Consider the following 72089-nt stretch of genomic DNA (forward strand, 5'->3'; position numbering starts at 1 on the left):
TCGGGTAAGGCGATTTTTAGGCGATTTTGGAAAATATTGGGATAAGTGTTCCTTATCCTATATTGATTATGTTTCATGATTTCATACTCATTTATATCATGAATCCGTGAATCTATGGAAGAAAAATCACATTTTTATAAAATCTTCCAAAAACGAAAATTTAAGATTTGAAGGTTCATTTGACATCAGAATTGGATAATTTTTGTATGGTTGGACTCGTCTCAGAATGGGTGTTTGGATTTCGTAAGTGTTTCCGGGATTTGAGACGTGGGTCCCACTGCCGAATATTTTAATGAATTTCGGATTTTTATCCGGAAAATTTATAAATTCATATGGAATTAATTTCTATTATTCGTATTAAGTATATCGAATTGTTTGTGAATAGATTTGAAACTTTTGGAGACAAATTTAAAAGGAAAAGTTGTGGTCGAGTAATTGATTGGAATTTGCAAAGCGAGGTAAGTGTCGTGGTTAACCTTGACTTGAGGGAATAGAACCCTTAAATTATTTGCTATGTGAAATGCATGTGAACGACATATAGGCGAGGTGACGAGTGTCTATACGTCGTCAAATTAATTGTTTGCATATTTACTTGAAAAATCATAAATCGTTTTAAATCATGAATTAATTGTTATAATAATTATTTCTCTTCTATTCTTTGTCAAATATTAATTTTTGAATTCCTACATTAATTGTTACATGACATTTGAATTATGTGCCTTAATTGTTATTTGACATTTAGCATATTAAATATTAAACTGCATATTTTCTCTATGATTTTTATAATAATTTGCTATTTGCCTTTGTTTGTTTCGTAATTAAATCATAATTATTGTATGCTTGTTATCTTATAATTTTTATTAATTGTTGCATTTATTGGAAAAATTCTTCTATAAGAATTGGTAAATGAATATGTTGGAGGAGCGGGTTGTACGCCGCAACAGAATTAATTATAATGAATATTTTGGAGGATCGGGTTGCACGCCGCAATAGACTTATTAAAAATCCATATTAGAATATCATGTTGCACGCCGCAACAGACTTATTAAAAGTCCATATTGGAGGATCGGGTTGCACGACGCAATAGACTTATTAAAAGTCCATATTGTGAGAGCGGGTTGCACGCTGCAACAGAACTGAATGTGAATATATTGTGAGAGCGGGTTGCACGCTGCAACAAAATTGAATGTGAATATATTGTGAGAGCGGGTTGCACGTTGCAACAGAATTGATGAAAATGATAATTGGTTATGACTGCTGAGTTGGCTTCAATTATTATAAACGAGTTACCCGATTTATTTCTATTATTGTTGTTGTATCTAATATTGCGTACAGGTAATGTAAGTGACCCGCCTTAGCCTCGTCACTACTTCGTCGAGGTTAGGCTCAGCACTTACCAGTACATGGGGTCGGTTGTACTGATACTATACTCTGCACTTCTTGTGCAGATTTTGGAGTTGGTCCCAGCGGCGTACCATAGATTTTCTCGGATTTCAGCTACTCGGAGGAGACTTGAGGTATAACTGCATGGCGTCCCCAGTTCTAAAGTCCCCGTCTATTTTACTTTAGCTATGTGTTTATTTCCAGACAGTTTTGTTTTATTCAGACATTTTTTTGTATTATTCTAGAAGCTCGTGCACTTGTGACACCAATTCTGGGATGGTATTTAGACACCGTTATTTTTTTATGGATTATTTTACTATATTTTAGACTTTACTTCCGTATTTGTTCTTTGATTATTAATAAATTTAAAGATTATTTTAAAAATAGATAATATTATTCTAACATTGGCTTGCCTAGCAAGTGAAATGTTAGGCGTCATCACGGTCCGAAGGTGGGAATTTCTGGTCGTGACACTTTGCGACTTGAAGTCTTTGCTCGACTTTGAAAAGCTTTGTGACTTGAAGACTTTGCTCAAATTTGAAGATCTTTACATCTTAAAGATTTATTTCACATTTGGGGAGTTTCGTGACATACAATGTAGGCTCATGTTCTAAGAACCCTTATAACTTGCAGTTAATGCTCGTGCTTTGAGGAGTGTTGCAACATGCAATTTAGGCTCATGCACTAAGGAGAATTATAACTTGGAGTTTAGGCACATGCTTTAAGGAGTGTTACGACTTGCAATTTAGGCTCATGCGTTAAGGAGCGTAGTGACATGCATAGACTCTTCGGTTTCATTTTCGAATGAAAACTTGCCTCCATCCTCGCTTTCTTGTTCTTCTTCTTCGTCGTAAGGCTCAAAGACAGGTAGCACTTGGTCGACACTTATGGCCATATTTAGTTCCATATCATGAGCACGAGTTGCTAGTTCTTCAAATATTTTGGGTTTTATGCCTTGTAAGATATAGTGAAGACCCCAATGCATGCCTTGAATGCACATTCCGATGCCAGAAGTTTCACTAAGGCGATCTTTGCAGTTGAGGCTTAAGCTCCTCCAACGGTTGATAAAGTCAATAACTAGCTCATCATTTCGTTGATGAACGTTTGTAAGTTCGATCATGCTTACGATGCGTCTTGTGCTATAAAAACGATTAAGAAACTCCTGCTCTAACTGCTCCCAACTATCGATGGATCCAGGTTCTAGATATGTGTACTAATCGAATGCATTACCTTTGAGAGATCGAACAAACTATTTGACAAGATAATCATCATACGTTCCAGCATTGTTGCAAGTTTCAACAAAGTGCTCTACATGTTGTTTCGGATTTCCCTTGCCGTCGAATTGTTGCAACTTAGGAGGTTGATAACCAGCTTGCAAGTTGCATCTTCAAGTTATCAATTCTTTGCGTATATGGCTTTGCATATGTGAGAGATAATTTGGACGACGACTCAGGATTATCTTTGATAGTCTCCATGATGAAGTCCTTCAATTTCTCAACGGGAATTAGACCTTCAGTAGAGACTTGGATCTCCTTAGTTGTCGTTGCTTGCTTTTCGGAGGAGTCTCATTTCTCTGGTAACCTTTGAAGATTTAAAGCTGTTTGTATGGATTCTCCTTCTACTATGCTATCCAACTTATTTGTTAACTTGGAAAGTTTAGCATCTTGATCTTGCGCGCACTTTGACAAAACTTCAACTGCTTTCATCAAATTTGCGAGTTGTTCTTCTACGGTAGAAACTTCAATAACCATTGATCGCATAATGTCCGTAGAGGATGAAGAATGAAATGGATCATTAATGGGATAGAGCTTGGAGGTCGCATTAATGGAGGCTAAAGTAGATCCAACGCTCAAGTCATCATCATAAGCTTGCATGAAAGGTTTCTTGGACTTAGATAAACTAAGTTGGGCAAGGACCTTTTCGATCCTTTTGATAACATTGTTCCCTTTTTGGGTCGTGCTTGTAGAGGATCTTGCTCCTTTTGAAGACGAAGATCCGAAAATAGGGGTTGACGTGGACGGCACTTGGAGTGTTTGTTGTCCTAAAGAGCTTGCTTTGATACTTATAACTGGCCCAAAACTTCCAAAGGTAACATCGAGGATGCTTTCCACATCAGCACAGAACTTGGAATTAGCAGCCTCACTAGAAGTTGATCTGGAGTTAATTTTCTGTTAAGCCATTTCGATGTTCTTGAATTTTGGTGATTGAAAAGTTGAGATGAGAGGTAGAGATTGCCCCGCTGGGCGTGCTAGAATTTGTAGACAATAAATTTGCGTCGAGAAAATAAAATCAAGACCGAAAAATATTGCAACAATCGTAGTATTTTATTTCAAATAATATATATGTACAATCCCTATGGATCCTCTAATTCTTCTTTCCAATAGAAAATAAATTCAAGGTCCTTTGAGCTCGATCTTGAATTTGTAGTTGTTGTCACGAACGATGATATTGAATTCAACTAGCATGAACATTGATTTGAACTCGTACTCCTTGAATCTTGATTTGTTTTTCGTTCTTGAGCTTGAACTTGATTTCTTGAACTTGAACTTGATTGCTTGAAGCTTGAAACTTGTAGAGAAATTTGTGACTTTTGATCTACGAGCTCTCTCTTGCTTCTTGTTATAACTTCTGGTCCCTTTTCTGGGTTATGAAGACCCCTATTTATAGTTGTGGGATAGAAGGGTTGTGATGAAAACAAACTCTTTTCGACCAATCAGATCGGAGCGTGACAAGGCCGCATTTGATTGGTCAGAATATGTTACTTGCACATGTGGCGCGATTTCATTGGCCTTTTAATTTGACTTGGCATGCCTTGTCATTTTGACATGTGGCACGATCCTATTGGCTCTTCTGTTTGACTTGGCGTGCCACGTCATTTGATACATAGCACCAAACTGGCCTGACATATTGGGTCTAATGAAGTGAGCTCATTATTTGTGACCCAACTAAATGGGCTAGCCTAGTCAATATTTATTGGACTTAAGTAATTAATCCAATTATATTAGTCCATAATATTTATTTAAATTAATATATTTAAAATATAATCCAAATTATATATTGAATTTAAATTCAATAAATTTTGCATGCCTACAATAATCTCGATCCACTCATCACCATATAGATAATATTTTTTTAGTCATTTTCGAAGAATAATTGTTATTTTCTAAAAGCTCTTTACATAATTATACAATTCATAAGCATTTATTTTTCCCCTAGTACTTGCTTTATTGTTGGTCAACTTCAGTGGTCCCACAAAAGGCCAATTTTCTTCTTTATAATAAATAGGGAGCATCAATTATCAACCTTGTGAATTTAGTTTTCTATATTAGATTGACAGCAAATATTGTGAAATTAATTTAGTATTATCTTTGGTTTAATATTATCAAGTAATCATGATGACCACATATTTTTCCTTTTGCTTTAATTTGAAAATGATACGATTTCTACTAATTAATTCGGCGATTTAATTTATTCAATTCCATTAAAGGGGTTTTAGCATAAGCTAGAAGGGTCGCTTTGCGTGTAAGCATAAACCCCTTTTATGGAATTGCCTTAGCTTTAACGAATAAATACGTATTTGCATTCGATATTTTATATTAAATCAAATAATTTAATTTTAATAATTAAAAATATTAAAAATAGATTTTAGCTTGATGAATACGACCTTTAAAATTCTCATCATTAAACTTATTGTACTTTAAAATAATGAGTTTAAATTTAGTATTTATTAATTTTTTTGTGAATATTCAAATAAAATTATATACACTGTATCAAAAATATTGAATTTGCATGAACCTGGTGCCGAAACATTGTATTCGCCCTTGATTATGGTTATGTGATAAACTTGTATATGAAAATATATTTATCTTAGCTTTCATTAGTTTGATACAAAAAGCCGAGTCAATCAAATTTACTCCTTAACTATGACATAAGGGTCAGTTCTATAAATGTCTAGAGTCAAATTTCCTTCTGCCATTGAACTCTAGGGCCAATCTCCGTCCAGGAATTGCAATTTCATTCTATTCCTTAGGTATAAAAATATAAGTTTACTTGAAATTCTCATCTCTATAACTTTCTCTCCTCTAATATTTAACAGCTTACTCTACTTAAAAAGTTAAAGGAAAAATAAAAAATAAATCTCCTAACCAAAAAAGGGAGAAAGTAAAAGTAAAGAAAATGGTTTACAGTCAGTCACTTTTTTCTAACAATAAAAGAGAAAGCTATAAATATGGTAAGGCTATTAACGTGCACTCAGAAAATAGTATACTAGTGATGTAAGAAGTAAAAGGAGGAATATCATTACCAAAATTGGAATATAAGGTATATTTACAAGAGAAAAATAATAAAATAAAAGGTAAATTGCATTTTTGCTTCTTTTTTTTTTTGAAATTTTAGAAATAATAAATAAACATGCGTTATTATTAAAAGTTTCTCAAAAATTTTACGAAATTAAAGTTTTTTTAAAAGGTTATTCTTTTCACTTACATAACACTCATACATGTTCAAAAGAGTTGCAATAGTCCAAACATCTATTTTTTTGCGCAAATATTTTCAAAAAGTTTCTTTGAATTAAAATTTCCAAAAATTGTGGCTTATTAGAATCTTTCTTTCTTTTACTTTTTCTTCTTTCACTATTCACATTCACAAGTCAAATCCCACCCTATAAGAACTTTAAATAAAGCAACAAAAAAAAATGTTTTCTCTTATTTTGGTTCTCCCTTTTTTATATTCATATTTCGTACATTTTGTCTCTATTTGCTTATGAAGAAAAGCCTTAAATAATAAGCAACCATTGAAGGGATTAATATAAAAAATGTAGGGGTATATATTTTATTTATTTCCCCCCTTCTTTCTCTTTCTTTTCTTTTCAATTTTGTAAGAAAACAAAAAAGGAGAGAGAGCGATGGTTGTCTTCATGCATTGGCAACCTAATTTCACTTTTCCCAACTTCAACTTCTCATTTTTTTAAAATTCAAATTATATATTGTCAGTAATAATCAGTATAATTTAATTTATTATATTAGGTTATTTATCATTTATTACTTAGTTATCAATCAATAAATATTAATTAAATAAAGTTATTTGCAATTAACTTTTAAGTAATGTGATGACATAAAAAAATTTATACTATTACTTCATAAATTTAAAATTTTCTATTTTCAAAATTTTCTTTTCACCGGACTTCAAACCATTTTCTTAACCACAATACATAATTTTCCATCTTTCCATTATTTATTAATTAATGACCTAATATTTAATAATTTCTTTTTCTGTCATTATTATTATTTCCCTTCAATTACGATTCAGACAATCTGAGGGAAGTTAGGAAACCCAAATTACCTTTTTTCTTTTCTTTTTAACTCCACAAAGACAAAACTCCATTTTTCACATTTTCTCATCATTTCTTTAAGCTAAAAATTCAATATTTTTCCTTTAATCCCCACTCTTTATTTCTTGAAAATAGCTAAAAATCCTTAATTTTTTTTTGATTTTTCCCATTAGCTTCAGAATTTTTGCCAGTTTAATGCTTCTGTATTTTCTGTTCAGCTGGTAAGATTATCAAAAGTACTTAAAAGCTTCATTCTTTTTTATTTTATTTTTTCATTTGGGTTCTGTTTTTTTTAGTCTGTTTTACCCCACCCCTCTCAAATTTATCTGGTTTCTATAATTTTTTATTTTTAATTCTGGAGTGATTTAAGCATATAGGTTTATAAGTTAAAGGTGAAAACTTTGTGTTGTGTTGTTAGTTTTTTTTATTTTTTTTGAAGGTTTCTGGAGTGATTTTGGTGTCTTAATTCTGGAGTGCTTTTTGGCATTCTGAATATAGAAAAATTATGGCTTTATGAGTAAAAGATTCAACTTTGTGTTGTTTTGTTAGTTTTCTGATATTTTTGAAGATTTTTTGCTTTTAACTGCAGGAAGATGATGATATTTTTTTGTTAGTTTTCTTGATTTTCTGATTTTTAATTAGTATTTTGTTAAAAAAAATTCTCAAGTGATCTTTATTTTGGTGTTTGGATTATAGGAAAATGGTGGGTTTTTGAGTACTAGGTAAAATAAAAAAGAATTTTTTTTTTTCTTTTGGGGTGATTTTCTTGTTGAAAATATTTGAGTTATGGAGGGAAGAGAGAATATGAGTATGAGTGGAGTAACAGTAGTGGGATCAGATGCACCTTCAGATTACCACGTGGCACCTAGAACCACCACTGAATCAGCAGCTCAAATGGTGGTTATTTCACAAACTCCGGTCACTGCCACGGCGGCCGGCGCCATAACCGGCGGCGGAGCAATAGTGGTAGCGAAGAAGAAAAGGGGTAGACCAAGAAAGTATGGACCAGATGGGGCACTGTCACCTAAGCCGATATCGTCAGCGGGGCCTGCGCCATCGCCGGTGATTGATTTTTCTGTGGAGAAACAACGGGGGAAAATCCGGCCAGTTGGGTTGGTTAGTAAGCCTCATATGCCTAAGCTGGATGTTGAAAATTCAGGTAAAGATATTACTCCCTCCGTTTCAATTATGTAACTAGTTTGATTGGGCATGTAGTTTAAAAAAAAGACTTTTGAACGAGACTACTGTACTAAACTCCTGCTGTGCATGGACTCTAGGTAAATCTGGTTCTATAATTTAAATTTGACGGGTTCAACATTTATGATATTATAATTGAAGTCATTGCACTTTTAAAATTATGTGTTCAAAATTTAGTAATTTTCACTTATTTATTTATGCTCCATGTCAAAATGCCGAATTCAGTTGAACCTATTAGTTATTTAGATTTTAGCTACATCCACCACTCGGTCCAAGGAAACGCCGGACCTATTGTACACAGTGACGGACCCAGGATTTTATGCAAGCGGGTTCAATCTTAGAAGTACATAACTTTAGTCATAAAATAGTAGTTGTCAAGTGGGTTCAAATAAAATATTTATACAAAATTTACGTTGCTTTAATCATAATTTATACATATACACAGTATTATTTTTTGGTGAAGCGGGTTCAGTTGAACCCGTTTTCCACCACGTACGTCCGCCACTGATTGTACATATAGCCTTAAGCTGTATTTTTGCAAGAGGTTGTTTCCGCATCTTGAACCCTGACATCCTAGGCAGGGGCGGATCTACCTTATGAGGTAGGGGTACCACGACACCCGCTCGCTTCGCTAAAATTCTTAGTATGTACATAATATCTCTGTGAAAAAACGTATAAATGGATAGAGTGGCACCTAGAAGTCACAAAGTGGAAGCGGGTGTCATTGGTTTAGCCTTCCCTTTGAAGGCTTTCCTTGGCCTCTTGAATACAAGTTCGATTCCCTGTTGGAGTCTCTTTTCCTTCTTTTTCGGTTCTTTCCCTCCTTTTATTACTTGCTAAGTCTCTCTTCTTCATTTGTTTTAACTTTCAGTCCTCATTTTGTTTCTATCATTATACCTTACTTTATGAACAATTATTTTCTATAGGTAATTTGAATTGATTTTAACTAGCATATAATTTCTTTATTTTTAATGAAACGATATTAATTTATATATTGGAATATAATTTGAGCAATATCTTCTATTGGGTTTTGAAAAAAAATTAAATGGCTTGATTGATAGTCGTTTTGAGTCAAATATCATAGGTTGAATGTTGAACGTTTTTCTTTGAAAATAATTGTCATATAACTCAACAATTAAGATGGAAAAATAAACAAAGAACAATACAAGTAAATTAATCTAGTCAAACAAAGAATATATAGTGTAGTTAAGGTACTCTTTAAGCAAATATTTATATTGGAGGAGTTCTTTCATGAAATGTTATTTTTGTTTGCATTTTTATTTAGAATGTGTTTAAATTAAGCGTTAAAAATTTGAACTAAAATCGAACTTATTTGCTTTGTGAATGAAAGACCTATTCAAATTAACCAAAAACTAACCAAACCGACCCATTATTCCTAATCTGTCTTTGTAGCTACTGACATGTATATTGTATACATAACATGGTGGCACCCGCAATCTTCGAATCCTGGATTCGCCTCTGATCCTAGGCACACGGCTCTTAAATTATATATAGTCAAAATTTTCTTAAGAAATACTATATACTTATACTAAGTTGGCATTCATTGTGACAAGAGAGTATGAGTGCAGTCGTACTGTAAACGTTCTAATTAAAATTTTGGATTTCCCTTTGTGTTTAGTCATGTGCAAAGTTCTAATTTTTTGCAAGACGTGTTGATTAAATGGCCTAATTTTGATCTGTTTTACTAAAATTAGTCTTTGGAAGTGTAATTCTGAAAGTTGTTTTCTTGATAATTGAATACACTACCCTCATGGATGTACTGCTTACAAGGAAATTGTAGGGTTAATATTAGTTCCATGATCTATTGCTTATAAAAGGAAGGAATTATGTTCTTGGAATCTTGAACTAATTGTTGAGCTAAGTTTACTTCTAATGTGTCTTAGCGACTAAAGTATTTGGAAGTTCCTTGTGTTAGGCTTCATAAAATATATATATATATATATATATATATATATATATATATATATATATATATATATAATTTTTATGAATTAATGAACTTTCATGGTAAACATGAATTTCTACACACCTAGAAGTATTTCAAATCATTTGCCATATATTATCAAGTGACCTTTTTTTCCTTTTGTTGGGGAGGGGGGCGGGTTGAAGGTGGTACGGCCATAATTTTTCATGCTTTGCAGCTGAATGTTTTTTCTTTAGTTCGAGTTCCCTCACCCCCGAACATGACATATGTTTTCGGATGGATATTGGTCTGTAAAGATTCGTGTGAAAGCATTAATGTTTGAGTTTCTTTCTGTAGGTGAATGGGTCTCATGTTCTGTTGGTGCTAATTTTACACCCCATATTATCACCGTTAATACTGGAGAGGTAAATTATTAGCCAAAGCTGGTACATTTGTGATTTTTATGGGAATTTTCATAGTTTGGTGGCGTAATGTGTCTTGATTATCATACATCATATTTTGTAAATTCTTTCCATAAGCAGGATTTCTCGTGGCTACCATATATATAAGCATGTTTTAGTGACTATTATATTTTGAACTTCACGAAAGGTTGCTGATTGTTCTTTTGGTTTTCCTTTAGGATGTCACTATGAAGATTATATCGTTCTCTCAACAAGGACCTCGAGCAATATGCATCCTCTCAGCAAACGGTGTAATTTCAAGTGTTACGCTACGTCAACCTGACTCTTCCGGTGGCACATTGACGTATGAGGTGCTGCAACTAGTTATTCTCTTTTATGATCGTTAATCTACTGATTCATACTGTTGAGTGTCATGCTTACCTCTGTGCTTAATGTGTAATCTAATATCAGTTTACATTACTTGTTTGTCTTAAATAATTACTGCCATATATTTAGACTTCATTTATATTTAACAACACCCAACAAAATGTCATTAGACAATATACATTGACCGTTAGACAATAAGGGCAAATTTGGTCTGATTTGGTAAAGGCAGGGGTATATTTGACCCCAACTATTAACGCAGGGCAAAGTTGGACCATTTCGTATAGTTTAGGGGCAAACTTGGACCTTTTCACTTTTATAGCACATTCGAGCATGTTGTTTCCAACTTGTTGAAGGCTACTTTTGCAGTGTTTCTTGCATTGCCTCAAGTTCATTTGTTTAGAAAGAATTAGAAGCAACTTGTCAGTCCATGCCAGAAATTAGGGAGTTGTTTAGGTACTCGAAATGCTGAAAGTAATACTGAAATTATTAGTATACCAAATTCTGGTCCAATATATGAATGGTGATTGATCCATCAGGCATTTTTCTGATACTTATAATCTGATTAGAATTGTAGATTACATGAACTGGCACTTGAAACCATAGAATGAGTGTACTTCGCCATTTTAGGCCATTTTCATAATGGTGCCTAGTCGAATTAGGCCATTAAATTTCGAGGGGGAGTAAGTTTTATCATCCTTTTCTTGTATGGGTTAAGTCTATCTCTAAATAGTAGTAAGTGTGCTAGTCTATTAAGAGGGAAACATCATGTGTTGACTATGATTATGTAGGAGCCTCTATCTACTTGACTTTGAGTGGTTGTTTGGTTCGAGGACAAAATTATATTGGGATTATCATGCAAGGATTGCAATACTGGGATTAAACCTTTCTTCCTTGTTTGGAAAACATTCAAATTGATGAAAGGCATTGTCTCTGCACATGTTTACTCTGGTTGAAATTTGTGCATAACCGTCCTCTTCCATTGTTCGTGTAGGGACGGTTTGAGATACTGTCATTGACTGGATCATTTATGCCATCTGAGACGGGAGGAATGAGATACAGATCCGGGGGAATGAGCGTTTCTCTAGCAAGCCCTGATGGACGTGTTGTTGGAGGTGGAGTTGCCGGTCTACTAGTTGCCGCCAGTCCAGTGCAGGTATTGTTTCCCCTATTCTCAGTATGTTATTTACTAAGTATTGCATTGTGTATATTGTGGTAATAATTTGATTTATATCAATTGAGACTGATAGATCTTACTTGCTTAGTGTAGTTTGACCAGTTGGAGCATGTTATCTATCCTCTTTTCTATGTTATCCACCCAAAACTGTACTTGTTTCTTAGCTAACTTGACTGTGCAAAAAAGGTTATTTACAATGTCTGTAGATAAAAATTAATCTCTTTTAACAAATAGGGAAAAGGGTCAAGAATATTCCTCACAACGCGAATAATCTTAATTTTACAATCGGTAATACTTTGAGGGCATTCATTCCCTCCCCATTAGCAAATCATCTCGTATTTGCTATTGATCCTAACATAACTCTAACTTGAAGTATAACAGTAGATAATCTTAAACCATAGTTAAAACAACAACAACAACAACCCAGTGGAATGTCACAAGTGGGGTTTGGGGAGGGTAGTGTGTTACGCAGATCTTCAAGTTGTAACAGTTCGCATATTTCTTTCTTTGTTTCTGTGAATCAGATTGTTGTAGGCAGCTTCCTTGCTGGAAATCAACACGAGCAGACGACCAAGAAAAACAAATTGGAGCCTATAATAGCTGCTGTTCCTCTATCTAGTGCAGAAAATGAAGACACTTATAATCACTCTTCTGCAAAACAAATTATGCCAACTTCCTCAATTAACTGGTCGTCGTCGTTAGCCCCCGACTCGAGAAATAAGCCAGCTGATATCAATGTAACTCTGCCTGCATAGGGTATACCTTTCACAGTTCATATTGATCCTTAATTCTCACATCCATTTGTTGTTAATTTGTCTGTCAACCTCTTACCGGAGCATGTCATTTTCCGACGAGGTTTGTGTAGTAATTTGAACTAGTGTTCCACTTAGTTCTTTTCTTTGGTCTTTTGTTGTAGAATTTTAGATGTATAATTGGTCCCAGAAATGAATTTCATCTTAGTTAAAGGCTTTATGTTTAGTTTTAGCCTATGTTGCGCAGACTTTACAAAATGATGTCGCACCCATGTCGGATCCTCCAAAAATACAATACTTTTGAAGGATGCGATACGCGCCTGACAACATTTTCGGAGAGCCCGAGCAACATAGGTTTTAACAGGTACAATTGATCATCTTCTCTTTATGGAATGTTTCTGAACTGTTATAGTTTCCTGCATGGGAAGTGTTCTTTTTTTTCTCTTAACCATCTGGCGTCCAAAACTCATTTTCGGTATTAAATTTCGTATAATTTATGCCGAATTTAATAGCGAAAATTAGAGGTAAATATAAGTTGTACAAAAATCTATATAGTACGGAGTAAGATATACGGTATAGAATATGGGATAAATATCATGTATATTAGTAATGCCTGGATAAGAGCATATAACTATCCATGAATAATTTGTTCTCCACATAATAATTCTAGTAGTATATTTATTTTTCACATAGCAATCCCGTATTATTTATTCTTCGTATAATATATGCATTTCGATTACTTAAGTGATAATAAATAATACACTAGTGATTTCTATGTAACACGTAGACAATCTATGATTTCACGGATCTCATGCTTTATAAAAATATAATTCGGGTAATAACTAATAAACGATTTTGTTGGAAAAAAATATTGGTTATGGAGAATAAGAATTAACTTGAGGCGTGTCGAGGACACTGTCCTTCAAGATATTTCGCCCACATCATGATGAATAAAATTAGGTGTATTTTCACGATTCAACAAGCTCTTTTAGTATAACTAGGAATAGAAACAACAAAAATTGAAATAAAAAAAACTCAGCACAAAGAATTATACTATATATGTAGTCCAAAAAAGGACATCAGATTGTTACCTCACATAAGGTTTTGAAAGAAACGATTGGTCATTAAGGCTATTCAAGAATAATATCAAATTTCAGTTACAAAATTATTATTATATTTGAAAATATATTCAAATTGTATTCCAATTGATTAATATAATAACGATTGATTAATATAATATTAAAAAATAAACCTAGACATCAATTTGAATATTTCTTTTTGAGCTATCAAAATTATTTTTCTAACAATCCCCAGATAACTCAAAAAGAATATTAAGTAATAGAGTGAAATAAAAAGTTTCTCTGGGTTTTCACAAATGAGCATAATGCGTCGAATCTGGTGTCTCTTGGACTATGAACCAGATCTAGATAAGATAAAATTAAACTTACATAACAATTGGTGAAGTTTAGAATTCTATGAACCAAGAATTCTTTTGTAAGTTTAGTATCTTGTCTATCACATTATACTTGCACACACTTTGTTGTTTGACGCGATTTTGTGCTAATAGGCCATGCACGCGCCTGATTTTTACGAGTGCTCTAGAAATTTTTTGTCATAAATTTCATAGGAGCAACCCCATTCCACACTCATATAGGTCCTCCGTTAAGTGTATTCTGCAGCGCAATACACCACCTATAAAAGGCTATGGATTATTGGATTAAGAGTTTAATAACTCAGCCTCTCATTCCTTGCATTTTGCACTATACACACACCCCATAGAAAGGGACATGATTTAATAGTGCACATTTTATCAACTAATGACTTGTTATTCCCTATATAAACCTACTTCATGGGATCTCCAACCACCACATAGATTGGATTTCCATCATTGTTGATACTAGTTTTTGTGTATGTGTATTGCATGTGTGGCTCGCGCTAATCAATAAAAAATATACTATCTCTGTTTCAAATTATCTGTCGTGCTTTCTAAGAATAGTTGTCTCAAATTATTTGTCATTTTAGAATTTCAAGATAAAATAAATTATATTTTTTTCATTTTACCCTTAATAATAATTATTCTTGACAATGGAGATAACACATAAATAAAATAAATATTCCATGAAGAGAGACTATATTTTAAGTCATAAATAAAGGTAAAATACTCCAACCCCCCTCCTAATTAATGTTTCTTAAGGAATGGGTAAAAGAGTAACACAACAGATAATTTGACGCATATAGAATATATAAGAAACATAAATTATTGAAAATAGCAGTTGACGCTAAAATAAGTGCAACAATTTCTTAAATGCTAAAAAAATTAATGTTATACCTTGACATATTAATTGCATCCAATATATTCTAAACTTACAAAGACGATAAAAGTATTTAAAATAAAAGAATTCTCATAATATTTATCATGATTGAAGAGAGATATGGTGAGCGTTAACAGTCTAGATCACAAAAATAAAAATAAAAAATTCTCTAACGACAATGTAAAAAATATATGGAGCTGTCATCTATTGTAACAAATGCAAAAGGAGAGAAAAAATAAATGACAAATAAATAAATTATATCCTTATTGCTTCAGGTCTGTATTATTTTAATTTGGCTCTTAATACTACATCATCGTTTTTCTTTTATTTTTTTTGATTGTTTTAACCACAAAATGCTCTTTTTTTAAAGCCAACTTTATGTGCTCTAAGAGTTTTTTCAACTTGATATTTTTCTATTTAGAAAAGAATTGTCTGGCATTATTTTGTTAATTAGTTAATTCAAAAACTTAAATTTTTGTTCTCAATAAGAAAATAATTTATTTTTTATTGATTCAAATTCTTGATATTGGCTCATCATCTCAATAAGGATTATTTTGTTATTTTTTATTTTTAGATATTTGTGTTTGCAGAATCATGAGTGTTACCAAATACTATTTTTCTAGTCTCTCTCGCTCCCCCCTGTTTATCTTTTATATTTTCAAAATATTATATGTCATTTGTTTTAATTATTGAGTGTAATTATAAAGATATTATACATAAAAATTTACTAAATAGAAAAATATTTTTTGTAGTGAAAAGTAGTTCAAATATAATATGAACTATTATAGTTCACATATAATAACATGAAAAGAATATATTACAGTATTCAAATAAAAAAATAATTTCTGTAAGATAAAAAAAAATTAATCAGTTTTAAAGTCCAGTATAAAGATTTAACAAAAAAATTAGGTGCAATAAAGGGATAACTTCTAAAGTATTAACCACTATTTTACACATAGATTTGCACCTTTTATCCATGATAAAGTTTTCTTGTTATATATTTCAAGATCTCGTGGTTGATATTTTTATAACTTTTACAAGAACAAAATTTGCAAAAATAGTACTTTTACTCATCTTTCGTGGTTGATATTTTTCAACTTCTACAAGAACTAAACATGGAAAAATTATATTACTTATTTAAAGTCCTAAATAAGTGACCTTTTAAATATTAGGCATAAAAGTTGTATGATCAATTAATTACGTTAATATCGTTAAGAACACACACATTAGTTTACTTTTTTTTCCCCCATAGAATCTGCATCCACTAAAAGTAATATGAAAGATTTATAAGTATTTTATAGAGTTTAAACAAGGAAAGAATTTATGTATGGTAAAATACCAATTGATTTAAAGCCCTAAAATTTTGAACTTCTTACTTACCTCAAATAAGGAAATATTTAATAATAAAAATTTTAGTCAATTTTAAAGTTCTAAATATTAGAGAATTAATTAAATAATTATTTTATCCAATGTGAAATCTATTTTTAAAGGGTAAAAAAGGGAACGATATTTCGCTAAGGGGTTTCGTACTTTTAATATAGTATAGATAAGTCAAATTGGCAATAGTCTCATTCATGAATAATTTGTTCTCCACATAATAATTTCTAGTATTATTTATTCTTCACATAGCAATCCCGTATTATTTATTTTTTGTATAATATATGCATTTCAATCACTTAGGTGATAATGAATAATACACTGGTGATTTCTATGTAATACGTAGACAATCTATGATTTCACTAGGATTTTTTTCTTTATAAAAATATAATACTGGTAATAAAATAATCAACCATAGATCACTTAGGCGACCATAAATAATACATGAACGACTTCTAAATAATTCATAGGTGATTTATGATTTCGGCAGGGTCTTCCATTTTATAGAAAAAGAAAAAAATTGATAATAACTAATAAGCGATCAACTGAAGATCACTTTGACGACCATAAATTATACATGAATAATTTCTAGATTAAATATAAATGATCAATTACTTCACTAGGATCTCCCACTTTATAAAAATAGTAATTATTATAATAACAAATAATCGATCAATCAGCGATCACTTAGGTAATCATAAATAATACATGAGAGATTTTCGAATAACACGTAAGCGTTATATGGTTCAATCATAATTTCTCACTTGACATAAAAAAAAAAAGCTTAATAACAACTAATAAGTGATCCTGAAGATTACTTAGGCGATTATAAATAATATATGATCAATTAGATAGCACATATGTGATCTATGATTTCACGAGGATCTTTCAACTTGATAAAAAGATAATCCTACTAATAGCTAATAAGCGATCAATCGGAGATTCTTAGGTGATCATATATAATACATGAGCGATCTCTAGATAACTCATAGGCAATCTATGGTTTTACCAGGATCTCCAACTTTATAAAAAGATGATCCTTGTAATAACTAGTAAGTGATCAACCGGAGATCATTTGGACGATTATAAATAAATAATAGACAATTTCTGAATAACACATAGGCGACCTATGATTTGGCCAGGATATTCCGCCGTATAAAAAAAATAATCCTGGGAATAATTAATAAGTGATCGGTATTCGATTTTAAAAAAAGTAATTTCGGGGAAGTACGTGTGGGATACTTTCTCAACCAATTCTAATCTATATTTTTTCTTGTCTAATTTAGCCTATTTTGCATATAATATATATTTTTTCACCAATTAATATGGTATTAGGAAGACATGTGTCTGAAACTGATTTGTAAGTGATATTCATGGTTATCATCACATTTTACATATTATTGAGTAAATTAAAGTTAAAATTTAAAACTCCATTTTCAAAGTTTTTTAAAGCTTGAAAATTCATAAATGGTTTGACAAATTAATAATTGGTGTTCCTTGCATATGTCATTTGGAAGTTATAATTAAAATTTGAAGTTATTTGATGAAAAATTGAGCTATTTAATCATTTTTTTATGAATTTCGTAGGAGACAATACCTAATTTTTATATACAATATTATAGTAAGTATATAATATTATATAATGGATATATAAATATTGTTATAAAGGAATAATGAGTTATGTGGCAATAAACTTAAAAATTATGGTTACGTAGATGCAATATATATATAAAAATAAAATCAATGCATGTATAGTATAAAGAAATTTGCATAAACTTACTATTCTGATAAATTTAAATGATTAAAATATTCTGAATAAGAGGATACAAGCATAAAAATATTGTATTTAGTCACTAGTTCAAGAGGCGACCTATTGTTAGAAAAGGGTTTAAGTTGGGAGAGAGTTAGGGTTTAACCGCTAGTTAATCCTGCTGCCGGCCGCCGTTCACCGCCGGTAAAGCCTCTTCGCAGTTCAGCTCTTCCAACGGGCGAAACCCTCAAACCGAGAAACCCTTCTTCTTCAGTTCTTCAAATATTCAATCTCCAACAACTCTAATAAGTTACAAGGTAATGATCTCTTACTTTCAACTTTTCCTTCTTGTAAAAACTTTATTCTTGTTTTACTAGAAAGTTTTCACCTTTCTGATTCTTTTTTTTTTCTCTCTCGGTATGTTTCTGAACTTCTTTCTTGCTTCTGGCATTTTTTAGCTTCATCTTATTTCTGGGAATAAAAAAATACAGAGGCAAAACGTTTTTGAATACCTGCTGTTTGATAGTGTAAAAAAATGATTATTCTTCTTCGTTAGCTGGTATTTAAACCAGTTTTGGTTAAAAAATGAACTGAATTTGACAATTTTGTGAGTGTTTGAACCAGTTAATTGCTGAGTTTTGTTCTAATCATTGCTGGGAATTTGTGGCTAAAGAAAAACTGAGTTCCTTTAAAGCAGATTTGGGTAAGAATTGGAACATTGGAGCTGCTGAAATTGCTTAATAGTGTACAGCTGGTTTTAGGCCGAATAGTTAATTACAGGTCAAGAAGGGAGCATTGGCGTAACTAGTAAAGTTGTTATCATGTGACTAGGAGATCACGGGTTCGAGCCGTGAAAACAGCCATTTACAGAAATGTAGAGTAAGGCTGCGTACAATAGACCCTTGTGGTCCGGTCCTTCCCAAGGCCCCGCGCATAGCGGGAGCTTAGTGCACCGGTTGCCTTTTAGTTAATTACAGGTCAACAAAAACAACAATAAACCCGTTGTAATACCACAAGGTTGTAATACGACAAGTGGGGTCTGGGGAGTGTAGTGTGTATGCAGACCTTACCCCTACCTTGAAGAAGGCAGAGAGGCTATTTTCGGTAGACCCTCGGCTTAGGATAGTTATTTACAGGTCAAGTTGGTCATTTTTAGTTTATGGTATCCTATTACCTTAATCATATAACCTCAGAGTATGGACTATTGGCTGGTGGCGAACTAGTTTTAACTTTCAAAACTTGAAAACCTACATCTAGTTATTATTGTATTGAATTTAATAAATTGATGTTGTATGTTAAAATAACAAATGAAATGAATGAAAGTGATGCTTCATCGTGCAATTTTACAGTCAAATTAGTTCACTAACTTAAAAAGGATTATGATGACGGAAGGTGACAAACAGTTCCAAAAGTGACTTAAGCAGTTAGCCATTTACTTAGGCTGAAACATTAATTTAAGGGGATTTACTCTTTAATAAACTATAAAACATTGATAAAAAACATATTTTATTCAATTGATATACATAAACAACACTTATTGACATGCCAATTTTAAATGTTTCAATAGACAGTTGAAAAAGTTAAAAAAAAATTAAATATCATACTACAAAATAAAAAATAAAGAGAAAAATGAAAGAGAGTCGAAACGGGACAAGGCGGGGCATGGCAGGACAGCACAAAATTTTGAAAAAAGCTAAACGGGGTAGGGCAGGACGGGTCAAAATTTGAGTGGGTCATGGCCTGGCCCGACCCTTGCTCCGCCTCAATTTCCATCCCTATATATCATTTACTCTAATCCTTCTGCCAATATTATGAAGTGGTATAAGGAGTAACTGTGTATAATTTTTCATTCACCTGCAGAGATGGTAGGGCTATCTATTGGAGAAAAAAACTTTATCAAAGGTGGTATTGCCCAGGATATGCGCAATGATGGTAGAAAACGACTTGCTTATCGACCAATTTATGTGGAAACAGGTGTTATTCCTCAGGTAGAATCCTTTTCTTTTATATAAGCTTTCCGTCGTTGAATGTTTCTTTTACAACAACTGAAGCTCAATAGTGAACTTTATTGTTCTTACAAGGCAAATGGATCTGCACGAATCAAGTTGGGTCCAACTGATGTTATTGCCGGTGTCAAGGTATTATTACAATCCAGACATTGAACACATGTTCTATGCTATCTTGATTTTTCCTTGATAATCATCGGATGAGTAATTTTGTCATGTAAGTTGTTTCATTTGTCCTATTAAATTCTTATTTCAGGCGGAACTTGGAAAACCAAGTCAAGCGCATCCTGACCAAGGGAAAATTTATATTCACGTCGATTGCAGTCCCACAGCAGAGCCATCGTTTGAGGTTCTGTTCTTGGATTCAGTTTACTTGCAAGTATTTTTATCTTTTTCATAGTTATTGTAGAAAATTTGGTTCAAGCACCAATCTTAGTTATCAGTTTTTCCTTTGTGTTGAATGTTGATTCATGCAGGGCAGAGGAGGCGAGGAATTGTCCGCAGAACTCACAGCTGCACTTGAGGGGTGTCTTTTGGGTGGTAAAAGTGGAGCAGGTATTCACTTTAAAAAAGAAAGGAAAACCCGACTTTTGTATGAAAAAAATATAATGTCAAGAGCTGTTGACCAACTTTAGATTTAAAGGTTACCCTTATGTGCCTCTCAACTTGATAATCTTGTGGTGTATTTCATTTCGCAGGGGCTGGAATAGATCCGTCATCTCTCTCAATCAAAGAAGGAAAAGTATGTTGGGATCTGTATATTGATTGCCTTGTCATTAGTTCTGGCGGGAATCTTCTCGACGCACTAGGTGCTGCAATCAAGGTATACTAATAATTTGTCATCGTGTATTAACAAGGAAAGAAAGGGCGAAAATTACTTGCTTTCTGTTTTTAGAGATGTTGTGATACTTGAGAATGCTACATGAAAGCACTATTCCCCTTATCCTAACTAGGGCGGAGGTAGGAGCCTAGATACGGGTTCGGCCGAACTCAGTAGCTTTTGTTTAAACACAATATTTCTTTTAAGAAATTCATTAAATGTGTACGCATATTAAATTTAAAACCTAGTTATTAACACTTGAAGCCATCGTTCTAAAAGCCAAAACCCATATAGTTAAAATTTTGGCTCCGCCTCTGATTCTGATTATTCAAGAAGTTTTTGCAAGGAAAGATGGGACTGTAGAAAGAAAATATATTAAATGAGACATTCAACATTTTGAGCAGTGATGCAATTTGGCGATGGATGCATCTCTTAATAATGTCTTATTATCTCTATGACTGATGTTCTTCAGGCTGCACTGAGCAATACGGGTATTCCGAGAGTTCAGGTTCGTGAAGCTGCTTCATCCGATGAGCAGGCAGATGTGGATGTTAGTGATGAAGAATTTCTGCAATTTGATACCAGCGGAATACCAGTCATAGTTACTTTGATAAAGGTAATTGAAGCCAGCCTTTTGTTTTGAGCTTTCTTGCGCAACTGCCAATTTACATACGACATTGACCTTTTCCCGTCAATAATTGTAGGTTGGAAGGCACTACATTGTTGATGCAACTTCAGAGGAGGAGTCCCTAATGAACTCGGCTGTTTCTATTTCTGTTAATAGACAAGGGCTAGTATGTGGGTTGACCAAACGAGGAGGCATCGGGTTAGATCCTAGTGTCATACTTGACATGATATCTGTGGCAAAACATGTAAGTGAGCAGCTAATCGACAAGCTTGATTCAGAGATAGAAGCTGCTGAAAAAGCTCATGAAGATGAACCATGACATAGAGTCTAATACCTAGATATAGTAGTTCAACCTCACTAATTTTTGTTGCAGGGTGCAAATAGACTTCTTGAATGCTTTGTAGAGGTGAAGCCAAACTTTGTCATATCAATTCTATAGTGGTGTTCATGTGATCATTTGTAGGAGTTTGATAGTCTGGAATTTAGTTTTGAAGCAATTTCGCTTCGATTGTCTTCTTGATCAGTGGTTGATGCTTATCTGTGCTGTTCGTTTAAAGCTAACCTTGAGTGACACATGGTTCGGAACTCTATGGATAGTGGACCCTCCTACCTTTTTCGACTTAAATATTAGGTTTTTTCTATGATAGTTTCGAACTCGTGACATGTGTCTAACCCACACTTAATGTGATGTGAGGTTTCTCCTTGTGCATATTGGAGGAAGAATTTTGTGCAAGTAATACAATGTTTATTTGGCAATGTTTAATTGACAGTACTAATTTCCATTTTGCTGAGACTCGCCTAAATAATGCAGAAATCGAAATATTAACTTATGGAAAATGGAATACGAAATAAGAATGCTTTATTGGTAATAAAAAAATAAGATTATCTCAGGCAGACATGCTTAAAATTAGACAATCCTCGCATAATTCCAGCATAGCTAGTCCATGAACTAAGCCACCCTACAAGTAGGATGCTATCATATAGTAAATCCAACTAATATTTAGCAGCAATAATCAGCATTATGCTGTAAATTCTAAGCATAAGGTAAAGGGGACAAAAGTTGAAATCAAGATAAATTAATGAATTGCATTCTCATGTCTTTTTCCAATTCAATGTAAAAAAAAAGGGGCAGCGTGATGTACAAAACATCTCGCATTCACACAAGGTCCGGGGAAGGGCCGCCAGAGGCGGATTCACGATTTCAAGAGGATGGGTGCACTATTGTGAAGAATTCATATTTGACTGATTTAACTTTAGTCTCTTACCATGATCCACTTCACTTTTAAAATTATATGTCCAAAATTATATTCTTTTTGAAATTTTAGTAATTTTCACGTATATTTCTATACTCTGCCGAAAACAAGACCGTTCAGAGTGATTTGAATTGCCAATTTCACTTGTAGAGGTACACCCAATAATAACTGCACCATAATAGTCTTTGAGCATGGGTTAACACACATAAATTTAAGTAATTTTGAAGAAAATAACATGAACCTTAAGTATGAGTTTACGTGAACCCATATGTCTCAACTTGGATACGCCTCTGAGGGCCGCACACCAAAGGTGTGATGCCAAGAAAAAGAAAAAAAGAGGAAAAAGGAACTTAAAATCCTTCATCCTATGAATTGCATTCTCAATCTCAGCAATTTCATGTTTACTGGAGATCAAACACAAAACAATATAACAGGCTGACAAACTACACCAAGTTTTAAGCCAACATTTTGTTTCTTGCATTGATCTCTGTGACCGAGAACTCGGAGCCCACAGCAAAATCTATGATTGCTCAAAAGCTGAAAATGCAACAAGGTTAGAGGAAGCTCAAATGATATAAGAAGATGATCTGCTGCCTAATCTACCATTAGTTAACTCTAAACTTGCAAGAAAAATGAACTAGGAATGGCCAAGTTACACCAAAAGAATATAAATCAGATTTGCCAGAGTTCCCGAAAAATTATACTACGTATAAGGTAAAATATTACTTGTTATTGATTAAAAATAGACTTTGAACACCCCTGCATAACCCACTGGTAAAGGGTGTTCAAAATTTGAACACCCTTATTGAATTTTCTGGCTTCGCCACTGTTGGTGGCGATTATACTTTGTCGAAATAGAGCTAAAAATCATCATGATCCTCTAAGGCACTATAAATCACCCTACAAAATGAACATATGGAGTTAGTCAGTAGTGTCATACTCGAAGCTTTGTTGCTCGAACTCTCCAAAAATGTCGCCGGCTGCATGTCGGATCCTCCAAAAGTAGTGTATTTTTAGAGGATAAGACACGGGTGTGGCAACATTATTGGGGAGTCCGCACAACATAGACTAGAGGTGCTTTGACAATAGAGGTGCTTTGACAATCAAAGAGCTTCCCACACAGTAACTTACCAAAATAATGATATGAGGAGCAGAATTACCATGTTGCCAAGTTTGAAAAGCCTCTGTTTCTTTTCCCAATTAAGCATATTAAAAATCTCAGTAACATCTACAAGGTGCCGTCTTTGCATGTACCTACAACAAGAAGATTACACATGACATTTATGTAATAATCAAATGTATCCCATAAAACACAAGTTGTATCAGTTTCCAGCAAATAATATATGATCGCAAGTCATAGAAAAATTAATCTAGAACGATTAACCACCTAATGGTTGGGTGTATTTACTATAGTCTTACAAATAAATACCAGCTTTTTGTTGGAGTACTATATTAATCAATACACAAGCCGGTGAACAATACCCGCAGGTCAATATTTCAATAGAAGGCATATCCCCTAGCCAGTGAGGAAGCCAGGAAATTCAATAAGGGTGTTCAAAATGCTGGCAGGCTACGCAACGGTGTTCAAAGTCTATTTTTTGTTCTATAACCGTATAATTTTTCAGCGAAATATGTTCAGTTGACCACCCTTGGCCACACATAACTTTGCCCCTGCGCCTACATGCAAATGGCAGAATGCTGCATAGATTCCCTTTTGTCATTACGGACAGATGCCTAGTCGACTTCTGTAGACCAAGAACTTTAAGCAATAGTACAAACTTTTTGGTTTACTTAGTACACAGAATACTGATGATACTTTCATCAATAGCAGGAAGTAGCATCACCTTTGCATGAGATGAACAGAATTTAACCAACCTAGCTCAAGCAGTCCATCAGCGCGAAAACTGTAAGGATCTGTTCATCTCAAAGCCACCACAGACACCATTCCCCTATAAACTTTCGTCGAAGGTAACAAAACCCAGTGTAAACTTAGTTTATTTCTCTAGAGCCCAAGTTTTCTCAACTAAGTGCTCTCTTCTTCAGCATCATTAGTGGACACAAGGCTTGAGTAAGGAGTTAAGACCTGAATTTTAATAGTATATCAAGAGAACTTAGACTTTCGGAGTTCAAGACCCGTCCCTGCATTAGTTAAAGCTTTAATGCAGTAGATAGGTTGACGAATTGAAACCTCGAACTGCAAAGGTATGCTACATTTGCAGCCTGCCCTAATGCACGCAATGCAGATGAAACTTGAGATAGGACAAGCTCAACATATTATGGCCCAGATTACCTGGAATTGGCGCACTCTAAGACTAAAAACTTTATCTCAAAGAACTATAGTAACATATCCATCTGGAGACACCACAAGACAAGTAGACTGCAAACCTAACAAGAAGCAGAAGAGTCTGTTGAACGCAAACTTCAATACTAGCTCCTAATAAAGCCTAAAAACCATTTTAGTGTAAGCAAAACCAGCAAAGAAGCATCTTCATCCGACCTCCATTCCAAGGAATAATAGACAAATGAAGTTACACAAAAACCATCAACAATATCTGTCTCAGTTTATGTAGCGTAGTTTGACTGGTTACGGAGTTTAACAAAGAACGAAAGACTTTTGGAATTTGCAATCTTAAACATACCACGAGATTTCCGTGGCTATAAAAGCAAGCTATTGACGGTAAAATGGGAAGTTTAAAGGTATAGTGTTTCCAAATAAAGAAATTTGTCATTCTTCTCGGAATGGATTAATACGGAAATAGTGCCACATAACATAAAACGGAGGGAGTAATACTGCATACAGTAACAAAGAATGTGCATAAATGGAGGAACATGACTTAATCCATCTCCAACATATTTGAAGCCTAAAAGAAATTTAAGATCAACATGGTAATTTATATGCAATGAACCATGCCGTCTCAGCATTTTTCTTTTTAACATAAATGCATTAAGAAATTTAACTTTACTACTGCACTAAAGGAAAAGAGAACAACTTACAACTTGACATTGTAGTATAGATATGGAACGCATAAAAGCGACATAACCCAATGTCCTGTAATCAGGTAGAGGAAGCACAAAACTCCTTGAGTGATGAACTCAGGTAAAACAACTTTGTTTACACGAGATGCAGTATCGTATGGATTGATATAGTCAAACTCTAGATCACTTAAGCAAATGAGCTGCAATGAATTTCATATTGTCAGATTTCAAGTAATTAACAGAAAATTGTCTTCATAAAAAATTAAAATAAAAAGTAAACAGAAATATGCCTGACATCGCAGCAGTATTAGTTAAGTAATAGTTGAATAGTTTTGGGAACAAGAATATGATTGCAGAGCATCTGAGGAATCGGAGTTCACGCTGGAATGTGATAAAAGTTCAAATACAGAAATGCAGATTATGCTTACATGCTATTGATGAAGCCAGGGGCGGACGTAGAGCATGAAGTACAGGTTCGGATGAACCCAGTATCTTTTGCTTAGACCTTGTATTTGTATTAGAAAATCTAATAAAAAGACGAACTACCAAATGGGTGGCAAGTCCAGAATCCATACACTTCAAATCCTGGTTCCAAGTGGCGGAGGCAGGATCTCCCCCGAAGGGGGTTCAAAAAAAACAATCATAGCTAGTGGGAATTGAACCTATGACCTTTCAAAAATTTTGAACCCCACTAAGCTACACTTTTGGGTTATGTCAAGGGTGTTCAAAACTTAATATATAGAAGTAAAATACAGATTTTGCCTTATATATACAGTGTAATTTTTCGGCCAAGGGGGGTCGGGTGAACTCCCTTCCGCCCCCCCCCTAAATCCGCCCCTACTGATAATAACAACAAAGTCTTAATCCAAACTAACGAGATAATGCCCGCCTTTATCTCTTAGTTACTTATGAGAACTTCTAAATTTTAACTAGAAAATTCAGAAACTCGAAAACTTCATGTCAGCTTTTATTACTCCCTTTGTTTTAATTTATGTGACATGCTTTTCTTTTTAATATTTTTTTCTATATCTAGTAAGATATTTGTTTCAACATTTTCATTTTTACCCTTAATAGGTATTTTTTGCATGTTATACACACCTTTAATTTAAGGCCATCAGTTCGAAAGCCTTTATCGTATTCTTAAACTTCGTACCTAATCAAACTGATATGCATAAAATAAACATAATGAGTAATAGTTACAGTGTATTGGAAAAGGAATTACGCGAATAAATGACTAGATTACCATTTTTATGTATAAATATTTTTTACCCTGCCGTGCATATAGCTTAAATTCCAGAAACATATCAACAATTACAATATAGGATGCAGCATAAAGTCAAAAAGTAAAATTTCCTCCAAAAAGGTTAAAAAATGTAAGGGTTTAAGTAAATTGACCTGAAAAATAACCATAATAAGTATAGCTATGACAATGAAGAAGAAAAGTAGCCATGTCCATACATCTCCCATTTTCTACCTACTGGCGCACGATAAGAGTGGATTATAAATGGAGATCGTGATCGGAACGCCAGGTGCGTATTGCGCCCCCTCTTAATTCTGAACCGGAGCCGGAATCGTTCCTAGAAGATAGCTGTCAATAAGCTTTGTTGATCAGATTGGAGTCTTAATAATTCGGATTAGTTAGACTAAATAATTGAAGAATTAACAAAATTTATTATACTAAAGTAAATTTTTAATTAAATTGTTAACAAAATTAAAAGTCAACTTTTTTAATCACATAGTTGCCTGGATTTTTAATTAGTAAATAACAGTATTTTATTAATAATTTGCTAGGACATCTGCTACATGATTTGCTTCTTTATATTTTATAATAGGGGTGTTATAAAGACCACCATGCAATGGATGGTGGTATTGTAGTGTTTGTCCGGGTTAGAAAGGTCTACCGCACAATCGTCGAGGACGACTGATGTGAATTGTGAAGCGTGATAGTTTGTTATGGTCCATTGCAAGGTTCGTAACTTGAGTTTCACGTCAGTGTTGCAAAGTGCTAATGTGGGATTTATGTAGTCTTGCTCCCGCCTCAATAGTAGCTTTTGAGGTATGGTTCTCTCCGAGTCGTATCACATTTAGCAATATATCAACAAATATGGCCTCTGCGAGTCTACTCATCACTTCTCTTTTTCAACTTGCAGTCTTGCCATTGTTCAATAGAAAGAGAAGTCACTATACATGAAGCAATAATATGTAGAGTAACAAATCTAATACTCATGTTACTCTAACAATAATTTTAATCGTATGACATGATCAGTTATCATAATAAATGTGAATTTTGATATATTTACATTTTTTTTTTTTTGCATAAGTATAGATATTCCAGTTGAAAGTACACAGTGAATTCAGTTGAACCCGCTGAATCCGCACTATATTCGCCTCCGACTTAACTGATTATCCAAAACACCGTATGCAACCAAGGAATTTCCAAAGCTTGCTTGTTCTAATGATTTTATTGATCACAACAATAATTGGATTAGAATTTGCCTCCATTGAAGTAATGTCCGTTGCTATTTCTGCATTTCTTGAATTATTTCCATTACTATTACTCTTGCGAAGATAAAAGCTTCTGCTCCACACATCTCCAATCATATCTGTATTACTCAAACCTATTTGTAGACATAATTAAAAAATAATTATACTACTGAAAGACAAATTTTACCCACGGCAAGTGAATTTTAAAACAATATGTTTAACCAATAATATCACACTTAATGTGCAAACAACTTAGGGTGCTTGGTACGACGAAAGTTTCATATAGAATATTTTCTTGGATGGCTAATAAGAGGAAATTTTTACGGAAAAATATATATTAAAAATTAATAATAGTATCAAATAGAAGAGAGTTTGATGAAATGTTTTATACTAAAGATTAATAATAATGTTAAGTGTTACTTAGTCGGAATAAGTGGTATGAGGTTAAAAATGTTAAGATAATTGTAAGGAAGATGACTTCCGATCTTCCCAAACAAGTGAAGGAAGTCATTATTCCCACTTTAAGAAAATATTTTCTATAACTTAAAACACTAGAAAATGATGTAAAGATGGTAGTCGCAACCAGGGGAAAATGTAGAGTAGAGAAGTAGATGAACCCGTAATTTTCGGCGCGGAACATAAATTTATTTGTAAAGATTTATTAAAATTGCAATAACGGATCGATATGTCTGAACTCATAAGCTTAAAAATATAATAGATTCAATGCTAAAAATCTTAAAGATTAAAATAAAATTTATATTCTGGATCCGCCCCTCATCACAACAGATTTTTTATTGGAAATGGTAATGATAATTGCCATTTATACATAGAGAAGAAAAAAAGTTAAAATTTTGTTAGAACTTACTCTCAAGACTGAAGTAAGAAGAGTATAATTTGAATGATGAAGGCGAACTTTTATCAAGATGAGGACTGCGGCCTTCTTCTCTATATTTGCTTAGCACAAATCTTATGGTCTCGTCGACACTGGACCCTAACTTGACCATGGTTCGAATTGGTCCAGGAGTGCCCTCAACTGTGACATTAACCACAACTTTTGCATCTTTATTGTACCCCTGCAACAAAAATTTCATTGAATTTAGGAGTAGCTCAGTATGTGCACAAACTACAAAGTCGTAGAAATAGTCTTTTGCAAAATTATAAGATAAGGTTGCATACTAAGATAATGTCCGGCCCTTGCCCCCACCAGGGGCGAAGCTACATTCTAATAAGGGTAGTATATAACATACTGATTTTAAAGGTATATAACATATGTTGAATACCTTTTGTTGGAGATTTTTTTACTTCTTTTAAGTTTAAACACCCTTGAAAAAATTTCAGGTTTCGCTAATCCTTACAGAATGAAAGTTTACTGCCCGAAACTGTCATCAATTAAATTATACTCTTCTTACTTCAGTCTTGAAAAGTAAGTTTTACTACAATTTTAAAAAAAATTCTTCTCTGTGTATAAATGGCAACTATCATTACCATTCCTATAGAGATCTGCTGTGACTACCATCTTTATATCATTTTCTAGTATTTGGTTAACACAAAAAAATTCGTAGTGTTGTGTAAATAGCGAACAACTAAAAAGACCCTTGAGATACTTTAAAAAAAAGGGCTTCATATACAATAACAACATTAACGCCTCAATCTCAAACAAAAAAATTACCCTAGAACCTTGCGGAGATGAAACATTATTCAAATAATCCGGCGAAAAAAATATATTTGAACAAGTTTGTGGCCGCAAAAGAACCTCCAACGACGTCGTCACATCTCGACGATCATCTTCATTATCACCAACTCCATTAACCCTCCAAAGACAAGGCTCAGATTTACATCTTTCTATAGTTTTTCTCTTCCTATGCTGCTTTGATGTTCGTCGCGTGGGAAATGACGGTTTTTGTACACTGCTACTACTAGCTCTCTCGCACATTGGAATTCTTCGTCCGAGATGTCTTTCCGACATATAATCAACAGATGATATTAGAATTTAGACGTTGTGAGTTTTGAATTGAGAGAATGAATTCTGAAATATATATCTAACGTTATAATAATTGTTTTTCGTACATATATAAATCTTCAAACTCGAAATACTGAGTTTTGTCGAACCTGCAAACCCGTGGTTGAACCTTTCTGTGCGATTGGATGTATGAACATATAGAAAGAGAAAGGAATGATGGAAGTCAAAGAATGGAAGTTCATAAATTGCTTCGTAGTAAAGGAATTAATTTTGGGACTTTTAAGGTGGTTGCTTCGTGGTAGAGGCAGTTGTTTGAGATGTTTAGCGTGGTTGCGTGAAAAATGGTTAATGTATCAGTAATTTTTTTCCTTTTTTTTTTTGGTACATTATTTTTACTGCATAGGGGAAGAACAAGGACAAAGAAGAGAAAACCGAGATTCATGTTCCTGGAACATTGCTTGAAATCGACAAGACAAGCTAAATTAACTCGAGAAAGATGGTTGTATACGGGTCAACTCTGGGTTAGCGCACACCCCGAGTTTTCGGTGAGTCAAACGAAGTAAGAAGCATTAATGTATGAGAAAGAGACCGAATGCGAGAACTCTTTGAATCGAGGCTGGAACGGGGTGCTCGCCACCGGGTATGACAAGACAACACCCCTGAACCCGGAACGAGCTCCAAGACCTCGGAAAGCACTACAACCGGTTGCACACGACTAACAGAGGGCGGTGATATTCGCACCCAATCGGATATTACGGTGCGGATCTCGTCCGATATTGGTAGTGTGTAAGTGATTAACGTATAAGAACGATTTTTACCTTTTTTAGAATTGTACTAGGGGTAAAACTCTCATACTATATAAAGGGGAAGTTTTTTATTTGTAACATGCGTATCAAGGCAACACAAACTTATTTCTCTGCTTTATAGCTATTAATAAAAGGTTCTTATTTTAATCATAGTTCTTAATACACATTTGGCTTTGAATTGAGGATCCAGTCGAGGGCAAAACTATTGTTCAGTTTAAATCCGAGCCCGAACTCAACGTCACAACTGGTTTGGTTATTTATTTTATCTTTAATTCGTTTACCTAACATTCTTGATTACTTATGTTGAATCAATCCACATATCCTTAAAACCGTGTACAAATTTAATTGTTATCCGTTTTAAGGGTAAACAATGGTATTAGTACAATGCCCAACAACAACAACAACAACAAACATGATGTAATTCTACAAGTGGGGTCTGGAGAAGGTAGTATGTACGAAGTCTGACGCCTACCTTGTGAAGGTACATCTAGAAGATGTTTCCGATAAACCCTCGACTCAAGAGAAGCATAGTCACATCAAGAGAAGCATAGTAACATTATTTTTCAAAAATAAAAATAATACTGTATAAACCATGAAAAGGGAACAATAACACGAAAATAGAACCACAAAGGCAGGATAAAACAAATATTAGCACAAGGCCCATGACTATAATTTTTTATTTTTTGCTTTATTCGGTGGATACTCAAAAAAAACTCAAAATTCATCTAAACAACTAATTCATATTCGCAGTAGATAGGCCTACTAAAAGCAAGGATAAAACTCTATCAAGTTCTTCATTATCGAGACCTTTGATTAGCGGTGAAAAAGGATCACAAATATACTATTTTTATGATATAAAATGTTCTACTATTCAGATTAGTAAGAAATATTAAAATTTGAAAAAGGTAAGTAAGTATATGCTATACCAAATTTAATATAATAAACATCAACATTGATACATAGTACTATTAGTTTGAATTATTAGAAGTAAATATCTTGCACAATATCTAACTTTTAAGACGAAAATTGAATTAAGAGAGGAGTATATTGATACTTAAGGGAATTTCAAAGGAAATGCCGACCATTTTAAACATCATCCACACTATTAACAAATAATTACCATTTACGTATTAAATAAATGCAACTAAAGATTTTTAAACAAAAGCCCGTCTAGCTCAGTTGGTAGAGCGCAAGGCTCTTAACCTTGTGGTTGTGGGTTCGAGCCCCACGATGGGCGTCATTTTTGCAACACCTTTGATGGTCAAGCTTTCAAAATAATTAATTTGAAAATTATTTTTGTTTAGTTAATCAATTTAAAAAATATTTTTATTCATATTAGAACAATAATTTTTGTATGATCAAGGTTTTAAAAGTGCTTTTGGACAAAAAATACTTTCTTCACTTTATGCTATTATTTAAAAGTACTTATATTTATACTAAAAGCTATAATCAAACACCACAACTTTCTAAAATAAGTATTTCTTCCAGCCTAATTTATATGATGCACTTTGACTGGGTTCGAGCCCCACGGTGGGCGTCATTTTTGCAACACCTTTGATGGTCAAGCTTTCAAAATAATTAATTTGAAAATTATTTTTGTTTAGTTAATCAATTTAAAAAATATTTTTATTCATATTAGAACAATAATTTTTGCATGATCAAGGTTTTAAAAGTGCTTTTGGACAAAAAATACTTTCTTCACTTTATGCTATTATTTAAAAGTACTTATATTTATACTAAAAGCTATAATCAAACACCACAACTTTCTAAAATAAGTATTTCTTCCGGCCTAATTTATATGATGCACTTTGACTGGGTACGAAATTTAAGAAAAAAAAGAATTTGAAAATTTATGGTTTAAAATATTTGTACGACTATAAATTAGCTCATTAATGATAAAATAAAAAATTAAAGTTAAATTACTTATAAATATAAAAAAAATATCATTTGTGCGAGGTAGGAGCTATAAAAAGTGCTCCCAAAGTGTCATTTGAAAATAATTTAGCTTAAACTTCTTTTGTTACCCTTAATAAAAAGCTTTTATAACCACACAAAATATTATGGAATGATTAAGACCATAAATATCCAAAGCCTTATAACTACACAAATATTATGAGGGACTTTTGCATCTATACCCGGTTTTGGGGTCAAAGTTGAACATATACCCACTTTGCAAAAAATTTTGTAAGTCTACCTACTTTACGATCAACTTCAGACTTATCGAGTCTGAAGTTAAAAAAATTAGTTTGAAGTGAAAAATTGCACTTCGCACTTAAGGACAAATAGGTCTGAAGTGCAACCAATGGTTTCATACACTTAAGGCCAATAAGTCTGAAGTGAAGAATAGCACTTCAGACGCACTTAAGGACAAATATGTTTGAAGGGCAACCAATGGTTTCATGCACTTAAGGCCAATAAGTTTGGAGTAAAAAATTGCACTTCAGATGCACTTAAGGCCAAAAGGTCTGAAGTACAATAAACGTTTTCCTGCACTTAAGACCAATAAGTCCGAAGTAAAAAATTGCACTTCTGATGCACTTAAGGCCAAATAGGTCTGAAGTGCAACCAATGGTTTCATGCACTTAAGGCCAATAAGTCTGAAGTGAAAAATTACACTTTCAGATGCACTTAAGGCCAAAAGTCTAAAGTGCAACAAACGTTTTCCTACACTTAAAGGCCAATAAGTCTAAAGTGAAAATTTGCAATTCAGATGCACTTAGGCCAAAAAGTCTGAAGTGCAATCAACGTTTTCATGCACTTAAGGCCAAATAGGCTTGAAGTACTAATTGTCCAGAAACATGAATTTATTTTTCGAATTTTAGCAATCCAGAAAAACAATAAATCTAGCTAACTAATTTTGTAATTAAGAAAAAGAAAAAGAAGAAACCCTAAGCAATAGTAAAAAATAAGGCGCCACAACAGCCCACCATTATAAAATATCATAAACTGCCTTAAAATATGTTCACAAACACCATATAAAATTACTGTTACCCGAAGAAGAAGAAAAAAGAGGAAAAAAAGGCATGAAGTTGTTTAAACAGAGGGTACAAGTTAAAAAAAAATTAAAAAGTGGATATAGGTTAAATGTGAGCGGCCAAATATGACTCCCCGTGCAATTTTTACATGTTATGACATATTCAAAAATATAATTTTTAAAAATCTCTTATTTTTTTATGAACTCTGTGTCAAGTCAAACTATGAAATATAAGTATTTTTTTATGAGTATAACTTTACATATTCAGAAATTATATTAGGAGATCCTATTTTAAAACTATTTTATTAGTGTTTTAAGAAAAATTAAATTATGATGGATGTCTACTCTTCCTCCATGATCTTCTCAAATGCTTAATGACATATTCAATGACATATTTCTATGCTTAATGACATATTCAATGATATATTTTTCTTCACTGTTCATGCCTATATAAAGGCCTTGTAATAGATAGGGAAATATACAAAATTGAAGAAGAAAATCTCTTCTTTCTCTCTATCTCCATTTCTTGTTCATATTTTACTAAATTGCTTTTATTTCATAACAACATGTCTTGTTCATGTTTTACTAAGTTGCTTTTATTTTATAATATGTTATCAGCACGAATTGCTCATTTCATGATCTTCTATGTCAAGACTATGTAAATTATAAGCAGGCAATGAGATCAAGTACAATGAAAAATATCTTAGATGATAATACAAAGATAAGTTTTACATCCATCTAAACCCATTCATACTTTCATATCTTTGCATTAACTTTATGTGCAGTATTTAGTAAAAATATTTTTTTCAATTGTATCTAGTGAAATAAAGAACTGAAAAGGTATGTCTTTATTTGCTACATCTCTTATAGGACAAAGATAATATTCCAACATATATATATGTTCTGACCTTTTACATACTATGATAGATAATTATTAAGGTAATTTAGTAATAATATTTTTACCATAATATGATGTATTTCATTGAAAGCAAAATTGGCATATATCCTAATGAAATACATCATGTTATGCCAACGCATTATATATCAACGCATTATGGCCTAGCATGCCTTTATATGGGTAAAACATTGGGTTTGAGTTCTAATGCACCATATTGATAATAATAATAATAACTAAAGAAAAAATAATGTAATTTTCATAAAAAGGCATGAAGCTTGTCCCACTTGATTTACTCCATTCTTGAAGTGAATGTGATAGCAGTGCATGATAAGTCTAAATAAAGACAAGTGGTTGACCAATGAATGCGGGCGTGCAAAAGGCCAAAATAATAATAGTTATCACTATGGTAATTATAAAAAAGGAGAAATTCTTTGAAGAGAATGTGACTTGTGATAAACATTGAGATTGCATACTCATTCCTGAAAGCGAATGTGAAAATATATATATGATAAAGATTATGTATAATAATGTACTTGTGCATAGTTGGATAAATACTACAACTCACCTCTAAGGGAGGTTTGAGATAACGAAAGATAATAAATATTATTGTGTAGTTGCATGAATATATCATTGGTCGCATGCATGTGATACGTCAAAAAATATTTTGTCATGCCTTATGAAAGTTATTAAAAGAAAAATTAAAGCAAGAAATTATTTTGCTTATGATGATTTTGAACATGACAATTATTATGATATGATTCTCTTTGTGAAGGAGACATTCATTATATGGATGGTGTGTGACAAAAGATCTTGTAGTACAAAAGCAGTTAAGAGTTCTGAAAGAACTAATTTGTTACTATCCGGATGAATAAAATTGTTCATGACATTAATATTGCAGTAAGTATCAAAAGAAATATTTTGATTTAAAAATATATTAGCCAAAGTGGTTGGCATATTGAGACTATAAATGAAAAGAAGAATGAATATCTTTATATTACTATAATCATACCGGGTAAATATGAAAGGTTATCTGACTTTTCTTCTATTTGTACTATACAAATATAAGCATGATGATGCAATCACAAGCCACAAGTAAACTAGAGGTTTACTGAAATAAATATTAGTTGGCATGACCGGTTGACCATCTCGGTTCAATTATGATGCGAAAAAAATTAATTGAGAATTATATTGGCATATATTGAAGAAATATAAGATTCTTCAAGAATTCTCTTGTGCTGCTTATTCTCATGATATACCAGTTAAGGTTGGGATTGAATCCTTTGATTTCTGGAACGAATAAAAGGTGATAAATATATGGGCCCAGTCACCTTCCATGTGGACCGTTTATTATTATATAATTTTAATAGATGCATCTATTATATGGTCACATGTGCATTTGTTATCAACTTGTAGCTTGACTTTTGCAAGATTGATTGCTCAAATTATTAGAGCACAGTTCCAGAATATAAATTATGATGATTTATCTTGATAATACTGGTTTAAATCCAAGTTGGTTTAGCAAAAATTGTATGCCTCCAATTATATCTAAACCATTGGTTATGAGAATAAAATTGCCAAAATAAAATTTGGTATGTGATGTATTATTTAATATACAACAACACTTGTACGCATCTAGCCAAGTTATAATAAGTTCTCCCTATCACAATCGGTTCAGGGTCAGGAACCAAATAATTTCCATCTAGAAATATGAATATGCTATATGATTTAATTATTCCACCACAATGTATAAAGATGGATCCCCAAATAAGGCTAAGGATATGTGTTGGTGATCTCAATAATAGGGGGAGAAAATGGGAAGCTGAAAAAGTAATGCATGTAATGAATTATTATGAGTACATCGATATCCTCGTATGAGAAAATGTGAACTTGAAGTTCAAGTGATAATTCATTTACAAAATATTGCCAGGCGTATTTGCTGACCCAAAGCTAAATGTCATATTCAGCTGCTAATACTCCAAATAAAATAAAGTTCATAATGAATAGAGTCCATGGCATGCATAAAGCATAATAGACTAATCGGTTCCAAAGATAAAACTCCTTGAAGAAGGATAGGAGCAAATGTTCAAGATGGTCATAATAAGGAGGCAAGTGTTCTAGAAGAGTACCACGACATAACACTTCATAAGACCTCATAGGAGAGGCCCAGGTACCTGAAAATAATAAGATAAAGAGATCTCAATAAGTTATGTCTTTATTGGGTAATAGTAGAACCGATATAAAATGATCGTCGATGATATTGTTAATATAATGTAGCGCTCAATATTATTAATATTGATGAGAATCTTGAGCTCAAATCTGTCATGAAATTTGGACAGATAAATGATTGGCCAAATAAAAAATACGCAATGAAAATTAATTTTACCTGAAAAATATAAAGTTGGACGGATAGTCCTAACACCTGAAAGTATAAAGCCAGTGGAGGTATAAATGTGTTCTTGTGCAGGAAAAAAAAGGTCAAGTCGATAGACATAAAGACGACTTGTGTCACAAGAAGATTTGTAAATATCCTGGCATTGATTATATAGAGACATGTTCTCTTGTGGTAGATGTCGCCATTTCAGATTTTAATCTGGCAATACAAGAAAAACGTGATATGCGTATAATAAAAATCATTGAAGGATTTAAATTGTTCTGAAGCATATTAAGGTTTCCAAAAAAAATTATTAAATAAAGCTTCAAAAATTCTTATACGGATTGAAACAATCAGGGCGCATGTGGTATAATCGCCTGAGTGAGTACCTGTAGAAAGAAGGGTACAAGAATGATTCAATTTGTCCTTTTGTCTTTATAAAAAGATCTGGATCTAAATTTGTTATAATCACCGTATATGTTGATGATTTAAATATCATTGGAACTCCTAGGGAGCTTCCTAAAGCAGTAGAGCTTCCTAAAGTAGTAAACTATTTAAAGAAAGAATTTGAAATGAAAGATCTTTGAAAGACAAAATTTTATCTTGGTCTACAAATTGAGTGTATGAAAGATGGAATTTTTGTCCATCAATCAACATACACTAAAATGATTTTAAAGCGATTTTATATGGATAAAGCACATCCATTCCGACCTCATAAAAATAATGAAGAGTTTTTTGGTCCCGACGTACCATATCTTAGTGCAATTGGTGCACTAATATATCTTTCTAATATTACAAAGTCTGACATAACTTTTTCAGTTAATGTCTTAACAAGATATAGCTCTGCTCCTACAAGGAGACACTAGAATGGAATCAAACACATATTGCGGTATCTAAAAGGGACTACCGATATAGAATTATTTTATGACAATGATTGCAGTTCTGATCTTGTTGGTTATGTCGATACTGGGTATTTATATGACCCACAAAAGGTTCGATCTCAAACAGGCTATGTGTTTACATATGGAGGCACTGCCATATCTTGGCAATCGACTAAGCAATTAATCGTGGCTACTTCATCTAATCATGCTGAGATAATTGCTATTCATGAAGCAAGTCGAGAATGTGTATGGTTGAGGTCTATAATACACCTTATTCGAGACAAATGTGGTTTGAAGTGTGACGAATTACCCACAATTTTGTATGAAGACAATGCAACATGCATAGCCTAGTTGAAGGGAGGATTCATAAAAGGGGATATGACAAAGCACATTTTACCAAAATTATTTTTCACACATGATCTTCAAAAGAATGATGATATCAATATGCAACAGATCCGTTCAAGTGATAATATGACTGATTTGTTCACCAAATCTCTACCGACGTCAACCTTCAAGAAACTAGTGTACAAGATTGGGATACGAAGGTTCAAGGATGTGAATTGATGCTTTCATCAGGGGGAGTTAATACGCGTTGTACTCTTTTTTCCTTACAAGGTTTTGTCCTATTGGGTTTTCCTTGCAAGGTTTTTAACAAGACAACCAAAATGCGTATTTCTAAACATGTGTACTCTTTTTACTTCACTAGGATTTTTTTTGCCATAGGGTTTTTTCCTAATAAGGTTTTAACGAGGCACATTATCTATGGACATCCAAGAGGGAATGTTATAAGAAAAATCAAATTATGATGGATGCCTACTCTTCCTCCATGATCTTCTCAAATGCTTAATGACATATTCAATGACATATTTTTCTTCACTTTTCATGCCTATATAAAGGCCCTATAATAGATAGAAAAATATACACAATTGAAGAAAAAAATCTCTTCTTTCTCTCTATCTTCATTTCTTGTTCATATTTTATTAAATTGCTTTTATTTCATAACAACATGTCTTCTTCATGCTTTACTAAGTTGCTTTTATTTTATAACAATTAGACCTTTTTTCTTATTTTCTTGAGAAGCTTCCATGAGTAAATTTGTTATTTCATTTGTAAGGATCTAAACCATAAACAATCGGAGTGTGAGCTCTGGGTCCCTAGGGTTTAGGCCACTGTTCTTCACTAAAATGGCAGCAATCTTAAAGCAAACCTCTAAGATCGCGAGACAATTGTCGAATAAAAAATTGGTATCAACAGCAAGTTTCAATGGCGCTCTCTCTCTCTTCCCACGCGCCACCATCAGCGGCGGTTCCGTTCGGTTTGCGTCGACGTCAAGTTTCAGCTACCTCGAGAAGAAAACAGCTCCTCGACGGTTACCGGCGGTGTACAAATTCCTCCTTCAAGCGGACGAACGAACTCATTCTACCGGAAATGAACCTATTCCGAAAATAACCCTAAGTACATTCCCACATATTCAATTTCGTTGTACTCAATTTGTTTGTTGCTTTTGGCTTATAGAGAGTTGATTTGATTAGCTTAAGGGAGCTAAATTGGACTAGATTATTGTATTCGTTTAAAATTAGACTTCAGCTATTTGGAAATTTAAGGAAAAGTATTATAAGTTGCAAATCCCAGTTTTGGCAAAAATACACTACGTGATTTTTTTCCATCTGTCTGAAACTTGGACGGAGTACCCAATAGTGGGAGATAGCAGGTAGGTAGTGGAATAGTTGAGGTGCACGGCCCAATCACCCCCATCATCTAAACAAGGTGTAATTTTTCTAAACGTTGGTTGAAGTTTACTTAGTTTCAATGTCAGACAAGATGTTTTGGAGATAAATCAAGCTAAATTAATGCATTTGTTTGAATTAAATTTTAGATCTTTGGAAAACTAGGATAAGTTGCAATTATTCTCAGACCAATGGTTAAAGTTTATTGAGTTTGTAATAAAGGAACGAATATTCTGAGGGGCCAATCATTTTGGGTGATACAGGGAGCATATAGGTATAGTTTAGTGTAAATTTATGCATAGAGTTTAGGGACCCCTTGAGTATTGGTGTGAGGAGATGAATCTTTAGCTTGAAATTTTATGACAAGTTCCTTATGTTGAAGTTTGAAGTTAGAGGCAGAATGTCAGTCGGCAGATATAGAGTTTTGGCAATTGGTGCAGATGCATCCATTATTTCAGTTCCTTACATCCGCCTCTTTTAGTAGTTGAACTTTAGCTTTTTGTTTCACCATGGGAGATTTAAATTGTATGATTTACATGTATTCGGAGTAGGCTACGTGGAATTGAGAAGCTAAGCATTTTTCAATGATCCTATTTTCCAAAGAGTGAAACATTATGCATTGGTTCTCTAATGTGAAGTTTCAGGAGCGGTTGAGGGTGCTAATCTTTGATAAATAACAATATATTTGATAATTCACAATGTTATTAGGTAGATTCAGGGATTCGAGCTTTGTGACTACACGACAGCCACTAGCCTAACACCTCTTTGATTAAATCTTTTTCTGTTGATCGGAAAGTTTAGGGCGTCAGCTTGTCATCATTTGGCTTAATAAAAATTCAGATTACAGAAGGATGATGTTTTTGCGTGGGTGGGAAAACTAGAAAATACATATTGGGCAGGCTTGTTTGATATTAATGTGTTCTGCCTGGAATTTCTGAGCTTGCCACTTATACAGTTGCTATCTAGTAGATTCTTCTAACCGTATGGCTTCTTTTTGAGATGAGCTGTATAGTAGTGAGTTGGATGTTAGTTATGGGTGGTCCGCTTTCTTCTCACTTTTACCGTCACATGCAGGTCATGTTTCTGTGAGCTTTGCGGGATATGTTGACTCTAGAAGTCATACAGAAGACACTAATACAGGTAGACTTCTTGATTTACAATATTGGCCAATATAAGCAGAGCATGTCTGAGATAGTTGGTTATTCTGTGTAGCAAGCACAAAGACTAAGACAAACAAGCCTAACACGAAGAAAGGGAAGAAAGGAAATCAGAAGCCAAATACTAGTGCAGGTAAAGATTTATCTTAGAGAATATGTTCAGCAGTTACATTGGCTCTTAAAAGTTTCAATGAAATTGTTTTCCTTTTGCAGCAAGCAAAGCTCGTGTTAGAAGCATTAACACAGGTCTGTTAGTTCTTTAACTTGACATTTGTTTTTGATAAGGTTGTTCTTTGACTTGACATGACATGTGAACAGCATGTCTTCTGTAAATGCAATCCCAAAGACAGTTGTTTTTATCTGCAGCTGGCACAAAAATTATTATGAAGCTTGATGTCAAAAATGCTCATTGGTTGAGTGAAAGAGTCAGGGAGAGGATCATGCTCATGGTTAGTCTTTTTTATCTTTACGTTATGTCCTTGAGGAAATGTCAGGTGAAATTTGGCCGCTCTGTTTTTCTTCATCTTGCTTGAGTAGTTTTGGATTTCCCTTCTTTCTCTTAATTCCAAGTTGACTTCATGGAAGTTCAAGTGGAATTAACTATACCTTTGAATCCTTAAAAAGTAAAACACTAAAAATTTGAATCCTTAAAAAGCAAATAACTAGACCTTTGAATCCTTAAAAAGCAAATAACCAAAACTTTTTAATCCTTAAGAAAACAAAAAACCCAGACCTCTGAATCTTTATTGTGTACGTGTCGATTGTATGCCATCTGGTTGAATGACGATGACTTAAATTACATTCCCTCCGTTTCAAAAAGATTGGCACTATTACTATTTAGGAAGTCTACGAGGTTGTTCTTTGACCACGTTTTTCTTTAATATTTTATAAATATTTTGAATTATAAATTATCATGACTTATAATACTTTTTATGTAGTTTCCGAAAATATAAATTTTATTTTTAAAAACTTGAAGAATCTATGTCCAAATTCACAGTTAAAGTTAAGTACTTTGACCCTCGTACTCCGATTTATGCCAATCTTTTTGAAACAGAGGGAGTAGTGTGTTAATTACAATGACCCGTTGTGTTTGCCAATACGTAATCAATGTGCAATTCCCAGTGTCATGTTTGGTTGTACAAGTGTGATTACATAGTTGGATATTCTTTTGTTTTAAATAAAAGCTAATTATAAAAATTTAAATAAACTTTTTCATATGAACATGTGAATAAGTTTTATTGTGTGACAAATATATGTATGTATAAGAAGTATTAAAAAGATATATAAGAATTATTAAAAAGAATTTGAAAAGTCTTCTGGTAATTACACCATGTAATTACCACATGCCCTCCCCCCACAACCGCATGGGAATTGTAGAGTGTAATCGATGCCCCTCAATTACACATAATTTATGCTGACCAAGTAATTACTTGGCTAGACAAGCAGGCCAAACTGTATAATCCTCTAACTACACCCAAATCCAATTATAAGTGGGCTTCCAAACATGCCCTTAGTGTAGAAAAACTGTTGCAGGCCTAGAATAATTAGATAAAGGTGTTCCCATTTTAAAATTTTAAACTTTTAGATGAGTCAAGAGTGGGTTGCTTTAGTGGTGAGCACCCTCCACTTCTAACCAAGAGGTTGTGAGTTCTAGTCACCCCAAGAGCAAGGTGGGGAGTTTTTGGAGGGAGGGAACCGAGAGTCTATCGGAAACGGCCTCTCTACCCTAGGGTAGGGGTAAGGTCTGCGTACACACTACCCTCCCCATACCCCACTAGTGGGATTATACTGGGTTGTTGTTGTTGTAAACTTTTAGATGAGTCTCACCACTACCTATTACCTAGTATTTTCATGTGCTTGTCCAATGAAAAGGATCAGGTGCGCCTGAGAGAGCAAAGCTGTAAATAAATATGAAGTATCTCCACTCTACACTTCTGGCTGGCTGTACCTGCTATAATGCTAATTGAAACGGTCTTGGTTAGCCACTAGTAAAAAGATGTATTAGGTCTTCCTCCATGATCCAAAGTATTATTCCACATACTAGTACTAGAGAATATAAAGCGTTATAAATGACTTAAACAAGTCATATGTATCCAATTAGAGATGGTTATCACATGCACTATCTCCTGTCTTCATGTAACTATGAAAATCTCTGTGATATTAGGATGTCAAAAATAACTGAACTGCTTCTATGTTATGTTTAATTTCAAAATCAAGCTGTCCCCTTCTTAGCACTTTATTATAGGAAAATGACTTTCTGATGGCCATGAACAGGAAAAGGGTCGGATCAAGGATGGGGAGCTTGTGCTTACTTCAACTAAGACTAGAAAACAAGAGTTAGAATCTGCTCTCTACTGATTTCAAATTCTTTCTTGCTTTCTTTTGCTTGTCGTTTACCAAGTAATAATATTATCCTGCTCTATTGTTTTCCAGGAATAATTTTGAAGATATTGTGGCAAAAAAGCAGAAATTGCTGGGGAAATTTCAGGTATTAATGCGTGTATTTTTGCACAAATGTGGTATATACTGAGGAAGGAGAAAATTTGTCATATAAGAATCACTAATTAACATTTCTCGAAATGGTGCGTCTATTCTATCTAAAATTTAGCTCAGAGAGATAGAATAACGATAAGTATCCACAGATAAGCACAGTTGGATATAATGATAGTATCACGTATCAGCACTAAGAAGCGTAATGTTGTCTTTAATTGGCTTGTGATTCTTGTTGAGTAAAACTAAATAGTAAATATCCACTTTTGGTGGGTGATGAAACAGGAAATAATCAATGCTGCTTCATATGCTCCGCTGCCACCTTCTGACGGGCTTGCAAAAAAACTTTGTAAGTTGTAAGAGCTCTAACCATTTTCTTCTCCACAGATTCTGTTTTCATGACTCTTCTGCATCTGTAATCTCGTGCCAAAACACTATCGATTTCAGGGCTGTCATGGGGAAGGAAAAGAATGCTGCATGAAGAGCAAGTGCATATATAAAAGAAGTTATAACTAATGATTGATTTGTGATATCAAAAATTTGCTGAAGAACTCTAGCCAATAGTTTCTTCTGCTGTTGATTATTATTGAAAGACGTGAGTGTGCCAGTCCTTAAAAATCAAGACCTATTGGCGAAAGACTAGCACAATTTGTTTTTTATCCACATATGACTAGATGACAGTTTCACAGATGTCGCGTATTAGCTTCTAGCTGTTTTCACTCATGATTATATTTTCATAGGCTGTAACCGCAAATTTCATTGCTTCTTAGAGCATGAACTTCAAGGGCTGTAATAAAAATTAAAGTAAGCGAGCATGTTAAGTTTTCAAATCTCCTTTCTTTGGATAAGTTTTTCTCTTTACATGTACCAAGGTGGAGGATATACTCGTGCAATCCACAGTTTTGCTACTCTCATTGGTTAACTAGTATATCAATGGAGGTTTTAGAATTGATATGTAGGCTGTCCTTATAGAAGGTAGCCTTGGCGCAGTGATAAAGTTGTTTTCGCGTGACTTATATGTCACAGGTTCGAGCCGTAATGCTTGTGTCAAGGTAGGTTGGGTTCCTCTATCACATCCCCTTGGAGTGCGGCCCTTTTAGTGGTTCTTCCTACTTTGCATATTGTAAGGAAGGCTTGTCGACCGAGGGTTAGCAAGAGTAGATCATATACTCTTTGTTGATCAACCATCAAAAGCGAGGTTTGGAACCCTTCAATTACAAAGTGGAAGATGCCTCTGAGCGAGCTGTCTATCAGGCTCGCAGAGCGTGTTCAATCAGATCCATACTACGGATCCCATACAGGTGATTTTTCTCCAATTACGGATCCCATACTACCCCATAAACATAAAATCAATTGCCATTAGAATGTTGTTTAGTTGGCCTATTCCTGTTTGAATAGCCTCGGTAAATCCTGTCTTTCTAATTAGTGGTTTCTATCTCTAGATCTGCAACACGGGAGGGGAAGAATATCCTTAAATACAACTGGGGACTAAAGGTAAGGAATGACTAATTTAAGGTCATGTGCAAAGACAAAATACTAGCTTTCGTAACACATCAATAATCTTCTACTTTCTCTTTGTTACAAATGCTACTTCAAGTTCACACACAATCTCAAACTATTATGTACAGCTCATGAACTCAATGTCAAAAAAATCACACCAGCAAATAAACCAACACTGGCAAACCAGAGATCTGTTAACTTTGTATGATCTTTGTACATCACCCAAAAATGCCCCAAAAAGTAAAAATAATACAATAAAAGAAATGAAAGAGAAAGACAAGAAAAATCAAGAACAATTTTTTTGTTAGAAACAATTTCAGTGTTGCTCCAAGTTTCCTCTTCTTTGTCAGAATCAAAAGCAAAAGAATTTCACTTTCGAATCACAAACTCCTCACCAGATTCTCTATCAAACCTTCTAATCCATTTCCTCACCACCTTCCCGCCGGTACCACGCTTCCCTTCGCCTGTGCCGGAGCCGGTAGCCCCCACATGAGCAATATCCAATCCTTTTCCGACCGGCAAAAAAACCGACCGTACAATTCTTGATTTTCCGTCCAGTACACTTCTCCATCTAAAATCCGAAACAATTCTTGAACTCACATTTTTACATACCAAAACTGCACCCCTATGGCTTAACTTAGCCACCTTCAAAATTCTTGAAAAATCATTTTTTTCACTATCTACTACCAAAAAATCTATTCCTACTAAATTCTCCATTGCTTCCTCCGGCTCGCCAACGACAACTTCCGGAAACATTCCGGTGGTTTTATCCATTGATAATATGTACTCAATTCTTGAATCTTCGTCGGGCACTATGCAAATATGTTTGCCACCTGTGTGTTTGCTGGCGATAGAGAGGCCGATACTGGTTGACGTAACGTCGTCCCCACGTCGTGACCATGTCTCTACGATCATTTGTGCGTCCCATCCTGCTGCCATGGCTGATACTAACTCTGCTACGTTGGATTCTTGCAATAACTCGCACTGTAAACAGATTAAGAAATGGGAGAGAAAATAAGAGATCTTTTCATGGGAAAATGAAAAAGAAGGTAAAAGACAATACTGTCGTGCTTTGATTTATTTTATATGACACCCTTTCCGTTTTAAACTGTTTAAAAAAATATGGAAATGACGGACTTACTGATTTAACAGTATCAAGATAAGCTTTAGATGCTTTTTCAGGAGACCAAACCAGCTTCATCTCTCTGTATGTTGGCTCTTTAATTTTTCTTTTCTGGAGTTGTTCTAGGAGATTTTCTGTATAGTAGTTGTTGGTATTTAATTTCTGGTGTTGTTACAAAAGTTTTCAAAGGTGGTGAAAATGGATATATGCTTATGTTAGGACAGAAAGTCTTAATTTAGAGTTTTATAGGAGACAAAAAGAAGCTAATTAAGTGACTTTCCAAAAAGTAAGAAAGGGAAAAGGTCAGTTTGAGAGAGTTGACATTAAATCCAGGCAAATCCAACGTGGGAGGATTTGGATTAAATTTTTTAGATATTTGCATCTTTCCTTCTTTTAATATATGCCTCTCTTCTCTCACCCTAAAAAAGGAAATTTTATCCAAACTTAGATAACAAGTAATTCTTCATATTAAAATTAAAATCATAATAATTTATTATAATATATCAATAAAATTTTACAGGCAATACAAAAATTCTTCACACTATTAGGGGTTGTTTGGTTCTCATATTAGTCATTATAAGGAGTGCTTATGCATTGATTAATAATAAAATTTTTTTATACATAAATTACTTTAGAAAGCCGCTCTCGCCTTTAAATAGTCTAATCCTTATGTTATACGTGTATTTTTATTCCAATTCTATCCCACATAAAATAATAATGCATAGATTTTGACATAACTTAATGCAGGTGTACTGTTTATACAATTAATGAAGTGTTACATTTAGTTAAGAGCCGATTAATTCTTCTTATACGGTCAATCAAACACAACAACTATATTAGCTCATGTGAAGTTTTACGATTTATAATCAAATATCATCAACCAAACTACCCCTTAAGTGTATATAACTTATCCTAAAATGTCATTTAGGTAAACACCGCGTGTATAGGATCTTACTTTATTTTGAGGCTAAGACCAATTAGTGTCATTATATTTATGTAATCCAATTCTTCCTAAACGAATCTTTGCTGCCAATAGCATTGACTTCAGCCATATCTTAATGTAAAAGGTAAATCGATATATCTATACAAAAAATGATTTTATACTCAAGGCTCGTGCTGGGATAAAAAATTAACAGGGGCATAATGAGGAAGCTAATAGTTGTAAACTTTGGACTGCGATAAATCAGACACAAAGAAAAATATACTAAAATATGCATAAAATATGGTTTGGCCAATTTGCCTATATATGAAAAGAAAACATAAGATCCTATTGAGAGAAAATTCTCCTCCTAAACAAAACTTTTTAAATGACTACATTGTGGATACTATTATATGTTTTAGTTGTGAGAAAGATGCCTTCAATTTATAGATATCCAAAATTTTTCTCCCAAAATAAGTAATAACCAAATATGGAAGAGAATTATATTTTTTTTCTTCAGTAAAAGTAAAAGCAATTATGTTAATACTTTGACTTTCATTTAAGAGGAAAGTAAAACTCAAATATGATAAGAAAATCAGGGCAAAAACCCTAACAGCTCAAACTCGAAACCTCTAATTAAGGATAAATGAATACTTATCATTCCTCGAAACCTTAGAGCAACGGTAAAGTTATCTCCGTATGAGTTATAGGTCACGGACAGTGGCAGATTCACCCCTCAAGGGTGGCGGTGGTATGGCACCTGCTAGGTTGATAAAATTGTTATATACCTATGTTGAGATTTTCTTAAATTAGGTTAAATATATGATCATACCACCCACAGTCACAAACTAAATAAAGGTGTCATGGGTGGGAGCAGTGGCGGAGCCACCTTACAGGACGCTGGAAAAATATACTGTATAGCTAGGTAAAAAAATAAATTATATGTAACTATACTATGTATTGACTGTCATGACCCAAAATCCAACTAGTCGTGATGGCACCTAACCCAACCTGTTAGGCAAGCCAATTACCAACTATCCAATTTCAATAAAAATTATTAAAGCAATTTAAGTGAATAAAGGTCTTAATCTTGTACAATCCCCAAGAACTGGTAGTACAAATCACGAGCCTCTAAGAATAGAGTATATAAAGCGGAAATAAAATAAATACATAGTCTGTTTGAATAATACATAAATAGAGGTTTTATAAATCTAAGGCTACCCTGAACATGAGGCAGCTACAACAGGAACGCAGGTACATCTTCAAGTCCCGCAACCATCGAACACAGCAACAACAACAGCCAACATCTGCACGCAATATGCAGAAGTGTAGTATCAGTACAACTGACCCCATGTACTGAGTAAGTAACAAACCTAGCCGTAGGTTGAAAGTAGTAACGAGCTTCCACCAAGATCGGGTCCAAAATCAATAGTCCACAACAGTCCATAACAACAATAAACAAATAATACCAGAAGTAACTCAGAGATAAAATGCTCGGCCAAATCATGATTTCAAAAATAATAGTTCTTCCTTTCAAATCCATCAGTGAAAACTCAAACCTTTTGCCGGAGTTGCCAAAAATGTGAATAGTTTGAAAACATTAAATTCCTCCCAAAATCTTGTCAAAAATAAATAAGATGTTTCATTTTCCTTCTGGATAACCCGTGTAAAAATAAATGCATCACTATGCCCATCTGTCAAAATAATATGTGAAAAATCATGAATGATGTGATGTTGTACAGCATGAGGAAAAATATATCTCTATGCCTGTATGTCATGTGTGCATGCCAATGTGATGCAACTCAGTGATAAAAATCATAAACAGCCCCTCGGGCAGAACATCACTCATATACAGCCCCTCGGGCAAACCTCACAGTCACTCGTGCCACTCGGGCATACCTCACAATCACTCTTGCCACTCAGACATACCTCACAATCACTCATGCCTCCCAGTCACTCAGCACTCGACACTCGACGCTCGCACTCAGTAGGTACATGCGCTCACTGGGGGTATGTACAGATTTCGGAGGGGCTCCTACAACCCAAGTGCTATAATCTGCATGGACAACTCATGTGCTGCACGGACAACTCACATGCTATAATAATAAAGTATGCTGTAGGCGGGCAACCCCGATCCACACTCATCCTCACAATCAGGCCCTCGGCCGATATCAAACATGCGGCGACGTGCAACCCGATCCCATAAATATGCAACATGCTGCGGCGTGCAGCCCGATCCCATAAATATCCTCACAAATCAGGCCATCGGCCTCATTCAGTCATCAATCTTTCCAGTCTCCAGGGCTCACAATGTCTTAAAAAATAGCCCAAAATGATGATATGATGTATCAATAAATAACAACAGAGACTGAGATATGATATGCAATGAAATGAATATGACTGAGTATGGATTTTCAATTTAACACAATAATTCACAGCAATATGACCTCTGTGGGTCCCAATAATACTGGCACATAGCCTCAACATGATTTTTAATATGCTTTTCAGCTCAATTTCTTTAACACATAAAAATTGCATGAAAAATGCCAAGATTATTTAACTATAAAGTTTCACAGAAACAATTATGTCATAATTTCTATAGTGCGCGCCCACACGCCAGTCACCTAGCATGTGCGTCACCTCCCAATAATTCACAAAATACATATATTCAGGGTTCATACCCTCAACTCCAAGATTAGAAGAGTTACTTACCTCGAACAAGCCGAATCCAAAGTCGAGCAAGATAAATAATGCTCCAGAAATCCCATTATGCGCGTATCAACTCCCGAATGGCTCGAATCTACCACAATTAATTTGATTCAGTCCACACAATTCATAGGAATTAATTTCATATCAAAATGCTAATATTTTCCACAAAATCCAAAATTACGTCCCAAAAATCACCCGTGGGGCCCACGTCTCGAAATCCAATGAAACTCACAAAATACGACAACCCATCCAATTACAAGTTCAACCATAATAATTTCACTCAAATCCGACTCCAAATCGGTATTCAAACTTGAAAAATTCGTTTTATGACATTATAGAAATTTCCTTCTATTTCTCTTGAAGATTCAATAATCTTACACTAAACATGAAGATGAATTCATGGAATATAATCACAAGGGAGTTAAGAACACTTACCCCAAGTTGTGTGGAAAATTTCCTCTCCAAAATTGCCCAAACCGTGCTCCAAAATCCGAAAATGAGAAAAATTCTCGGAACCCTCGTTTTAAACACTGCCCAAGCATTTTTGCACCTGCGGTGCCTGGGCTCGCACCTGCGCATCCGCATTTGCGGACAAAAATGCGCGCCTGCGGACAATGACAACCTCTCAAAACCACGCATCTGCGGGCTCGCAGATGCGCAAACCCTTTGCACCTGCGTTTGCCCCAGGCCAGCCCCAGTCCGCATCTGCGCCAACACCTTCGCACTGCGGCCTCGCAGATGCGGAAAATTCCTCACACCTGCGAGCACTGCCCAGTCCCACTCTTGTCCGCTTCTGCGACTGATCTCGCGCACATGCGGCTTCGCACCTGCCATCAAAATCTTCGCAGGTGCGATCACACCACTAGGCAGCAGTTCCAGCATTTCCTTAAGTCCAAATTTGATCCGTTAACCGTCCGAAACTCACCCGAGGCCCCCGGGACCTCAACCAATTGTATCAACAAGTACCATAACATAATACGAACCTACTCGAGGCCTCAAATCACACCTAACAACATCGAAACGATGAATTACACCTCAATTCGAAATCGATGAACCTTGAAACTTCAATTTCTATAACTTGCGCCGAAACACATCAAATCACGTCCGATTGACCTCAAATTTTGTGCAGAAGTCACATTTCACATTACGGACCTATTCCAATTTCCAGAATCAGATTCTGACCCCGATATCAAAAAGCCAACTCCCCGGTCAAACTTCCAAAAAATTTAACTTTCGGCAATTCAAGCCAAATTCCACTACGGACTTTCAAATAATTTTTCGGACACGCTCCTAAGTCCAAAATTACCATACAAAGCTATTGGAATCATCAAAATTTTATTCCGGGGCCGTTTACACATAAGTCGACATCCGGTCACTATTTTAACTTAAGCTTTAAATCTTGGAACTAAGTGTTCCAATTTATTCCAAAACCTCACCGGACCCGAACCATTTACCACGGCAATTCACACAACAACTGTAAAGTTTAATTTGAGCAGTAAAGGGGGAAGCAAGGTTGTAATACTCAAAACAACCGGTCGGGTCGTTACATTCTCCCCCACTTAAACATACGTTCGCCCTCGAACGTGCCAAGAGTTGTTTCCAAGCCATCAAATCACCGTTCCATCTTACCACACACGTACCCGGGGGTGAACCCATGTCACCCTATCCCACATAGGCTTGACTACACAATGCAACTGAAAATCAAACCTTAACCCATAAACCTTGGAGTTTAATTTCCAACCTTTAAAATTTCTTTCAAGACACGAATCTTACATTTACACATTGTATAAGTTCGAATAAGCTGCATCGAGCTATAACTATAACCACATATATAATCACCCAGCATATTACACAATTCGCATGCTCGTAGCGCCATTCCTGATTGCAGTGACTACTCCAAAACCAACCGCATACTAGTATTAAACCCATATCGAATCAAACCTCATCCCAAAACATTCGTACACTGTTGTTAATAAAAGAAACACGCAGAATCTCGTAACCCTTTATCAGACCAACAAGTCATGGAGGTCTCTCGCCCCAACCGGAACCATAATCACTTTCTGAGCCGACTTTCAATATTATACTCCCGAATATACCGAAATTAAATCTGATAGTACCCATTCCAGGTCGAATGACCTTATATTACTAAACATAACTGTTCCACATACATACCGTACCAATATAACTCGGAGCCACAACTCGTGCCATCCGTGCACTAATACGCAACAGTTCAATTGTACCCAGTCATGGAAAATGACTCAAATGAGAGAACTGCCCCGCCAGATTAACAAGTACATCCACAACAAAACGCTGAAAATTCATCATACACCGTAGAACCATCATCCGATTCTAACACGAGGTTCATATTATATATTCCGAGCCACCTTGCTTCGAATCAATAACCACGGAGAGACAAATGACAAAACATGCCACACAAAAACCTGAAAGAACATAACCATTACGCAATCGATCATGCAATACCCAAATACTCATCATGCTTAACTTCCACTATAAAGCTCAAATAAAACCGCACCATTTGTGCACATAACCAATGAATCACAACTTCTCGTAGCATAAAGGAGTAACTCACAGATCATTTGAGAACACGAATAAGTTCAACATCAACCAAATGATACATCCCTCAATAATAGCAGTATGGAGCCAATCATTCCGGCTCGGTGTAGAATACACATCTTAATTGGGCCTACCTATGGACCCCCAAATCAATTCGGGTTACCCACAAATAGATCAAAATCCCTCCGAAAATACATAATGACTTAATCATGACACATTTCATCATCCGGCTAGCTCCGGCCACAACTTCACAGTCCACAACCATGAAACAATCTGCTCCTAGGAACTCCCAATCTCCAAATCCATAGAACACGTGAATCACCATATTTGATTCCATCTCCACCACCCGAATGCCTAACACCTCTCATATACACGATCATCCCACGAGAAATACTTTAAAAGTTCTTCCGTGCCAATTGATAAAATTTGAATATCAGCAGTTTATCAACCATGTGAGTACCGCAATACTAATTTATACATCCATAAGTCAAAATACAATGCGCCTTCTGAAGTCCGCCCCTTTCTCATACAACACCAAGTAGTAATAGTATTCATCTAGTTATTTGAAACCGTCCATGTTGTCCAACATTCGTTACCTTCTCTTCAAGACTGTACTGCCACATTGTACATGAAAATCTAGCTTTCGTACAACACATAACACCTATCTTGCCATCATGTGAAAAACACAAGAATCTTATTATCAACTTTGAGTCACCAATAATTTACATACCATTTTAGTTAGAAACCTTTCTCTTGCTTCTTTCCAGGAGGAAATCACAATTCACAACACGTTCTCCACACCGGTAGAAACCATCAAGAATACTTTGGAATCCATTTGCACGTAATCAAGCCCTTAAAACTAAATTCCTCTAACTCGACCAAGCCACGCAAGTTGCCAAGTCCAGGTGTATTTCCACAAAGCACCTGTAGAAAATCCCTATATCATATGCACCTAAGGAACCGATCTTATCCATTACCATACTGATCCAACCTACTACCAGTTGTCCTATTTTTCTCCGAGTCCCTTCCAAATTTGTCTTCAGATTGATACTTCTTCTTGCTAAAATACCATGATCTTTAACCACAACTTACCCTACAAACCTTAGCATAGAACCACAACGCCCTACGGCCCATAAGCAACTGTATTCTTCTTAAACACCTTCAAAAATACCACAACTGTAACACTTACTCTGAGAATACCTTATATGAATTTGAAATCGTTCTTCTTACCTTCCTCATACAAAAATGTAGAATCCATAGTCATATAGAATTTCCGCAAGTCCAGGCACCATTAAACGCAAATCTCAGATTTTATCCATACATAAGTCCGGAAATATTCTCAATTGGTATATATAATTCTCAAACCCACTGGAATTTTCTCGGGAGTCACCCACTTTGCTCAAGTCTAATTGCACCGCCCAAATGGGCCAAAAGACACGTGCCCCATTAGCACAACAACATTCAAAGAAGTAACTCTACTTTAACACCACATATCAAATTCATACTCTATGCGCACTACATCATTTACCAATAACAACTCACTCATTCCGCGAATTTCATTTACTCATACGTGCAATATAATCCTTAACCAGGAATTTCCTTATTCGAGTCATCCTCGATCTCAACTTCTACAAGTCATAGCTAACCCACAAGTATGCCTCAGACCAAAACTAAAATTTAATATATAACCATGAAATTAAGCCGTCTGCAGCAGGCTCCCCCACTTGGCTCAAAGCCATAAAGTTTATCACTTCATAACTCACAATATCCATACTCTACTACTGCCCTAATACTTCTGTCAGTTTAACAAAAAATTCTTCTCAAGTTCATACAACGCCAACCATAAAAATACCCCAAATCATCTGCTAAGCTTGCAATCCTTCTCTTGACACTCAAGTCAACTTTCTCAGCCAAATTCAAATTCAACTCTCCACACATACGCCCCACTGGCAGAAAAGAAACCCTCCACTCACATTACAAGGAATACACCTATGTAGATTACTATCCAGGAGATAATCCACCTCCCTAGCCTCAAATTGGCATCTTGTTATGTATTTTCGCAGCTACAATTTCTATGCAATCATTAAATCTTTCCAAGTCCAAACTTATTAACAAGACACGAGAATTTAGTCTGTCCCAAAATTTAACAATGTGAAAGATCCTTCAAAACATTCGTACTCGAGACTGTACGCCACATCAAATAAAAAATCAAGCATCCAATAGACTTCCCTTTAAACATGAAGGAAACACTTCTCGTTATGTTCAAATCGTCTTAACACATCCCGCGGTCACATCATACCCATCATACCGCCATTTCACCGCTCATCGAGCCACAAATTTCACTGTAGGGTCATCACCGGACATATGAGTCCAATTGTACAAATTACAACTGAAGCTACCGAGCTTAAGCTGCGATCTAAACTTGTCCTCAAGTCCTCCAGATTGGCCCATTCACCCATACATAGAATACTCATCTCGAACTTCGTTCATGGAATCACAAGCCGGCGATGCACAACTGATACTGAGCGCTCATGTGCGCATACGAATACGTGGAAGGAATTCAAAGAGTTATATCTCAAGCTGAATCAATCTCGCACGATAAGGAAAGAAAGATAGGAAGTATATATCCTAAATTCCCTATAGCCTCTCGAAGATAAGTATGGACGTCATCATACCGATCCACAAGACTCTACTAGACATTTGCTCATGACTCGTAGAACCTATGAATCTAGAGCTCTGATACCACCTTGTCACGACCCAAAATCCAACTAGTCATGATGGAACCTAACCCAACCCGTTAGGTAAGCCAATTACCAACTATCCAATTTCAATAAAAATTATTAAAGCAATTTAAGTGAATAAAGGTCTTAATCTTGTACAATCCCCAAGAACTGGTAGTACAACTCATGAGCCTATAAGAATAGAGTATACAAAGCGGAAATAAAATAAATACATAGTCTGTTTGAATAATACATAAACAGAGGTTTTATAAATCTAAGGCTACCCTGAGGCAGCTACAACAGGAACGCAGGTACATCTTCAAGTCCCGCAACCATCGAACACAGCAACAACAACAACCAACATCTGCACGCAATGTGCAGAAGTGTAGTATCAGTTCAACCGACCCCATGTACTGGGTAAGTAAAAAACCTAGCCATAGGTTGAAAGTAGTGACGAGCTTCCACCAAGATCGGGTCCAAAACCAATAGTCCACAACAGTCCATAACAACAATAAACAAATAATACCAGAAGTAACTCAGAGATAAAATGCTCAGCCAAATCATGATTTCAAAAATAATAGTTCTTCCTTTCAAATCCATTAGTGAAAACTCAAACCTTTTGCCGGAGTTGCAAAAAATGTGAATAGTTTGAAAACATTAAATTCCTCCCAAAATCTTGTAAAAAAAAAAGATGTTTCATTTTCCTTCCGGATAACCCGTGTAAAAATAAATGCATCACTATGCCCATCTGTCAAAGAAATGTGTGAAAAATCATGAATGATGTGATGTTGTACAGCATGAGGAAAAATACATCTCTATGCCTGTATGTCACGTGTGCATGCCAACGCGGTGCAACTCTGTGATAAAAATCATAAACAACCTCTCGGGCAGAACATCACTCATATACAGCCCCTCGGGCAAACCTTACAGTCACTCGTGCCACTCGGGCATACCTCACAATCACTCTTGCCACTCGGGCATACCTCACAATCACTCTTGCCACTCGGGCATACCTCACAATCACTCATGCCTCCCAGTCACTCAGCACTCGGCACTCGCACTCAGTAGGTACCTGTGCTCACTGGGGGTGTGTACAGACTCCGGAGGGGCTCCTTCAACCCAAGCGCTATAATCTGCACAGATAACTCACGTGCTATAATAATAAAGTATGCTGTAGGTGGGCAACCTCGATCCACACTCATCCTCGGCCGATATCAAACATGCTGCGGCGTGCAGCCCGATCCCATAAATATGCAACATGCTGTGGCGTGCAACCCGATCCCATAAATATCCTCACAAATCAGGCCCTCAGCCTCACTCAGTCATCAATATCTCCAGTCTCTCGGGCTCACAATGTCATGAAAAATAGCCCAAAATGATGATATGATGTATCAATAAATAACAACAGAGACTGAGATATGATATGCAATGAAATGAATATGACTGGGTATAAATTTTCAATTTAACAGAATAATTCACAGCAATATGACCTCTGTGGGTCCCAATAATACTGGCACATAGCCTCAACAAGATTTTTAATATGCTTTTCAGCTCAATTTCGAATTTAACTATAAAATTCCACAGAAACAATTATGTCACAATTTCTATAGTGCATGCCCACACGCCCGTCACCTAGCATGTGCGTCACCTCCCAACAATTCACAGAATACATATATTCAGGGTTCATACCCTCAACTCCAAGATTAGAAGAGTTACTTACCTCGAACAAGCCGAATCCAAAGTCGAGCAAGCTAAACAATGCTCCAGAAATCCTATTATGCGCGTATCAACCCCCGAACGGCTCGAATCTACCACAATTAATTTGATTCAGTCCACACAATTCATAGGAATTAATTCCATATCAAAATGCTAATATTTTTCACAAAATTCGAAATTACGCCCCAAAAATTACCTGTGGGATCCACGTCTCGAAATCCAACGAAACTTACAAAATACGACAACCCATCCAATTACAAGTTCAACCATAATAATTTCACTCAAATCCGACTCCAAATCGGTATTCAAACTTGAAAAATTCGTTTTGTGACATTATAGAAATTTCCTTCTATTTCTCTTGAAGATTCAATAATCTTACACCAAATATGAAGATGAATTCATGGAATATAATCACAAGGGATTTAAGAACACTTACCCCAAGTTGTGTGGAAAATTTTCTCTCCAAAATCGCCCAAACCGCGCTCCAAAATCCAAAAATGAGAAAAATTCTCGGAACCCTCATTTTAAACACTGCCCAGGCATTTCCGCACCTTCGGTGCCTGGGCTCGCACCTGCACATCCGCATTTGCGGACAATGCCAACCTCTCAAAACCTCGCATCTGCGGCGCCCTTCTCGCATCTGCAGGCTCGCAGATGCGCAAACCCTTCGCCCCTGCGTTCGCCCCTGGCCAGCCCCAGTCCGCATCTGTGCCAACACCTTCGCAGATGCGGCCTCGCAGATGCGGCAAATTCCTCGCACCTGCGAGCACGACCCAGTCCCACTCTTGGCAGCTTCTGCCACTGATCTCATGCACATGCGGCTTCGCACCTGTGATCAAAATCTTCGCAGGTGCGATCACACCAGTAGGCAGCAGTTCCAGCATTTCTTTAAGTCCAAATTTGATCCGTTAACCGTCCGAAACTCACCCAAGGCCCCCAGGACCTCAACCAATTGCATCAAAAAGTCTCATAACATAACACGGACCTACTCAAATCACACCTAACAACATCGAAACGACGAATTACACCTCAATTCGAAATCATTGAACCTTGAAACTTCAAATTCTATAACTTGCGCCGAAACACCTCAAATCACGTCCGATTGACCTCAAAATTTGCACACAAGTCACATTTCACATTACAGACCTATTTCAATTTCCAGAATCGGATTCCAACCCCGATATCAAAAAGTCAACCCCCGGTCAAACTTCCCAAAAATTTAACTTTCGGCAATCCAACCCAAATTCCACTACGGACTACCAAATAATTTTTCGGACACGCTCCTAAGTTCAAAATTACCATACAGAGCTATTGGAATCATCAAAACTCTATTTCGGGGTTGTTTACACATAAGTCGACATCCGATTACTATTTTAACTTAAGCTTTAAACCTTAGAACTAAGTGTTCCAATTCATTCCAAAATCTCACCGGATCCGAACCATTTACCCTGGCAATTCACACAATAACTATAAAGTACAATTTGAGCACTAAAGGGGAAAGCAAGGTTGTAATACTCAAAACGACCAGTCGAGTCGTTACATTCTCTCTCCTTAATTTCCTGGTATATTTACTTTTATATATTTTGACACCCCTTAACAAAAATTCTTGCTCCGCCACTAGGTGGGAGACCTTTTTGAACGCTTTTCTGTGTAAAATCCAAGTTTCTAGTCTAACCTCGAAGAAGTAGTGACGGGGGATCGACTTTGACACTTACTATGGGCTAACAATAAAACACCAAAACTATAATTTAAGCATGGGCTATATAAATACAACTGAAAACTCAATAACAAGAGATAAATAAACAATTCCTTCTCTAATGATAAATCCCAAATTAATTTCCATCATTTAACAAATTAGTTTCTCAAGCCAATGAAACAATATCATATATAATTGGGCTCCAAGAATTATTGTGCACGAATTATGTCGAGGTCGTACGACCCGATCCAACATACAAATATATAAACTGTGCACTGCCGAGGGTCAAACGACACGAACCATAGATACATCTATTCTACTACCAAGGCATTCGGCCCGCTCCACAAGAAGAAAAAATACTTTATAAACAACCGATTCAAAGATTATTAAGAGGGTAATATTCAAAGAAACACCAATTCTCGTTAACGGTCAAGTAACCCGTCCAAAACTCAAGTAAATAAAATTCGACCTTTTATAATTCCTTTATCAAGTTCCAATATGATTTAAGAACTTAAATTAACAAGTAAGGTGCAAACATCGTAAGTATAACATGATTTGGGTCCTAAACTACCCGGACATAAACATAATTAGTAGCTACATACGAACTCTCATCACCTCATGTGTACGTAGCCCTCACAAATAGAAGCACATATTAATTCAATTCACCTTTGGTATTAATTCCCTCTTACAAGGTTAGAAAAGAGGCTTACATCATCTCAAAGCTTACTTTCTGGTTCATAAATGTGCTTTAAACCCTCAACTCGGTGCCAAACGACTCGAAACTAGTCAAATGTTACATAAAATAATCAATACATGTTCAAGAGTTCATATCCTAACTATTAAAGTGATTTTTCAACCCCAATTGAAGAATTCCTAAAATTCACCCACGGGCCCACGTGCCTGAATTCCGAAATATTTTGAAGAAAGTTGTTACCCATAACCTCATGAGCTCAAATATATGATTTTCACCCCATTCCATAATCATTTTCGTGGTTAAACCCCATTTGTATCAAAACCCTAGGTTTTCCTCAAAAATCCTATAAATCCTACCATTTTCCATGTTAAATCTACTTATGATCCGTGTATTTAGCTTAAGAATTGATAGGAATCACTTATCTCTTGATGTTGATGGAACCCCTCCCAAAATTGCTCTCAAAATCGCCTAAGACCAAATGAGAAATGAGGGAAATAAGGCTAAGTCCCGTAATAAAAGTTGTTTCATAAGTCGCAGGTGTAGCAATTGCGACACCTTATTCGCAAATGCGATTGTTGCAAATGCTACAAATTTTTCGCAAATGCGAAGCTGAGCCCCCACTGTCAAGGACGCAAATGCGACAAAATATTCGCAAATGTGAAGGGAGGCTGGTCGCAAAAGCGACTGGAAATCTCGGAAATGATAGTCCTGCCTTGATCAGGCTTCTTTGTAATTGCGAAGCCTTTCTCTCAAATGCAAACCAAATCTCACATTTGTGATACCTGAGACACCAACAAAAAATCCAAAAAAATTGAAGTCTTCTCATCCATCCGAACGCGTCCGAAATTTATCCGAGCCCTCGGGAATTCACACCAAATGTCCACACAAGTATAAAAATATCATACGAACTTGCTCGCGCAATTGAAACGCCAAAATAACATATAAAAGCATGAATCAGATGCCAAAATGCATGAATCAAATCATGAAAACTCAAAACTTCTAAAACACATTAGCACGTTCGATTTCTATCAAATCACGTCCGATTGACCTCAAATTTTGCACACAAGTCCTAAATGACATTACAGACCTACTCCAACTTCCGGAATCGAAATTCGAACCCGATATAAAAAAGTTCACTCTCAGTCAAACTTCCCAAAAATCTTCAAATTTCCAACTTTCGCCAAATGACCCCGAAACGACCTACAGACCTTCAAATCCACATCCGGAAGCGCTCCTAAGTCCAGAATCACCATACAGAGCTATTCCTAGGCTCAGAATCCCAAACGGACATCTATACATAAAAATCTACTTCAACCCAAACTTATGAAATTCACCCAAAATGCCAACTTTCATTATTAGGCGTCGAAACGCTCCCGGATCATCCAAAATCCGATCCGAATATACGCCCAAGTCCGAAATTATCATACGAACCTATTGGAACTGTCAAATCCCTATTTCGAGGCCGTTTACTTAAAATATTTACCGAAGTCAAACTTAGCTTTTAAGGCCAACTTAAGGAACCAAGTATTCCAATTTCAATCCGAACCCTTCCAAATCCCGAACTAACCATCTCCGCAAGTCATATAACAGTAAAAGCATATACATGGAGTATTATTTAGTGGAATGGGGATCTAAAAAGTAAAACAATCGGTCGGGTCATTACAGAGGATGTAATTTATCGATTGAAAATGTTTTTTTTTCTTGTTCTAATTGGTGTAATTTTCTCATTGAAGATGTGATTTTACTTGCGCAAATTTATTTTAAATACACAAGAAAAAAAGTAATTTCCCTAGTGAAAGTGTTGATTTTACTTGTGTTGTTAATAATAAGGGTATGATTTCGGTATAAAATGCTAATTACGTTTGTCTTGATATTTGAGATGTAATTTTCATACATGTAAATAAAAAAAGCCTATTAAGTTAATCCGAATAAACTCAAAAGAGATGAAACCTAATCGAATAAATATTCCTAACAAACTCCAAATTAGTCATTAGAAAATGTATGTTAAAGAAAATTATGGCACCCACCATGCATCTTCAAATCCTAGATTCGCTGTTTATATCACACCCCTTGAACTACGGTCCTTCCTCAGATCATTCTTGAGCTCTGCATCTTCTGTGCTGGTTAGATTTTATGATGTTGTTGCGTGTACATATTCATATTCCTATTCTTTAGATTGTTATACTTATATATATTTTCTTTTTTTTAACCCCCTCCCAAATTAGGAAGATCTATACTGTTTCCACACTTCCCCTCCAGCGTGACTCGAACCCATAACTTAACGGTCGTAGGTGAAGATGCTTTTACCAACTGAGCAAGCCTCACTTGTCATATATTCCCGTTAACTTTGAATCATTATCTGGTACTCCGTCCTCATTGGTCGGTGAAATGGCCAAAGCCAGTTCTTTGTACTTTAATAATTTCTGATGGCCCATGGCCAAGATTTTGTTCTCTTTTTTGTTGTACCGTCTGTTGAAGCTCCAAAGGTCAATGAGTAAGAAGTGGAATTGCGATTTGAAGTTTATAATTTTGAATTTGTCGTTAAATTTAGCTATTTTAATTATTATTAGATTTTTAATTAAATATTTTTTTCGTATTTAATAAGTTTTTTGATATAAAATACATAATCTAAACATAAGTTACTGAATTTGTCCGAACCCGTTCCTAATATTATAGTTCCGCCCCTGTTGACAAGGACCACGCACCCCGTACAACATCTACTTGCACCTACTATGTATGTATTTTTGCCGCATACTTAATATTTTATCTGTTGTTTGAAAAGAGAAATTTTCAATTCCCATTTCCTATTATAGTTTGTTAATACCACTTAATATTATATCCCAAGGGTTTATGTTGTTATAGTATGTATTAACTTATTCACTTCCCCAAAGTCAACGATAGTGAAGGCGAGATATTTTAAATATAAATTAAGCATCATAGCTTTATGTATAAGCCAAGATTTCAAACCTTCATTTTCATGTTATATAGTATAGTTTTATAGACTCCAAACCGTGTTGCCTTTTAATATATAAGTCACAACTTGTAAGATTTGATCATGGTTAAGGAGATAATTGAATATGCACGTTTATGTAAGATTCAGGTATGTTATCTTTATATATTTATTATCCCTCAATCAATAAAGTTATAATATTTTTGTTATTTTATGTTAGGCTAAGGAGTTGGAGTCTTTTTTATTGTATAAACTAGGGAGGGGTAGCCCACGCAAAGTCCAGGCCCAATGTGAATAAAGTGGGGGATTTGCAGTCGTACCCTATATTTGTACCACTTTTTAACTTGTACCATATTTTTAAAAATTATTGATTTGGTAGCCAGCTGACAAAAAATCTGTAATAATACGACAATTACACCCCTGACAAAAGATATAAAACGATCTTCTCCTCTCCTCTCACCAGCTTTATCAAAAAAATCAGAAACTTTTTCAGATTCATCTTTAGCATCACACTTGCATGAAGTTGTTTCACCTTGAAGCTAAAACTTCATACTAATTGTTTCATGTTGAAGTTAAAACTTCATGCTAATATAGCATGAAGATGTTTCACATTGAAGCTAAAATTTAATGCTAATGCATGCTGAAGTTATTTATCCTGCAGTCTACAGTTTTGTCATGAGTTTTATCCGAAACTTCAATCTAAACATGCTGGAGTTATGTAACGACCCGACCGGTCGTTTCGAGAGTTATAGCCCCGTTTTCCCCATTTCTGCTTCCTTTTGTACTTTTCAGCTATATTATGATATACTGGGTTAGTTGGTTCGGGTCCGGAGTGGTTTCAGAGTGGATTGCGATACTTAGTCTCTAAAGTAGAAGCTTAAGTTGGAAAAGTCAACTGAATGTTGACTTATGTGTAAACGATATCGGATTTGAATTCTCATGATTCCATTAGCTTCGTTAGGTAATTTTGGACTTAGGAGCGCGTCCGGAATGTGATTTGGAGGTCCGTAGTGGAATTAGGCTTGAATTGGCGAAAGTTAGAAATTTGGCGATTTCGTTTGGCAGTGAAAAATTTGATATCGGGGTCGGAATGGATTTTTCGAAGTTGGAGTAGGTTCGTGGTGTCATTTGTGATGTGTGTGTACAATTTGAGGTCATTCGGACGTGGTTTGGTTAGTTTCGGCATCGGTTGTCGAATTTGGAAGTTTAGAAGTTCTTAGGCTTGAATCTGCGGGTAATTTGGTGTTTTGATGTTGTTTTGAGTGATTCGAAGGCTCGACTAAGTTTGTATGTTGATATATGGCTTGTTGGTATGGTTGATTGAGGTCCCTAGGGGCTCGAGGTAATTCCTGGTGGTTAACGGATTGTTTGAAGTTGGAAAAATGCAGCTGAAGGTGCTGCTACTGGTATTTCCGCACCTGCAGAGAGGGAGCCGCATGTGAGAGGTCGTAGGCGCGCGTGGGAGTTCGCAGGTGCGGACAGTGGTAAGGTACGCTGGGTCCGTAAGTGCGGAGGTGAGGTTGCTTCTGCGAGTCCGCAGATGCGGATAGGTGCCCGCAGAAGTGGAAGTGACGAGGTCAGGCAGTGGCCGCAGGTGCGAGGTCTTTTCCGCACCTGCGACTATGGAGCGCAGGTGCGAAGTTTTGGATTTTAATGATTTTCCGCAGGTGCAGAGTTTCTTGCGTAGATGCGGTACCGCAGGTGCGAAAGCCCTGGGCAGAAAGTATAAAAAGAATACTTTGCGAATTTTGGTTAATTTCCACCATTTTCAAGTCAACTTTTGGAGCTTTTGGAGTGATTTTGAAGAGAGATTCAGGAGATTTTCATTGAGGTAAGTTGCTTGGGCTCTAATACTCCTATCTATGGTATTTTCCCATTGTATTATCATTTAATTAGTGGAAATTAGGGGTGAAAATGAGGGGTTAGGGCTTGAAATTTTGGAGAGTTTAATTTAAGTATTTGAGGGACCAAATAATGTCGGATTTTGATAAATTTTGTATGTATGGACTCGTGAGTGAATGGGCTTTCAAGTTTTGTAATTTTTGTCGGATTTCGAGACGTGGGCTTGGGGGCCGGGTTTGAGCCAGTTTCGGATTTTTGGTCTAAATTGGTAGTTTTTCTTGTGAAATTCATTCCTTTAGCATAAATTGATGGTATTGTACTGATTGTGAATAGATTTGGAGCATTTGGAGGCCGAATTGAGGGGTAAGAACATCGCGGAGTAGGGATTTGATCGGTTTGAGGTAAGTAACAATTTTAAATCTGGTCTTGAGGGTATGAAACCCGGAGTTTGGTATAATGTGACTGTTTGGAGGTGACACCCATGCTAGGTGACGGACGTGTAGATATACGCCGTGAGGGATTAAGATTTGGTCCGTCCCGGGAGACTGTGAAGTCTAATAGCCTATATTTGTGTTTATATGCATTCATGTCTACTAGAACTTGGCTGCCTTTTATGTTAGAAAATATGCTTAGGCTATATTCCTACTCATGGTAGTTATACTCAGTCATAGTGATTCTTGTACATGTTTACCTCAGTCTGTGTTATTTGTTTTTCCTACTGATATAGTGTAACAATTTGATTTGGGTTGTTTTTCCTTTCTTTATTGAGAGCCACGAGACTAGAGAGGTTCTTGACTGAGTAAGGCCGAGGGTCTGGTTGTGAGGTATTGTTATATGGCATGTGAGTTGTCCGTGCGGATCCATATATGATATTATAGCACGTGAGTTGTCCGTGAAGCACGTGAGTTGTCCGTATGGATTAGCGCTTGAGCTGTAGGAGCCCCTCATGAGTCTGAACATCCCCAGTGAGCGCAGGTACCTGTTGAGAGTGTGTATTGAGGGCTAAGAGCCGAGAGTGTGAGCTGTTGAGATGGGTTGAGTGACTGCTGCCTTGAGAGGGCATACTTGTTTTTTTTATGGTTACACTTAGTTGTTATCTGCTGTTATTGTGAAATTTCTGGAAGATTCATATCTGTTTTACATGAGCGTGAATTGATTTGACTTATACCACAGAATTTGAAAGCATGTTCACTCTTTACTGAAACTTTTAAAATGAACTGTACTGTATAGCTCGTCACTGCTTCTCAGTTCCTTTTTTATTTCTGTTACTTACTGAGTTGGTTATACTCATGCTACACCCTGCACTTTATGTGCAGATCCAGGTATGTTTGATCACGGAGGTAGTTGAGTTCGGCGCGATCGGGTACCGGGGGCTACGAGGTAGTTGCCGGCGTCCGCAAGACCTTGTCTCTCCTTCTATATTTCTTTCTGTCTTATATTGATACTTAGACACTGGTTGTATTGGTTTGGTTATCTAGATACTTATGACTTAGTGACACCCCGATGTCGGGCTATTTTTCCGCACTTATGTTTTATTTGAGTTTTACCCCGTATTTATGAAAAACTCTGGTTATTTTAAATGTCTTAATTCACTTTTGTTAAATTTTGAAAGTGTTTTGGAAAGGTCGGCTTGCCTAGTACCGAGATCGCCATCGCGATGAGTTAGGTTTTGGGTCGTGAGAAGTTGGTATCATAGCTCTAGGTTACATAGGTCTCACGAGTCATGAGCGGGTTAGGAGAGTCTTGCGGATCAGTGCGGAGACGTGTGTACTTATCTTCGAGAGGATGCAAAACCCTAAGGAAAAATTTCACATTCTTGGATTCTTGTCGTGCGAATCTGTTTATTTTGGTAATTAGACACTTGTTGTTTCATTTTCTCACAGATGGTGAGGACTCGTGCTACCGGTCAGGAGGGCTAGCCACCCATACCACCAGCCAGGGTCGCGAGAGGCCGAGGCCGCAGTAGATGCCGTGGTAGGGGCAGAGGTACAACCCGTACAACAGCTGGGGCAGTACCTGCAGATCCACCAGTTACCCCAGATCAGGATCAGATTCCAGTTGTTGATGCACCAGCTCAGGCATCACCTGTGCCTATTATGATTCCAGGCCTTCAGGAGGCCTTAGCTCAGATTCTGACAGCGTGTACCAGTCTTGCTCAGGCGATCTCTGTTTCGGCCGTAGCAACCACTTCTCAGGCCAGGGGAGGTGCTCAGACTCCCGCTGCCCGAACACCAGAGCAGGTGGTGCAGGGATTCCAAACACCGAAGGCACCACCAGCCCAGCCGGTTATAGCTGCTCAGGATTATGTGGTTCCTGCTATGCCTGAGGATGATCAACGTAGATTGGAGAGGTTTAGGAGACTCCAGCCTCCACCTTTTAGTGGCACAGAGAGAGAGAGAGGATGCCCAGGACTTCTTGGACAAGTGTTAGAGGATACTCCGTACAACTGGTATTCTGGAGACTTGTGGGGTCTCATTCACCACTTTTCAGTTTTCTGGGTCTGTACTCAGATGGTGGGAGACTTACGAGAGGCGTACGACTGTTAGAGCAACACCCCTTACTTGGCAGCAGTTCTCCGTGGTCTTTTTGGAGAAGTTTGTGCCTCAGTCCCACAGAGAGGAGCTGCGCAGACAGTTTGAGCAGCTTCGCCATGGTGATATGTCTGTGACGCAGTATGAGATGCGATTCTCGGAGTTGGCCCGTCATGCTATCTGGTTGGTTCCCACGGACAGAGAGAGGATCATGAGGTTTATTGATCGCCTCACTTATCAGCTACAGTTGCTTATGACCAGAGAGCGAGTTTCGGGTGCTACCTTTGATGAGGTTGTCGACATTGCTTGGCAGATTGAGATGGTTTGCGGTCAGGAGAGGGTTGAGAGGGAGGCCAAGAGGCCTCGTGGTCAGGGTGGATTCAGCGGTGCTCCTTCTGAGGGTCAGTTCCAGCACGTTAGAGGTCGTCATTTCAGACAGGCTCAGTCAGCTCGGCCATTTCACCGTGGTGCATCATCTGGCCATGGTTCTCATAGTCATCAGCAGGACCAATCATCATTCAGTGCACTACCAGCGTAGAGTTCTCATCATACCCCGCCTGCTCAGGTATCCTCGGGTAGTTCTTTTGGGCATCAGGAGTAGCAGTTTCGTCAGAGGAGGGGTTGTTTCTATTACGGATATTTTGGTCACATTATGAGAGATTGCCCTAGGCTATTGGGTGGGACTCCACAACAGAGTACTCGGCCGATGGCACCAACACCAATTCCTCCACCACCTGCCCAGCCAGCCAGGGGTGGAGCTCAGCCAGCTATGGGTGGAGTCGAGTTAGCTAGGGGTCGCCAGAGAGGGGGAGGCAGATCAGGGGGGTGGTCAGGCCCGTTTCTATGCCCTCCCTACCAGACCAGATGCTATTGCTTTAGATTCTTGATTACAGGTATTGTCTCAGTTTGTCACATAGATGCCTCTGTATTATTTGACCCTGGTTCCACGTATTCATATGTTTCTTCGTACTTCACCCATTTTTTGGATATGCCCTGTGAGTCTTTAGTTTCATTTGTTCATGTATCCACTTCTGTGGGCGACACTATTATTGTGGACCGCGTATATCGGTCATGTGTGGTGACTATTGGGGGTCCAGAGACCCAAGTAGACCTTTTGCTGCTCAGTATGGTTGACTTTGATGTGATATTGGGTATGGATTGGTTATCTCCATGTCATGCTGTTCTAGATTGTCACGCTAAGACCGTGACGTTGGCGATGCCGGGATTTTCGAGGGTTGAGTGGAGCGGTTCTATATATTATGTACCTAATAGGGTGATTTCATATTTTAAGGCTCATCGTATGGTTGAGAAGGGTTGCCTATCTTATTTGGCATTTGTGAGGGATGTTAGTGCAGAGACTCCTGCCATTGATTCTGTTCCGGTTGTACGTGATTTTTCGGATGTGTTTCCTATAGACCTGCTGGGCATGCCGCCTGACAGAGATAGACTTCGGTATTGATTTGGTGCCGGGCTCCCAACCCATTTCTATTCCACCGTATCGTATGGCACTGGCAGTTTTGAAGGAGTTGAAGGAACAATTTCAGGAACTCCTTGATAAAGGGTTTATTCGGCCTAGTGTGTCACCTTGGGGTGCACCGGTTCTATTTGTAAAGAAGAAGGATAGTTCCATGAGGATGTGTATTGATTACAGGCAGTTGAACAAGGTCACAGTCAAGAAAAAATATCCATTGCCTCGTATTGATGATTTATTTGACCAGCTTCAGGGAGCGAGGGCGTTCTCCAAGATTGATTTGAGGTCCGGTTATCACAAGCTGAAGATTTAGGATTAGGATATTCTTAAGATAGCTTTCAGGACCCGTTATGGCCATTATGAGTTCTTGATGATGTCTTTTGGGCTAACCAATGCCCCAACAACGTTCATGCATTTGATGAACAATGTATTCCAGCCCTATTTGGACTCATTAGTTATTGTATTCATTGATGACATCCTGGTGTACTCTTGTAGCCAGGAGGAGCATGCTCAGTATTTGAGGGTTGTATTGCAGAGATTGAGGGAGGAGAAGCTTTATGCAAAGTTCTCCAAGTGTGAGTTTTGGCTCGGTTCAGTAGCATTCTTGGGGCACGTAGTGTCCAATGAGGGTATTCAGGTGGATCCGAAGAAGATAGAGGCGGTATAGAGTTGGCCTAGACCGTCCTCAACCACGGAGATTAGGAGCTTTCTTATGTTGGCGGGTTATTACCGTTGCTTTGTGGAGGAATTTTCATCTATTGCATCGCCCTTGACCAAATTGACCCAAAAGGGTGTTCCATTCAGATGGTTAGATGAGTAAGAGGAGAGCTTCCAGAAGCTCAAGACTGCTTTGACCACAACTCCAGTGTTAGTTCTGCTATCAGCTTCAGGTTCTTACACCATGTATTGTGATGCCTTGAGGGTAGGTATTGGATGTGTTCTGATGTAGGAGGGTAGGGTGATTGCCTATGCCTCGCGCCAGTTGAAGACCCATGAGAAGAACTATCCTGTCCATGATCTCGAGTTAGCAGCCATTGTTCACGCCTTGAAGATTTGGCGTCATTATTTGTATGGGGTTCATTGTGAGATTTATACTGATCACCAAAGTCTGCAGCATCTGTTGAAGCAGATGGATCTTAATTTGCGTCAGCGAAGATGGTTGGAGCTTCTTAAGGACTATGATATCACTATTTTATACCATCCGGGGAAGGCTAATGTGGTGGCCGATGCTTTGAGTCGTCGGGCGGAGAGTTTGGGGAGTTTAGCATATCTTTCGGCAGTAGAGAGACCTTTGGCATTGGATGTTCAAGCCTTAGCGGGCCAGCTTGTGAGATTGGATATTTCAGAGCCGAGTCAGGTGTTAGCTTGCGTGGTCTCCAGGTATTCTCTTTATGACCGTATCAGGGAGCGTCAGTATGATGACCCTCACTTGCTCGTTCTTCAGGACAGGTTTCATCGAGGTGATGCCAGAGATGTGACTATTGGTCATGACGGCGTGTTGAGGATGCAGGGCCGGATATGTGTGCCTAATGTAGATGGGCTTCAGGAGTTGATTCTTGAGGAGGCCCACAGCTCGTGGTATTCCCTCCATCCGGGTGCCGCGAAGATGTACCAGGATTTGAGACAGTACTATTGGTGGAGACGGATGAAGAAGGATATAGTTGGGTTTGTAGCTCGGTGTCTCAACTGTCAGTAGGTTAAGTATGAACATCAGAGACCAGGTGGCTTGCTTCAGAGGTTAGAGATTCCAGAGTAGAAGTGGGAGCGGATCACCATGGACTTCGTAGTTGGGCTCCCACAGACATCGAGAAAGTTTGATGTTATTTGGGTGATTGTGGATCGGCTGACCCAGTCCACTCACTTCATTCCAGTTGGTACTACTTTCACTTCAGAGCGGTTGGCTGAGATTTATATCCGAGAGGTTATTCGCCTGCATGGTGTTCCAATTTCCATCATTCCAGATAGAGGTACTCAGGTTGAGTTGAGCACAACCTTTCACCCTTAGAAGGACGGGCAGTCCGAGCGCACTATTCAGATATTGGAGGACATGTTGCGTGTTTGTGTCATTGGCTTTGGGGGTTCATGGGACCAGTTTCTGCCGCTCACGGAGTTTGCATACAACAACAGTTACTAGTCGAGTATTCCGATGGCTTCGTACGAGGTTTTATATGGGAGGAGGTGTAGATATCCGGTAGGATAGTTTGAGCCGGGTGAGTCTAGGCTCTTAGGTATAGACTTGGTCCAGGATGCATTAGATAAGGCGAAATTGATTCAGGAGCGGCTTTGCACAACGCAGCCTAGGCAGAAGAGCTATGCGGACAAGAAGGTCTGTGATGTGTCTTTTATGGTTGGGGAGAAGGTTTTGCTGAAGGTATCACCCATGAAGGGTGTTATGAGGTTTGGGAAGAGGGGAAAGTTGAGCCCTCGGTTCATTGGGCCTTTTGAGGTGCTTCAGAGGATAGGGGAGGTGGCTTATAAGCTTGCCTTGCCACCCAGCTTGTCGAGTGATCACCCAGTATTTCATGTTTCCATGCTCCGGAAGTATATTGGAGATCCGTCCCATGTTTTGGATTTTAGCACGGTTCAGTTGGAAGGTGATATGACTTACAATGTAGAGCCGGTGGCCATTTTGGATCGGTAGGTGCGGAAGTTGAGGTCAAAGGACATAACTTCGGTGAAGGTGCAGTGGAGGGGTCAGCCTGTGGAGGAGGCCACCTGGGAGACCGAGCGGGATATGCGGAGCAGATTTTCACGCCTATTCGAGACTCTAAGTATGTTTCTAGATCCGTTCGAGGACGAGCGGTTGTTTAAGAGAGGGAGACCCGACCGGTCGTTTCGATAGTTATAGCCCTGTTTCAGACATTTCTGCTTCCTTTTGTGCTTTTCAACTATATTATGATATACCGGGTTAGTTGGTTCGGGTACGGAGTGGTTTCGAAGTGGATTGAGACACTTAGTCTTTAAAGTAGAAGCTTAAGTTGGAAAAGTCAATCAGATGTTGACTTATGTGTAAACGATCTCGGATTTGAATTCTGATGGTTGTATTAGCTTCGTTAGGTAATTTTAGACTTAGGATCGCGTCCGGAATGTGATTTGGAGGTCCGTAGTGGAATTAGGCTTGAATTGGCGAAAGTTGAAAATTTGGCGATTTCGGTCGGTAGTGAAAAATTTGATATCGGGGTCGGAATGGATTTACGGAAGTTGGAGTAGGTTCGTGGTGTCATTTGTGACGTGTGTATAAAATTTGAAATCATTCGGACGTGGTTTGGTTGGTTTCGGCATCGGTTATCGAATTTGGAAGTTTAGAAGTTCTTAGGCTTAAATCCGAGGGTAATTTGGTGTTGTTTTGAGTGATTCGAAGGCTCGACTAAGTTTGTATATTGATATATTACTTGTTGGTATGGTTGGTTGAGGTCCCGAGGGGCTCCGGGTGATTCCGGGTGGTTAACGGGTTGTTTGAAGTTGAAAAAATGCAGCTGAAGGTGCTGCTACCGGTATTTTCACACCTGCGGAGGGGGAGCTGAAGGTGAGAGGTCGCAGGCGCGCGCGGGAGTTCGCAAGTGCGGAAAATATTGAGGTAGGCTGGGTCCGTAGGTGCATAGGTGAGGTCACATCTGTGAGTTCGCAGATGCGGATAGGTTCCCACAGAAGCGGAAGTGAGGAGGTCTGGCAGTGGCTGCAGGTGCGAGGTCTTTTCCTCACCTGCGTGGTCGCAGATGCGGATATGGAGCACGTGTGCGAAGTTTTGGGTTTTAATGATTTTCCGTAGGTGCGGAGTTTCTTGCGCAGATGCGGCACCGCAGGTGCGCATATTTGGCCGCAGGTACGAAAGCCTTGGGCATAAAGTATAAAAAGAACACTTCGCGAATTTTGGTTCATTTCCACCATTTTCAAGTCGGTTTTTGGAGCTTTTGGAGTGATTTTGAAGAGAGATTTAGGGGGTTTTCATTGAGGTAAGTTTCTTGGGCTCTAATACTCCTATCTATGGTGTTTTCCCATTGTATTATCATTTAATTAGTGGAAATTAGGGGTGAAAATGAGGGGTTAGGGCTTGGGATTTTGGAAAGTTTAATATAAGGATTTGAGGGACCAAATGATGTCGGATTTTGATAAATTTTGTATGTATGGACTCATGAGTGAATGGACTTTCAAGTTTTGTAACTTTTGTCGAATTTCGAGATGTGGGCCCGGAGGCCGGGTCTGAGCGAGTTTCGGGGTTTTGGTCTA

At 36.4% G+C, this 72089-nt stretch overlaps 5 protein-coding genes and 1 non-coding gene across 8 annotated transcripts; 4 read left to right on the top strand and 2 right to left on the bottom strand.

Annotated features, from left to right (window-relative positions):
* Positions 1-6687: 6687 nt before the first annotated feature.
* LOC107782270 (AT-hook motif nuclear-localized protein 1) lies at positions 6688-12921 on the top strand. The gene is made up of 5 exons (XM_016603140.2): positions 6688-7871; positions 10191-10258; positions 10474-10605; positions 11613-11774; positions 12320-12921. Exons 1-5 carry the CDS (start codon positions 7499-7501, stop codon positions 12548-12550), a joined length of 966 nt encoding a protein of 321 aa, XP_016458626.1. The 5' UTR covers positions 6688-7498; the 3' UTR covers positions 12551-12921.
* Positions 12922-18096: 5175 nt separating this feature from the next.
* LOC107782269 (uncharacterized) lies at positions 18097-21968 on the top strand. Its single transcript, XM_016603139.2, has 8 exons — positions 18097-18303; positions 19847-19974; positions 20068-20124; positions 20249-20341; positions 20469-20547; positions 20691-20815; positions 21285-21428; positions 21517-21968. Exons 2-8 carry the CDS (start codon positions 19849-19851, stop codon positions 21757-21759), a joined length of 867 nt encoding a protein of 288 aa, XP_016458625.2. The 5' UTR covers positions 18097-18303; positions 19847-19848; the 3' UTR covers positions 21760-21968.
* Positions 21969-23263: 1295 nt separating this feature from the next.
* LOC107782268 (protein cornichon homolog 4-like) lies at positions 23264-27305 on the bottom strand. Of its 2 annotated transcripts, none has more exons than XM_016603138.2 (4): positions 27128-27305; positions 25688-25869; positions 23825-23947; positions 23264-23593 (listed from the first exon to the last, which is right to left on the bottom strand). In XM_016603138.2, the coding sequence occupies exons 1-4, from the start codon at positions 27134-27136 to the stop codon at positions 23554-23556; spliced, it is 354 nt and encodes a 117-aa protein (XP_016458624.1). In that variant the 5' UTR covers positions 27137-27305; the 3' UTR covers positions 23264-23553. The 2 variants fall into 2 exon arrangements, with proteins under 2 accessions (XP_016458624.1, XP_016458622.1); XM_016603136.2 differs by having other exon boundaries at positions 27065-27305.
* A 4778-nt stretch (positions 27306-32083) lies between these two features.
* TRNAK-CUU (transfer RNA lysine (anticodon CUU)) lies at positions 32084-32156 on the top strand. Its single transcript has one exon. It is a non-coding gene; the product is annotated as a tRNA-Lys (tRNA).
* A 6966-nt stretch (positions 32157-39122) lies between these two features.
* On the top strand, positions 39123-44247 carry LOC107770115 (uncharacterized). Of its 2 annotated transcripts, none has more exons than XM_016589391.2 (9): positions 39123-39498; positions 40845-40910; positions 40983-41060; positions 41141-41173; positions 41294-41376; positions 43202-43263; positions 43361-43415; positions 43703-43773; positions 43865-44247. In XM_016589391.2, exons 1-9 carry the CDS (start codon positions 39228-39230, stop codon positions 43896-43898), a joined length of 753 nt encoding a protein of 250 aa, XP_016444877.1. In that variant the 5' UTR covers positions 39123-39227; the 3' UTR covers positions 43899-44247. The 2 variants fall into 2 exon arrangements, with proteins under 2 accessions (XP_016444877.1, XP_016444869.1); XM_016589383.2 differs by having other exon boundaries at positions 43703-43766.
* Positions 44248-44868: 621 nt separating this feature from the next.
* Positions 44869-46248, bottom strand: LOC107770108 (uncharacterized). Its single transcript, XM_016589374.2, has 2 exons — positions 46059-46248; positions 44869-45901 (listed from the first exon to the last, which is right to left on the bottom strand). The coding sequence occupies exons 1-2, from the start codon at positions 46116-46118 to the stop codon at positions 45287-45289; spliced, it is 675 nt and encodes a 224-aa protein (XP_016444860.1). The 5' UTR covers positions 46119-46248; the 3' UTR covers positions 44869-45286.
* Positions 46249-72089: the final 25841 nt, after the last annotated feature.

Source organism: Nicotiana tabacum, chromosome 15 (genome assembly GCF_000715075.1).
Source record: "Nicotiana tabacum cultivar K326 chromosome 15, ASM71507v2, whole genome shotgun sequence".
Classification (NCBI taxonomy): domain Eukaryota; kingdom Viridiplantae; phylum Streptophyta; class Magnoliopsida; order Solanales; family Solanaceae; genus Nicotiana; species Nicotiana tabacum.

Coding starts and splice junctions, on each gene's coding strand:
- LOC107782269 (XM_016603139.2), top strand. CDS start 19,849: ATGGTAGGGCTATCTATTGGAGAAAAAAACTTTATCAAAGGTGGTATT. Junction 20,816..21,284: donor CACTAGGTGCTGCAATCAAG/GTATACTAATAA, acceptor GATGTTCTTCAG/GCTGCACTGAGCAATACGGG. Junction 21,429..21,516: donor TCATAGTTACTTTGATAAAG/GTAATTGAAGCC, acceptor CAATAATTGTAG/GTTGGAAGGCACTACATTGT.
- LOC107782270 (XM_016603140.2), top strand. CDS start 7,499: ATGGAGGGAAGAGAGAATATGAGTATGAGTGGAGTAACAGTAGTGGGA. Junction 10,606..11,612: donor GTGGCACATTGACGTATGAG/GTGCTGCAACTA, acceptor TTGTTCGTGTAG/GGACGGTTTGAGATACTGTC. Junction 11,775..12,319: donor TTGCCGCCAGTCCAGTGCAG/GTATTGTTTCCC, acceptor TCTGTGAATCAG/ATTGTTGTAGGCAGCTTCCT.
- LOC107782268 (XM_016603136.2), bottom strand. CDS start 27,136: ATGGGAGATGTATGGACATGGCTACTTTTCTTCTTCATTGTCATAGCT. Junction 25,870..27,064: donor TTATTATGGTTATTTTTCAG/GTCAATTTACTT, acceptor AATTCATTGCAG/CTCATTTGCTTAAGTGATCT. Junction 23,948..25,687: donor CTATACTACAATGTCAAGTT/GTAAGTTGTTCT, acceptor TTCTTGTTGTAG/GTACATGCAAAGACGGCACC.
- LOC107770108 (XM_016589374.2), bottom strand. CDS start 46,118: ATGAAGCTGGTTTGGTCTCCTGAAAAAGCATCTAAAGCTTATCTTGAT. Junction 45,902..46,058: donor ATCTTGATACTGTTAAATCA/GTAAGTCCGTCA, acceptor ATCTGTTTACAG/TGCGAGTTATTGCAAGAATC.
- LOC107770115 (XM_016589383.2), top strand. CDS start 39,228: ATGGCAGCAATCTTAAAGCAAACCTCTAAGATCGCGAGACAATTGTCG. Junction 41,377..43,201: donor GGGAGAGGATCATGCTCATG/GTTAGTCTTTTT, acceptor GGCCATGAACAG/GAAAAGGGTCGGATCAAGGA. Junction 43,264..43,360: donor ACTAAGACTAGAAAACAAGA/GTTAGAATCTGC, acceptor ATTGTTTTCCAG/GAATAATTTTGAAGATATTG.